The 68,310-nt window shown below is 46.9% G+C and overlaps 8 protein-coding genes and 1 non-coding gene across 19 annotated transcripts in view; 4 read left to right on the top strand and 5 right to left on the bottom strand.

Annotated features, from left to right (window-relative positions):
• LOC120640933 (putative pentatricopeptide repeat-containing protein At5g37570) overlaps window positions 1–6,039 on the bottom strand; it is a 12,418-nt gene extending 6,379 nt beyond the window's left edge. For all 7 annotated transcript variants that reach the window (XM_039916871.1, XM_039916876.1, XM_039916872.1 and 4 more), the window contains exon 1: window positions 3,833–6,039. In XM_039916871.1, the coding sequence (XP_039772805.1) occupies window positions 4,178–6,007 (1,830 nt within the window). In that variant the 5' untranslated portion in view covers window positions 6,008–6,039 and the 3' untranslated portion in view covers window positions 3,833–4,177. The remainder of the gene's footprint in view (window positions 1–3,832) is intronic.
• A 3,437-nt stretch (window positions 6,040–9,476) lies between these two features.
• LOC120640932 (photosystem I subunit O-like) lies at window positions 9,477–10,715 on the bottom strand. Its single transcript, XM_039916870.1, has 4 exons — window positions 10,496–10,715; window positions 10,285–10,369; window positions 9,980–10,159; window positions 9,477–9,832 (listed from the first exon to the last, which is right to left on the bottom strand). Exons 1-4 carry the CDS (start codon window positions 10,563–10,565, stop codon window positions 9,736–9,738), a joined length of 432 nt encoding a protein of 143 aa, XP_039772804.1. The 5' UTR covers window positions 10,566–10,715; the 3' UTR covers window positions 9,477–9,735.
• Window positions 10,716–22,486: 11,771 nt separating this feature from the next.
• LOC120640931 (probable F-box protein At2g36090) lies at window positions 22,487–23,837 on the top strand. Its single transcript, XM_039916869.1, has one exon. It carries the CDS (start codon window positions 22,577–22,579, stop codon window positions 23,504–23,506), a length of 930 nt encoding a protein of 309 aa, XP_039772803.1. The 5' UTR covers window positions 22,487–22,576; the 3' UTR covers window positions 23,507–23,837.
• Window positions 23,838–32,292: 8,455 nt separating this feature from the next.
• On the bottom strand, window positions 32,293–36,830 carry LOC120640930 (OVARIAN TUMOR DOMAIN-containing deubiquitinating enzyme 6-like). The gene is made up of 8 exons (XM_039916868.1): window positions 35,691–36,830; window positions 35,110–35,271; window positions 34,123–34,200; window positions 33,590–33,668; window positions 33,348–33,493; window positions 33,117–33,185; window positions 32,809–32,974; window positions 32,293–32,718 (listed from the first exon to the last, which is right to left on the bottom strand). Exons 1-8 carry the CDS (start codon window positions 36,372–36,374, stop codon window positions 32,468–32,470), a joined length of 1,635 nt encoding a protein of 544 aa, XP_039772802.1. The 5' UTR covers window positions 36,375–36,830; the 3' UTR covers window positions 32,293–32,467.
• A 1,301-nt stretch (window positions 36,831–38,131) lies between these two features.
• On the bottom strand, window positions 38,132–43,362 carry LOC120640929 (mitochondrial fission protein ELM1-like). Its single transcript, XM_039916866.1, has 10 exons — window positions 42,867–43,362; window positions 41,553–41,791; window positions 40,884–40,980; window positions 40,600–40,749; window positions 40,378–40,504; window positions 39,574–39,686; window positions 39,431–39,494; window positions 39,258–39,351; window positions 39,064–39,172; window positions 38,132–38,885 (listed from the first exon to the last, which is right to left on the bottom strand). The coding sequence occupies exons 1-10, from the start codon at window positions 43,056–43,058 to the stop codon at window positions 38,787–38,789; spliced, it is 1,284 nt and encodes a 427-aa protein (XP_039772800.1). The 5' UTR covers window positions 43,059–43,362; the 3' UTR covers window positions 38,132–38,786.
• A 2,237-nt stretch (window positions 43,363–45,599) lies between these two features.
• Window positions 45,600–47,015, bottom strand: LOC120640928 (predicted GPI-anchored protein 58). The gene has a single exon (XM_039916865.1). The coding sequence runs from the start codon at window positions 46,806–46,808 to the stop codon at window positions 46,038–46,040; it is 771 nt and encodes a 256-aa protein (XP_039772799.1). The 5' UTR covers window positions 46,809–47,015; the 3' UTR covers window positions 45,600–46,037.
• A 7,548-nt stretch (window positions 47,016–54,563) lies between these two features.
• TRNAL-UAG lies at window positions 54,564–54,643 on the top strand. Its single transcript has one exon. It is a non-coding gene; the product is annotated as a tRNA-Leu (tRNA).
• A 133-nt stretch (window positions 54,644–54,776) lies between these two features.
• On the top strand, window positions 54,777–58,887 carry LOC120640925 (putative hydrolase C777.06c). Of its 5 annotated transcripts, none has more exons than XM_039916863.1 (12): window positions 54,777–55,151; window positions 55,325–55,460; window positions 55,561–55,688; window positions 55,770–55,917; window positions 56,006–56,111; window positions 56,580–56,647; window positions 56,770–56,805; window positions 56,938–57,047; window positions 57,145–57,206; window positions 57,288–57,383; window positions 57,876–57,950; window positions 58,757–58,887. In XM_039916863.1, the coding sequence occupies exons 1-9, from the start codon at window positions 55,111–55,113 to the stop codon at window positions 57,200–57,202; spliced, it is 831 nt and encodes a 276-aa protein (XP_039772797.1). In that variant the 5' UTR covers window positions 54,777–55,110; the 3' UTR covers window positions 57,203–57,206; window positions 57,288–57,383; window positions 57,876–57,950; window positions 58,757–58,887. The 5 variants fall into 5 exon arrangements, with proteins under 5 accessions (XP_039772797.1, XP_039772796.1, XP_039772794.1 ...); XM_039916862.1 differs by lacking the exon at window positions 58,757–58,887 and adding an exon at window positions 58,430–58,711; XM_039916860.1 differs by lacking the exon at window positions 58,757–58,887 and adding an exon at window positions 58,430–58,711 and having other exon boundaries at window positions 57,288–57,787; window positions 57,876–58,352.
• A 46-nt stretch (window positions 58,888–58,933) lies between these two features.
• On the top strand, window positions 58,934–62,501 carry LOC120640927 (40S ribosomal protein S14-like). Its single transcript, XM_039916864.1, has 6 exons — window positions 58,934–59,076; window positions 59,175–59,297; window positions 59,423–59,468; window positions 61,712–61,797; window positions 61,870–61,999; window positions 62,223–62,501. Exons 1-6 carry the CDS (start codon window positions 59,074–59,076, stop codon window positions 62,288–62,290), a joined length of 456 nt encoding a protein of 151 aa, XP_039772798.1. The 5' UTR covers window positions 58,934–59,073; the 3' UTR covers window positions 62,291–62,501.
• The last annotated feature ends 5,809 nt before the right edge of the window (window positions 62,502–68,310 follow it).

Here is a 68,310-nt window from a genome sequence, read left to right as displayed (position 1 = left end):
AATGTAACACCCCTGTGTTAATCGTACTCGCTAACCACGTGTTTAATCGCTAATCATGGCCTAAGCGCGTCATTAGCGTTAACCGATTTCGCGCGTTAAACATTGTTTTAGCCGTGTTCGTCTACGTTTTTCTCCTTGATCCGAGCTCCAAATCAACTTCCGCCCAAAACAAAAGTTGTAGATCTTCTTTTCCTCTACAACTTTTATTTTGGTCAAATTCCAAGTTTCTATATGAAATTTGGAGTTTCAGCCGGTCAAATTCGAGTCAAAATCGTCAAACGAAGAAACAGTGGTTTTCCTGTGCTCGTCACGGTGTAGCTCGCCGGCCATACCGGCGACTGTGGCCGGCGGTGAGCTTCCACGCATCGGCAATCGCGCCCGACGCCGCTCTTCTCCTCGCGCTGGCCTGGAAGCTTCCCGTTCCAGTGCCGTTTCTCGTTTCTCTTCCCTGTCATCTCCATCCTCGAGCTCGCGCGGGGCTTGGCCGAGCAAGCTCGCCATCGACGACTGCGCCTGCCATTCCTCGCCATCCCACCTCATTTCCTCGCGCCCAGAGCCGCGCGACCTCACCTCGCACACACTCCGCCCCTCCCCGAGCCCGTTCGAGTTGTTTCCCGGCCGAATCGGGCGTTTCCGTCGCGACCACCATTGCTGTCCTCGTCGAGCTCCGTCCCTCTTCGTTGAGCTCCCACCTCCGGCACTTCCCCGCCCAAAACGAACCCTCGGTGAGCTCCACAGCAACCTCCTCTCGCTCCCCGACCTTTTCCCCGCCGGAATCCGCCACCACCGCCACCGCAGCGTCGCCGCGCCGCCACCGCACCGCGCACGCCGCGGAGCAGCTCTGCGCGCGCCCGCGCTGCACCACCGCGCGCCCCGCAGCCGCCAGCCCGCCGCGGACGCTACGCCGCCGCCTGGACGCCGCCTCCGCCGCCGGCCGGGCCGGAACGGCCGCGCGCCGCCGTTGCCCTGCCTCTGCGCCGCCGCGAGCCGCGCTGCGCGCGCGCCCTGCCGCGCCGCCGCGGTGTCTGGCCGCCTCGCCGGCCATGGCCTGGCGCGCGGGGAGCAGAGGAGGGGGGCGGGCCGGGCTCGCTGACGGGTGGGCCCCGGTTGTCAGCCCCCCCCCCTTTTATCTTTATGTTTTTCAATCTTTATTGCTTTATTTCGGCTGGAATTTCTAAATTGCATATAAATTCGTAGGAAAATCCTAAAAATGCAAAATAAATTTTGTTAGGTTTCTAAAATCATGATCTTCAGAGGAAAAATACTTAAGCATGCATTTTGTCACTTTTGCCCTGCTAAAAATTCGGGTTGTGTTTAAACGAGTTTATTTATTACCGATTGTTGTACGGCTCTAAAAATTATGAAAAATTCGTAGTGGCTTACTCCTTGCATGTGTAATCCACTATAAAAATTTCAGGTGCTGGTGTTGTGCACTTTTGTGTAGATCTAATTATGTTTCGTTTACCTTGCTAGGGTTGTTTTAATGCTTTGTTAGCAGCAAAAAAATGTTGGAAAATTTCTGTGGCATGCTTTATCGTTATCACGTTAAGCTGGTAAATTTTGTTGCTAGGTCATGTATGTAAGTTAGGGTTTTGCTTATAGTTTGCCCCTAGCTATACTCCTTTCTTTATTTAAATGTTGTTAGTTATTTGTTTCATGCACGTGTAACCTCAACAAAACAAACGTCTGTCTTAATTCATACTGCTCTAAGCAAGTTTAGTAGTTGTTTTGGAAGGAAACACTTCAGGCTAAATGATTTGAACTTTGGATTTCGCATCATAAGCACTCATGCTTTGCACTGTGTCCTAACGGTTGCATGGCATATTTTTATTCGTGTAGACGCCGCGAACGAAGTCGCCTACGAGTTGATCGCTGAGCCGGTCCAGGAGCCACGAGCAGAGGAGCAGCAGGAGGACGCCGTTGAGCACGCCCCAGAAGACCTCGTTAACCCCGCTGACCTGCAAGGCAAGCCCCGGAGCATAACCATAATTTAAATTATTCAATGTTTATGTAAGTATTTGTGCATTTATGTTCTAGGAGTTGAATGGAACCATAGTATGCATGTTTTCCCTAGGTACCGTGGGTCTCTACTAGTAGGCAGGCACCGTTAGAACTGCTTGCTAATTGGGAACCCGGTAGAAGCCGAGTGATTCCTGGCACTCGCGATAGATATGTCTTGTTCTTATGAAAAGTTAGCGGAAAATGAATCTTTGAGAAAAAGAAAGAATAAATGGAGACCGGGCGGAAATGAGTTGGATTGTTGGTATGGAATGGATGGAAAGTAAGCTCCGCCTGTGTCGATTGAGGACCGTACCGTTGTTGGCAGTGCTGACTGAGTTTGAACAGTACTAACCACATGCCGGAAGTAGGAGGTAGTCGAAACCGGTAAGCTAATTACCTGAATTGCAACGATACTTTGAATCGCGATCTGCTATTCTGGGAGTGGGATGATGGCGGGTGTTGGAGTGTATGTCGCCTCCGGGTTCTCTGGGGGTTCGCCGTGAGGGACCCTTCACCCGGGTTTTGGCAGGCGTGATTCAGACGTCGGGGTGATGATGGGAACAGTTGACGTGTGTGGCCCGACGGGGTTTTCACGTGTCGTGTGAGTTAGGTCCGCCTTGCAAGGTTAAATCGGATCGATTCGCCGTCTCTCTCGGTTAAGAGAACCTTGGTCACTTTGTCACATCGTAGTAAGAAAGTGAAATGAAAACGGAATGGAAAAGGTTGGTTTGTGGGTTACTGAAGAATAATCTGATCCACCATGTGTGCTCCAGATGTTTAGGCAAATTTAGTTAATACTCGCTGTATTAAATGGAGCTAAAATATTGAAAGTAAGGATTCACTTCTAGCAGCCTTTCAGCAAAAGAACTCCAGAGCCAAAAAGCTTTGCATGTATAGGTATTGGGCTAAGTATACCCAAAGTCGGGTAAGCCTTACTGAGTATTAGTATACTCAGGGTTGTTGTTGTAACCCTTCTAAGCAGGTTGCGTTCCCGCTGACTTCGAGGAGGTATGTGCGTCCTGGATTGGACAGCCGCTTCCTCCTGGGTGGACCGTCGTGTGGGCCCCGTCTTCCCCGTGAAGATTGGGCAGGTTGGCGTCACATCGGTGGGCAGGATGTGGAGCTCACCTTTTATCATCGTCGTGGTTATCGTATTGTATTTCGAACTCAGTTTTTAACCTTCCGTTGTGTTTTTGAACTCTGTCGTTTGTATTCGAACCTTTTATGTAAAACATGTGTTGTAAATTAATTTGAAGTCTTCTGTATGCTGGTATCATCTGTGCTCGTCTTCGTACGGGTCTACTAGTGCAATTGTGATCCTGGAGTACAGTAGTTTAATCGGGAATTACCCGACAGCCTGTCAGATTACACCGTTTTAAGTGCACAGTAACTTGATTAAGTATTAAGATGATGGTTAGCGCACTTAAGCCGGTTTAATTTGGGCGGAGCTGTTACACAGAACTACACATTGGATACCCACATGCATCCCTAGATAAAAGTGGTCCTAGGCCAGCAACCATTTCATTTTATCAATGGTAGCAGTTAGGAATAATAATGGGCCTAAAAATTTAGCCTAGAATTTTATGGATCAGGCTCATATTTTACATATTTTTTTAGTTAAGGATGATTAAGTGTTGAGTTGGATTGAAGGGGGCATTAGGGCCAGGATCCATTATCACCCCTAGTAGTAGTAGCAGTTTGTTTGCTGGAAATCTGAGTTCGCCGGTAATCACTAAAAAAACACTAGATGACTAGAATTAATTGGTAAAATTTGATGCGGTGATGCAATCAGGAAAAAAGAAGAAAAAACTAAGCAGGAGGGAACACTCACAGGAAATCATTTCATCAGCAATGGCAGCAGTGGATGGTCTCACCAGCAATCAAAGCATCCTCCCAGCTCTAAGAATGTTTAATTGGCAGGAAACTATGAGAACACTAAGCAAATTAAGTGTGGTTTCCTGCCTATTATTAACACAACAGCCTGTCGCTCAGCATTTTGTCTATATCAGTTTATGCTGAACTTCCGCCATCTGCATGACTTCAGTAATGATATCTTGTTTTCCATCCATTCATAGCAGTCATGAGGTCTCTTTTCTTCATTCGCAACCCCCTAAGGTTTCAATGGGGCCCAGCAACATAAGTCAAGATAAATACCATCGTTCTAGTCAAAACAGCTTCACTGCAAAACTAGGGTACGACCTGCAATTTTTGTTATCCTCTTTTCAGTCATCTCAGCCCTAAGTTCAGAAACATCTCCCCACCTGTCAATGTTAGCATACATATTTGATAGAGAGACATAATTTCCAGCATTATCCGGTTCAATTTCAAAAAGCTTCTTTGCTGCAATTTTTCCAAGCTCAATGTTACCATGAAGCTTGCATCCGCCCAGCAGTGCACCCCATGCTCCAGGATGAGGTTTCCCTGGCATCGACATTATAAGCTCGTATGCCTCATTTAGCATCCCACAGCATCCAAGAAGACTGACAAGGCAAGCATAATGCTCACCAGAAGGCGCAATCAAGTACACATTCTTCATCATATCAAAGAACTTCTTCCCTTCTTCTACTAGACCAGCATGACTGCAAGCTGTTAAAACAACTGTAAACACAGCATTATCGGGGGAAAAGCCCTCCAAAAGCATCCGAGAGAAAAGTTCAACAGCCTTATTAGCTGAACCATGGAGGCAATGACCTTGCATCAGTGAACAATATGAAAACACATCTCGAACTGGCATTGACTCAAACAAAACAGTAGCCCTCTCCAAGTTCCCACACTTTGCATTCATGTTCACAAGGCCAGCCAACACATGGACATTGTTCACATCTATCGAGTACTTTGCGATGTAATCTTCAATCCACCGTGCCAACCTGGCGTTACCTAATTGGGAGCATGCTGACATCAGACCAACAACAACAAGCTCGTCTGGACGTATGCCTTGCTCTTGGAACTCATCGAAAATCATCAATGCCTCTCCAGGGTAACCATTCTGCGCATAACCTGATATCATTGCTGACCATGAGAACACATCCCGGTCCTCTAACTTATCAAACAATGATCTAGCAGCTTCCAAGTTCCCTGACTTTGCATACCCACCAATCAACGATGTGCATGCCGTAGCAGTTCTGTCAGGCATTTCATCAAACAGCCTCCTTGCGCCCTCCAAGTCCCCACACTTTACATACCCATCAACCATCACATTCCAGTGCACCACGTTCCGCTGTGGCATTCTATCAAACAGCTCTCTGGCGGCGACAATGTCACCATTGTTGACATACGCCACAATAATGGCGGTCCAGGAAACATCGCTGGGGATGTCGATCTGATCAAATAGAGCCCGGGCCGTGCAGGCCGTTCCGCACCTCCCGTAGAACTGGATGAGCGCCGTGCGGACGAAGAGGTCGGCGTGGACGCCGAGGCGGATGGCGGCGGCGTGCAGGGCGCGTCCGGCTGGGATGCAGGATGCGCGGGCGCACGCGCGGAGGAGGCAAGGGAATGAGAAGGAGTCGGGGCGCACGCCTCGTCGGAGGAGGAGGTTGAACTCGGCGAGCGCGGCGTGGAGCGGGGCGTGGCGAGCGAGGGACGCAAGCACGGCATTGCGGAGGCGCAGCGGGGCGGCGTGGGATTCGAGAAGCGCGGTGATGAACGAGGCGGCGACGGAGGGGCACTCAAGGGCGTCGCAGGCAGCGGCGAAGCGGGCGAGGAGGGCGTGATGGTTGTGGAGGCCAAGGCGGATGATGCGGGCGTGGAGCTGAGCGACGCAGCGAGTCGTGCGGCAGCGGCCGAGGAGGGTGGCCACCGCGGGGGATGGCCTGCTGGCGGCGGCGGCGATGGAGGAGGGGGACGCGAGGTCATTGCAGGTAGTGGCGAAGCGGGCGAGGAGGGCTTGGTGGTTTTGGAGGCCGAGGAGGACGATGCGGGATCGGACCTGCGCGACGCAGCAGGCGGTGCGGCAGCGGCCGAGGAGGGTGGCGACCGTAGGGGATGGCCGGCCGGCGGCGGGTGTCATGCGGCTACGGCGGCGAGTTGGGAAGGTGACCAGGCGGGTCGTGGCATTTGCATTTGGCGTACCTTTCGGCCTTTTCAAGTGGGCGTGAGTTGGGAGTTGGGCTTGGGCCTGCTCGGTGCTTGGCAAATTTTTTTTATTTTTTGAATTTACCCGTGAATTTACATTTCCTCTTAAAAAGGCTCATATAATTTTAGAAGGACAATTTTACGCAAATTAGTTATTTTTAGATAAAAAATAGTCATCGTATTGACAATATCACTTCTTTTGTTGTGCATTGCTTTATCAATACAATTTCTTCAAGAATGACTTAAATTTGACTATATTTATATATATTTTTAAGAAAAAAGCCTAAATTACTCTCATGTACTATAGCCAAAGTCTGGATAACCTCCTAAAATATAATTTAATTCAATTTACCTCCTAAACTATGCAATTTAATACATTTTACACCATAATACAATTTGTATTTTTTGTTTCTTCATACACTAGTTGAATTTTAATTTCAAATTTTGCAGAATAGTAGTGGACATTACAATGCATATTAAAAAAATTGTTATAATTTTTTATTCATTAATTTTATATAATTTTGAACTCCAATTATTAATTTATTATTAAATATACTAACCTATCAAAATAATAATAATAAATTGTGATATATTTTCTAAGATGTGTTATGATATTTACTATCATCTTGTAAAATTTGAGCTTAAGACTCCACCAATGTATGGAGAAATGAAAAACACAAATTGTGTTAAGGGATCATTTGAACCAAAGTCTATAGTTGGGGGGACAAAATGAATCAAACAATAGTTTAGGGGGTTATCAAAACTTTGGATATAGTTCACGGGAGTAATTTAGACTTTTTCTTTATTTTAGTAAGACAATTGGTCAAATTTGGTGTCAGAAAAGTCAAACGACCTACAATTTGGAACGAATGGAGTAGGAGACTATGACCTTTGTCGCTAGTGAGTCCACTGCATTTATCAATTCAATGGAATAGCTATTCCGTCTTTTTTTTTAAAAATGCATGTAGGATTTATTTTTGCATGATTTCTCCTTTCTCATAGAATTTCATTGTTTACTAAGCTCATCCAGTGTTCCTCTCATGATCATTTTTAATATTAAATTGTGCTTTTATCATAGAGGTTGCAGTTGCTCGCAGCAACATTTGGATGGATTTTTATGTAGTACATGAAAGGAGAGGTTATGGTAACATACATAAGACTACTTAGATACTAGGTGAATTCCCCGCGCGTTGCTGCGGGATATTCTGTGTACTTTTTAATTATGTTATCGGATGCAATTGGGAAAGAGTTCAGATTTGATCTTTTTCTTACACGAAGATGAATTATTCTATAATTGTAATTTTATTTCATTTTGTAGATAAGTGAGCATGATACATATGCAATTATTTATGGAATGAATATTGAAATTATTGAGAAAATAACATAAAATTGGAGAAACTGAACTGCTTGGCATGGCCTTCCAGCCTCCGCGTTCTACCGGTGCCATGTCGTACAACGCCGACGGCGACATCAGCCGCTACCTGGATAGCCCCTGTCCGGGGCCTCACCCACTCGCCACCGTGCCTGAACCGGAGGCCACACACGTCGTTGGCCTACACCATGCATCGCACCTTCAAGGAGAGGCCGCGGGCCATCGGGTGTCGCCGTCGTTGTCAATGAACCCAGCGGCGGCAACCAACCTCGAGCACCAGCAATCGCTGGCCATGGACGCACAGCCACGACAGATGCTACCCCTGCGTAGGCATACTGTCTCCTTGATCCTCTGGCCGTGGTGCTAGCCATGGGGGTTGACTCTGAACTGCTGTTGCAGTCGTTGTTAGTTCGACGACTGTCCTCCATTCGTATGAAGCCCATCGTCCCTGCACGACCATTTCATGGACGAAGGAGAGGACACGATTATTGCTGCTCGCATGGAGTCATGACAGAGCTCCCGGTGTCCTGTCGAGGAGGAGGATCCAACCTATATAGCAGATGACCAACGGAGTGTTCAATGGAGGTGGGAATGTAAGTGGTTGATGGAATGCCATTAGTGCCATTGTGGTGTCTATTGATCTACTAAAAACGGTTCCATTATTGAGTAAATGAGACGGTGATATTCTAATAACTGAAGTGTTGGTGAAAAGCATAAATATAAGGCATATAGGTCCTAGCTAGTGGATGATGATGTATATAGCTTGTATGTTGAGAGAAATAAAATTAATGACTCTAAACGGGAATCCTAGCTAGTGGATGATGATGTGGATAGCTTGCATGTTGAAAGAAATAGAATTAATGACTCTAAGTGGGGATCATCTATATAAGAGTTATAGATGCGGGACTGGAATGGGAGTGTAAAACGTGACAATGAAGCAGTTCATCATATTTTATTCGTTTGCCGGTTTGCTAAGGCCCTGTTTTGTTCTTAAAATTTTTTCTACAGTACCTGTCACATCGAATGTTCGGACACATGCATGAAATATTAAATGCAGTTGAAAAAAATAACTAATTACACAGTTTAACTAATTAGCACGAAATGAATCTTTTAAGTCTAATTAGTTCATGATTGGACATTATTTGTCAAGTAACAACGAAATATGTTACAGTACCAAAACCAGCAACTTTTCACCAACTAAACAGGACCAAGTTCATTTGAAGGTTATTGGATGCTATTCTGTCGCTTATAGATTCACCTAATGTCAAGCATAGATAAAAAATTAGGAAGTGGGTGTATCTCAGCAAAGATATGCGTTGTACAAAAAAAAACCCTCCAACTATCGCAAAAGTCCGATTTTCAACCTTTAACTAGGACAACATAGTTCATTCAACTGTCAAAATCGGGCAAATATGGCCCCTGGGTGGTTTTTTATTTTGTGAGAATTAAAAATATTCAATTTTAAACTAAAAATTTTATAAAATAATTCATTTTAAGTCAAAAAAAATATGAAATGGGTATCAAAAGTTTTCTAAAAATGTAACCTATCTATTGTCACATGACTTGTGAGCTATTCAGATCTAAATTTTTATGTTCATAATATTTGGTTACTTATAGTTATGCCTAAAATTTTTAATAACTAAGATTCGAATGGAGCAATAATAGATAGGTTACATTTTTTTAAAAAAAATTGGTACTAGTTTTATATTTTTCTGATTTAAAGTGAATTAGTTTTGATTTTTTAGATCTAATTAGATTTATTTGAATTTTTTAGAAAATGCAAAACCACCTTCAAAACCACCCAAGGGCCAAATTTGTCCGGTTTTGACAGTTGGATGACCTATGTTGTCCGATTTCGTAGTTGAAAGTTGAAAATCAGACTTTTGCGATAGTTCAAGAGTAAAAATTGGACTTTTCCAAAAAAATATAATCATTTGGTAGGACTAAGACAAGTTTCGCAAAATCCACAAATTTAGTATACCCACTTGTTGCCATCATTCGCCGCAGCCTGTCTGGTTTGCACATCTTGTAATTCGAATTGTCTGAACATTTCTCTATCATTATTTCTGTCGCATAAATTAAATTCGTAAAGATTTTTCCCAGTTACGATATACTAGCAGCTAGATCCATCGAATTAAACACAAGCGTGGAGGGGGGGCGATTGATGTACATTGAGCTCATCATAAAAGCAGCACCACACATAAATTCAGCCAAATCGATCAGAGCCCTATGCAAAGCAAAGTTGGAATGCGGGCAGCAGATCGAGATCGAGCTCAGCCGCTTGCTTCTTCTCACTTCTCGAAGTAGTCCTCGGTCCTGCCCTTGAAGCCGATCTGGCCGAAGGTGAGCACGATGAACAGACCCAGGTGCCACGTCACCAGCCACAGCCTGCAGCGAGTTCGTGTTCGTCTCTGTCAGTTGCAGTTAGTTAATTTCGTCAACGCATGCTGCCGCTATACACGCGGGCAGTGGCCGACAAGCAAGCGGATCACCGTGCGAGCGAGCGAGTGGTGTGAGTCTCGATCGATCTCTCACCAGAACTGGGAGGTGACGGGCGGGGGCGTGGGGAAGTGGGCGAGCTCCTGGCCGATGCTGGAGAAGAAGAGCCCCGTGAGGCTGTTGCCGTTGATGACCGGGACGCTGGAGGGGCCGATCCACCCGATGAGCCCGAAGCCGATCACGCTCAGGTCCCTCCGCAGCCAGTCCCGGGGGAACCTGCAGACGACAACAAGCAGCACGGATTTTCAGCAACGATTTCATTTCACAGAGCCCGGCCACCGCTACTCTTAATTGGCCGACAAAGCGAAGCCCAATTAATAAGTAAGCCAGGAAGAACTCACGTCATGCAGGTGATCCTGCCGTTCCTCTCCAGGTTCCTCGTCATCAGCGGGTTCCTCGCCGACACCCGGCCGCCCCGCACGAAGCCTGCGACGCGACGATCGATCGAGCATTACACATTACTCTCTAATGGACGATAACCTCAACATTTTACGGTCCTTCAGCTGCAGCGCAAGCTAAGGAAATTAAACGGCCGGCAGTTAAGACTCATACTGGTGGAGAATGCCGGCCGGCTGGCGAGGGCGGCGCCGGCGAGGCCGGAGACGGCGGCGGCGGCGGCCATGTCGATCTCTCTCGAGTTCGCGTTGCGGGTGCGGCGTCGGGCGGCCGACGCGCTCTTATTTTGTGGCGGGCGGCCGCAGAGGCGGGCGGATCGCCGGAGCCGGTCGAGAGGCGGAGATGAGCCCGCGCGGATTGTTGTGGGGGCCCGGCTGACGTGGATCACTTGCAGTGGATGGAATAGATTCAAGGCTGGGCGGGGGACCTATCGGAGCGCTCCACTTGGATAATGTCCGGATAAGATATTATATTTTTTTGAGGGGGGATTAGATATTATGTTGTGTGCGTGGAGCCGATCGTGGGCCTCTTTTCACGGAGATGGTGGGCTTTGTAGGCCGGAATTAGTGACCAGACGGGGGCCTTTGCGATGCTTTTGGTTTGCAGCAAGTGACGGACCCGGACTGGGATGGGCTGGGCTCTCGGGCTGTAATATTCTGGCGCGTAAAAAAAAACGGAAATGCTAAAACACACACGTCCGGATAAGAAGAAAAATCGGACGCCACGACATATGTTTCAATAGTTGATATTTGATATTACAACTATTATTTTCTGCATGTTTCACGGTAAATATTGCATGAAACATGATGTTCATGTTGCGGCGGAAATTTTTGCATTCGAGAGTGAAACAACATATTTAGTTTTTTCCTACATATTTTCAATATTGTATCTATATATATTTTCGATGTAGCAGATGTCTTTGCTTGAAAATAGCACATTTGGTCCGACGGAGGCAACTGGCCAACCTTCAAGTGCGCTACGATTACTGTCCTTGCACGCTTACCGAATTCATGACGTGATTAACGTTGTTGCTCTCTGCGTCGCAACGAGAATATAAAAAAAGTGCAGCTGGGGTATAGCGGCCCCACCATTTTTCAAAAGAAAGTCTTGCGGCAACCGGCCGTGGAAACCCCCAAACTCTGACTTTGGCTAGTGAGAAAAATTTTATTGTGCGGCGCGCCGGGTTAAGCCTGGTTGGGCAGCGTCCTCAACGGGAGGATCTACCTCACCCTGCTAATGGTTTGGATTGAAATGAGTTTAATGGATTGAATTTTAATATGGATTGTGTTTGAGTGAGTTTAAATAAGTTATATTATCTAATGGGGTGGAGTGGAGTGGGTTCTATATAAATATGGATTGGAGTGGATTATGGTGGATTGAAATGGATTCTTTATGCAAAACAGTATGATTATATATAAATGTCAATTCCATAAGAGCCGGATCTTAAAAATAAAATCTCGCGTTCACATTATAAAATTTTATCGAAATTGACTGAAATTTATTGGAGATGACTTAGTATGACTAGGAGCTACTCTGTGCAAAGCAGCGTGGTCTGAATTACACGTGGGTCCCACGTCAAGAGCCGGACCCTAAAAATAAAATCTCGCGTTCACACTATAAAATTTTATCGAAATTGACTGAAATTTATTGGAGATGGCTCAGTATGACTAGCAGCGTTTCTGTGCAAAGCAACGTGACTAGAATTACACGTGGGTCCCACGTCAAGAGCCGGACCCTAGAAATAGAACCGCGCGTTCACACTATAAAATTTTATCAAAATTGACTGAAATTTGTTGGAGATGAATTAGTATGACTAGGAGTTATTCTGTGCAAAGTAGCGTGGCCTGAATTACACGTGGGTCCCACGTCAAGAGCCGGACCCTAAAAATAAAACCCCGTGTTCACACTATAAAATTTTATCGAAATTGACTGAAATTTATTGGAGATGGCTCGGTATGACTAGCAGCTACTCTGTACAAAACAGCGTGGCTAGAATTACACGTGGATCCCATGCCAAGAGCCGTACCCTAGAAATAAAACCTCGCGTTCACACTATAAAATTTTATCGAAATTGACTAAAATTTATTGGAGATAACTCGTTATAACTAACAGCTATTTTGTGCAAAACGCTGTGGCAAAATCTGCATTATAATTTATTTTTTCGGAAATGGGTTCTTATTGGGTTGTAACCATAGTTTGGCTAATAGTTTATTACATCATGAGCTGAAATGTTTGGATTGGATTGGTTTGTGGTGATAGTGATTTGGAGGGTTGTCAATAATATTAATTTTCATAATAAAAATATATTGATGTGGATATAGTTTGGTTTTCAATCCATTAGCAGGGTGAGACCTACCATCTGAGCTATGGCTCAGTCCGCGCGACACAACGAGAATGATCATCAGATCCTGTTCCTATGCGGTTGGTAAAAGGAGATTGAAAGGAAAAAAGATCCCGTCTGTATACCACTTGGCGGAAGAGTTCATCTGGAACTCGACGGCCTCTCGGCACCCACCCGGCCACCCGCACGCAAATTCCTCGTCGCACGGCACGGTAACTGATGGCAAACAGAACAATGCACAGCAAGTTCAGAACTTCAGATCGAGGATTCCGGATGCGTCCATGCCCGCGCACAGGCGCAGCGTCCTGTGCTGCTCGCGGCCGGCACAGAGCCCTAGCGAACCCTTGCCACTTGATGGGAGATCGAGAAACCCGCGAGCCAATCGCCAACCGGTCGCGCGTGCCGACCTGCGCGGCAGGCCAGACATGCATTCCAAGCTGTCCGCGCTTGGATTCTTCGCTCGGACATGTCCTTTCGATAGCTGGTGCGCACTCCCGCTCGCGTCCAAGTTCCAACGCGATTTTCCTCCCAAATTCCGTGGCGGGTCCCTTCCTTTTCGCCAAGGAAAGGATGGACGAACCAGTGCAGCTTGCCGGACATGGACGGGCACGGCCTGAGCTGAGAGCTTCTTCTGTGTCGCCGAACGCAGCATACAAAATTACAAACAAGAGCTGGGGGCGGCTAATAAAGGATTGTAGCGAAGAGTGCAGAAGAGAGGCACTACGTACACTTGCGCACTAGGGTCCAGCTGCTCTTTTCCTGCCGCAATGGCGACCTGCGAGAGTTCTTCCACACCGTAGAGTGCCGTGGGTCTCTTGGCCTAAGCCTGACGACGTCCCTGTCCTGCAGGTAGCTGCGCGAGTCGTGATTAAGCGGCGTTCCGCTGTCCGATTGCGGAGCTCCCATGATTCCTGACGACGGAGGAGAAACAAGGTGCAGAGATTTTCACCCGTGGATGTACGTCGAGACGTTTCTTCCATGACGGCCGGCACCACTTACGCGAGATTGCTCCCGGCTGAAAGCTACGAGCAAGCGCCAAGGCGCACCAACCAACCCTGATTCAGACAGGAAACAAAGGAGGAGCAAGCGCAGATTGCTCCCGCTAACCAGCTCGTCAACTCAGAATGCGGTGATCCACCGGTCCTTCCCTTCAGCTCACGGAGCCCTGCAGCTAGCAGTATCAAAATCACCAGCAGCTATGTACTGTATCTTGGCAAGCAATGTGCACTGCTGTCACAGATCTGTTCGTGCATGCACACAGGGCCACAGCAAGCCGTGTATGCACGGAACGGCGCCACGCGCGTCCGGGGAGTAGCATCCTGCAGTTGGTGTGGGACCATCTGTGCCCGTCGATACACTTGGTTGGCTTTCTAGAAGCATTCGGCTTCGCCCCCCCCCCCCCCCCCCCCCCCGGGCCTCTGATGCCAGGATTAGGGAACCCGTGATGGGCGGCAAGGGCACCGGACTCCATTAAGGCAGCAGTGCGCTACCCCTAGACAAAGACGTTCCCAGTGACCCAAGACTGTTTTACTGTTTCCTCTTTTTATGCCATCCTGAGGCCTCAACTAATCTGAATAATTATTTCCTCTTTTTATTATTGCCAGTGCCAGGCCCAGGCGTATTTTCAGGAAAAAAAATTATTGCCAGGCAAATCTGGAACCAATTGGTAAGAGGTTTGACCAATCTCCAGTTCCTGTTCCTCTGCCAGCCCTGGCAGAGACTGCTGCAGCCAGGATCCGCTGCACACACCACAGCTTGTTTCAGCCCTCACTCCGTTCGCTATGCTGTGCCCGGTGACTGGTGAGTGATTCGAAATGCTGAATCTACAGTCAACCGTGAGTTTCTAAACTCATGGTCGACTCCACCGACGCTGCTCCTTCTCCTCTTCCTTTTTTTCTTCTCTTCACTTCTCCTCCGCGCCGCCCGCCGCCTGGGCTCGGCCGTCCCCGCAGCATGCCGCCTGGGCCCGGCCGCCCCCGCCGCGGCCTCCCCAACCTCCGCGCGCCGCCCCTCCTGCCTCCCTCCGGCGGCACGGCGGCCGGCTCTGCAGCGGCGCCAGATCCGCGCCGGAGCGGTGCTCCCGGGTGGGGCCGCGGTGGCGGAGCGTGCGAGCGGCGCGCGGCGGGGAAAGCGGCGCCGGATCCGCGCCGGAGCGGTGCTCCCGGGCGGGGCCGCGGTGGCGGAGCGTGCGAGCGGCGCGCGGCGGGGGAAGCGGCGCCGGATCCGCGGCGGCGGCAGCTGTGGAGCGGCCGGCGACGCTAGATCTGTGACGGCGGTAGCGGGGGAGCGGCGTGCGGCGGCCGGCGACGGCGGATCCGCCGTCGCCTTCACTAGTTTTTCTTTTCTTTTCTTTTTATTTTTTCTGATACAAGTTTTTTACCTGAGTTTTTTTAATTTTTTAATTTTTTTATGTAAAATTTTTTCTGTTGAAATTTTTTTTACCAAAAACATTTTTGTCTTTTGATTTTGATGTAATTTTTTTTCTATAAGTATTTTTTGTTTCTCGGATGCAAATTTTTTTACTAATTTTTTTTGTTCTGAATGTAAATTTTTTTTTGTTTCTCTCCAAAATTTCTCTTACAAATTTTTTTCCAAAATCGGAAAATGACAAAAGAATTACTAAAAATAGAAAAAAGAAACGGTCGGGAGATCGACCGTTGGGAGCCGCTCCCTACGGTCAACCGTAAATTAGCGAGACTCGTGCTGATTTGTTGTGAGAGAAAAGTACTACTGGCTACTTGTGGCTGGTGGCTGGTGTTGATTTGGTGTAAAAGAAAAATACTATTGACTGGTTGCAGCGAACAGAGTGAGGGTTCAATAGAAACGATGATAATCACACAATACAGGAACTTGAAGGTGTTTGGTTCCAGACCTTGTCACGACAAAAACAACGGCAATGCAGTCGGTAATGCTAGTCCAGATTTCTCGAATGACACTGAGCCCCGCATCTGATCCGGCTCTGACGACACTGAACTGATAATGAATCCTCCATTCGGAGTCTAACAGCTACACTCTGTTTGTTTGGCTGGTTGTGGTTGGTGGCTGGTGCTGATTTGTTCTGAGAGAAAAATATTGCTGGCTGGCTGGTGACTAATGGTTGGTGTTGATTTGGTATGAGACAAAAATACTGCTGGTTGGTTGGCTGACAAGCTAACCGAACAGAGTGCTATGTGATGCATAACTCGTGGAAACCAACAGGATTCGGAGTCTGACAGCTACATTCTGTTCGGCTGGCTGTGGCTGGTGGCTGGTACTGATTTGTTCTGAGAGAAAAGTATTGTTGGTTAGCTGGTGACTAATGGCTGATGCTGATTTGATATGAGAGAAAAGCACCGCTGGTTGGTTGGCTGACAAGCCAGCCGAACAAAGTGGTATGTGATGCATAACTTGCGAAAACCAACAGGATTCGGAGTTGACAGCTACACTCTGTTTGGCTGACTGTGGCTGGTAGTTTGTGCTGATTTGTTCTGAAAGAAAAATACTACTGATTGGATAGTAACTAATAATTGATGTACTGCTGATTAGTTGGCTGACAAGCCAGCCGAACAAAATGGTATGTGATGCATAACTCGTCGAAACCAACAGGATTCGATCGGATATGGGGTGAAAATATATTGATGAGAGAGAAACGATGCTTTGACCACTAATTAGGGGTATTAAATAAAGTCTAATTACAAAATTACCTCCACAACTATGGTACTGTAGCAGTTCCTCTAACTAATGAAGCCTTTGACCGCACGATTAGAGGATGATTGAGCGCGGTCACTGTAGCATCACTGTAGCCAATCATAATGAAACTTGGCTCATTAGATTCGTCTCGAAAATTTACACACATTTCTAAAAAAATTTTACAAATAGACTTCATTTAATACTCCATGCGAAAATTCGTTGTTTTGTGAAATCTTGACAAGACCTGTAACCAAACACGGCCTGGATGCATAAACTCCGTTCGAGATTGGATCGTACCGTACGCGAACCGTACAGTACCCCGGGGGGTCCCGCCAGCACCCAAGCTACTCGTCACGTGGCCGGGGGAGAGCAGCATGCACGTCGACACGAAGCACCAGGGTTAATAATTTCGGCGAAATTTCGCCGAAATTTCGGAAAATTTTTCGTTTCCGCTAGTTACCGGGATCCGAAATTTCAGTATTTTTCGGTATATTTCGTTTTCAAATTCAAAATTTAACAAATTTCGACCGAAATTCAACGAAATTCGCCAAAATTTACCGAAATTTCGGAACGGAATTCCGTTTTCGCTAAACACCGGGATTTGACCGGAAAATGAAATGGTTAACCCTGCGAAGCACAAGCGTCGACCATGTCGATATTAATTCGCCCTTTCAAAGCGTGCAAGCTAGTTGAGCACTTTGGCCCGCGATAAGCACAGTAGATTGGCCGGAGACCTCCTCCTCCTCCTAAACGGCCGGTACAGCAACTTTATTTTTTTTTGAAAAAAGGGGGCGGGCATAGCACTTGCCTCCAGAGAACGCTGCAGGACGGTCGCCGGCCGGTCGCGAAAACGACGGCCTACTAGCGCAATTACGCCCCCCCGGTGACCGGCGATGGCTCACGGCACACCTGCAATTACGCGTGTCATAGCAGGGTTAAATAAACCCACCGGTCCGGTGAAATCGGCGTGGTCCGGTAGCGGTTTACCGGGCTGATTTGACCGGAAATCGGTGGAAACCGATCAAATTCAAAATCGCATATTCAACCGGTTCCGACAGGCTTACCGGCCGGTTTAACCGGTTTCCCGGCCTGTTTGACTGGTAACCCGCTAAATTCAAATTTTTTCTTTTTTGGTTTAAATTCAAATGCCCGTAAAGTATACTAAATTAATATTTGTATAACATATTTTAGCCTAAATGAGCCCTCCAACCATATTTTGTACTACTTTTACATTATATTTGTATACTTTTGTATGCATATTTTTTTTGTTTAATTTCACATCCCCGCAAACTATACTAAATGAACGAATTTTTGAGAAAATTTGACACCATTAGATTTGTCAGTACCCTGCAACTGGGGTACCCACTCCTACTGTGGCAAGACTCGCGTAGTTATCCATAACTACGCACTAAGGAGCTGAGCAGCCGGACCTCTGGGTCCGACTCCATCCCCCCGGACCAACGGTTCCGGACCCGCTTCCCGCTCGGGGACGGGTCCGGTGTCACCACGTGTCCCAGAGGTGGAAATGCTCAGCACCTGTGGCCGCGGACCCGGACCCCCGCAGGTGGGTCCGGGACCTCAATGTGCCATCTGGACTCCCGCAGATGGGTCCGGGACCTCCACGTGGCTATCCGGACCCCCGTGAGCTCTCGACTCAGCTAGCTGCTCGGGAGGGGTCCGGAGCCGTCACGTGTCACACAGACGCGGGCGCGGGCGCAAGCCTTCCGCTGGAAGCTCCCTCACCCACCGGCATTAAGTGCGAGTGGTTGAGGCGGGCTTTGCTGTCTCTGTGCACGGGGCAGCTTTTGTCAGTCTACACTGTGGATCGCCAGTTACCGAGGCGGCTCGTCAGTTACCAAGGCAAGCATTAAAGACTCAGCGCCGCGCGCATGGGCGACGAGTTATGATGACCAGCTACTGACTGGAGCAACAGTGCACGCTGCTATAATGGATTGAGTCAGTAGTTCGGCGCTTCATCTTGACCTCGACGCGCGGCTGCAGAGGCTAGACTCTACTCTGACAGGACAGCTCATGACCATCCCTGGTCAGAAGCTACGCACGGAAGCCGACGACAAGATCTCCGGATCTGAGGTATTTAAGGTCAAAGTGTAGTTTATAATACATCGCCGGGTCCACATGTCGGGGCCCCGCTCAGTATACGTGCTCCCCTTGGACATATAAAAGGGAGAGCATGCCCGCTAGGACTCAGCTAACGCCAGGGACACACTAGACTGAGCACTAGACACACAAGCTCTCTCAGACTCTCTCGAGTCGAAGGGAATACACGCAATACAACACACAGTGGACGTAGGGTATCACGTTCCGGCGGCCCGAACCACTCTAAAGCTATTGTGTTCATCGTGTTCTTCCAGCGAGATCGAACTAGTCCTAGCTAACCCCCGAGTACTCTCCCTCTGGGCTTAGACGGGTGCATTCCGCCACCCGACTGTGGTTTACCACACCACGACATTTGGCGCGCCAGGTAGGGGAGTTTAGTTGGTCTTAGTTCATCTCTTGCTCGTCTCCATGGTTCGGGTGGTTGAGCACTTCCACCACGACGACGACGTGGAGATGACGGAGGGTGTGGCGTCATCCGCGCCACACGCATCTCGCCTTCCTGCCCCAGAGGCAACTGTGCCCGTGGAGCAGCCACCGTCGGCAGCGGCGCGCGCTGCACGTCGGTAAGAGTCAGGGCGCCCGTCAAGGGCCCCCTCACAAGCTGCGAGCGGCGGAGCGACAAATCCCAGCTCGCAGCATACCTCACTCATTTGAGGAAGCCCGCTCCGACGGAAAACCGACTCCGGTCGCACCAAGCCCGCTCCGGCGGAAAACCTACTCCGGTCGCACTAAGCCGACTATGGTGGCTCTCTCCGGCGGAAAGCCGACTCCGGTCGCACCCCCGACTCTACATCTCTGTAAGTCCTACCCTTAGAGGCCCAGTAGGGAATAAAACATTTTCCTTTGTAACTAGATAGTACTTCCGTGGGGTCCAGTCCGGTGAGCCTCCCCCGTGGAGGGGTCCGGACCTCTGCGAACCAGGTTCAGGGAAGGATACTCACCCCTCGGGGAGGTCCGGAGCCGTGAAGCCGCTTAGCCTGGTTTCGTAGCCTAAGCCTGCATGCTCTACCTCCCTAGGACGAGTACCGTAGTACCAAAGACTGGGGGCCCGGAGGTCCGGACAGCTCCGGCCTCATAAACCCGTGTTCTGGCTTACATCGCACATCTCATGTACATCTAGTTATAAAAGGAAGAGTTTATTCTCAGTTCGCCTCTAAGGATGTTACATTCTAATTTCAATCTACGCATTCTGTTTGCGCTAACCCCCACGTGGCTTCATACTCTTGTGCGGTGATTGTGGTCCGAATTGGGTTGGCTAGTTAGTAACTTAGCTCGAGACCCCTCATGGAAGAGAAGGGTTCGGACCCCTGGGAACCTGCAGGTTCAGGGAAGCGCACTCATTCTCCGGGGAGGTCCGGGGCCGTATAGCCGCTTAGTCTGGTTCCGTACCCTAAGCCTGCACGCACCACCTCCTGTGAATGAGTGCCATAGTACCTAGGACTGGGAACCTGGAGGTCCGGACTTTCTCTTAACCTAAAGGACTACCCCTTGAGCTCCGTTTACTGAATCTAGCTGTCTATCTCAAAGGATTACAGCCAACAGAATTTAAGACCCGTGGGCACGCTACTAAGCATCTACCTTGAGTCATGTGTAGGTCCAAACGTGATGATGCAGCAGGTGACCCAAAGGATGGACGACGCAGGATAAGACCCTTGCGGCGCGCACCGCTGAGCGCCAGAAGTAGCCAAGTTGCTCATAGTAGTGGCCCCACCTGCGGGTTCGTTGCCTCTCCCGAGGCGGGCCCGGGGGCCTCTGTCGGTACCCTGCAACTGGGGTACCCACTCCTACTGTGCCAAAACTCGCGTAGTTATCCGTAACTACGCCCTAAGGAGCTGAGCAGCCGGACCCCTGGGGTCCGACTCCATCTCACCGGACCAACGGTTCCGGACCCGCTTCCCGCTCGGGGACGGGTCCGGTGTCACCACGTGTCCCAGAGGTGGAAATGCTCAGCACCTGTGGCCGCGGACCCGGACCCCCGCAGGTGGGTCCGGGAACTCCATGTGCCATCCGGACTCCCGCAGATGGGTCCGGGACCTCCACGTGCCTATCCGGACCCCGTGAGCTCTCGGCTCAGCTAGCTGCTCGGGAGGGGTCCGGAGCCGCCTCGTGTAACACAGACGCGGGCGCGGGCGCAAGCCTTCCGCTGGAAGCTCCCCCACCCACCGGCATTAAGTGCGAGTGGTTGAGGCGGGCTTTGGTGCCTCTGGGCACGGGGCAGCTTTTGTCAGTCTACACTGTGGATCGCCAGTTACCGAGGCGGCTCGTCAGTTACCAAGGCAAGCATTAAAGACTCAGTGCCGCGCGCATGGGCGACGAGTCATGATGACCAGCTATGACTGGAGCAACAGTGCACGCTGCTACAGTGGACTGAGTCAGTGGTTCGGCGCTTCATCATGATCTCGACGCGCGGCTTCAGAGGCTAGACTCTACTCTGACAGGACAGCTCAAGACCATCCCTGGTCAGAAGCTACGCACAGAAGCCGACGACAAGATCTCCAGATTTGAGGCATTGAAGGACAAAGTGTAGTTTATAATACATCGCCGGGTCCACATGTCGGGGCCCTGCTCAGTGTATGTGCTCCCCTTAGACATATAAAAGGGAGAGCACGCCCGCTAGGACTCAGCTAACGCCAGGGACACACTGGACTGAGCACTAGACACACAAGCTCTCTCAGACTCTCTCGAGTCGAAGGGAATACACGTAATACAACACATAGTGGACGAAGGGTATCACGCTCCGGCGGCCCGAACCACTCTAAAGCTATTGTGTTCATCGTGTTCTTCCAGCGAGATCGAACTAGTCCTAGCTAACCCCCGAGTACTCTCCCTCTGGGCTTAAGCGGGTGCATTCCGCCACCCGACTGTGGTTTACCACACCACGACAACATTCGTCGCACCTTGAAGTATTTTATAAATTTTTTGGGAATTTTTAATTTTTTTGAATTCAAATTTGAATTTTGAATTACCGGCCCAAATCGAAACCGGGCCGGACCGGTTTGACTGTAACCGATCAAACCGGACCGGTTCCCACCGGTTTGGTTAACCATGGTCATAGCTCCGCACGGTGAGAACGCGCGACACACGACCACGAGGCGGGCGCGCCCCCGCCCCACGCACGGCCAGCAGGTAGTACCCTCGCCGGGCGTGTGTGCGGGAGGAGGACGGCGAGCCCCGAGCGCCAGCGGGGGAACGCGCGGCCCCACCCCCAGTGCGGGGGCGCTGCACGTCAGAGCCCGTGAGCCGCGAGTGCGCCCCCCGCCGCACCCACACGTCCCGCGCAAGATTAATTATCCCGACCGGTCCGGTCAAACCGCCGCCCTTCGATAGCGGTTTAGCAGACCGGTTTGATCGGAAACCGGTGGAAACTGGTTGAATTTAAATCCAAATTCAAAATCGCATGTGTAAACGGTTGCGACCGGTATACCGACCGGTTTAACCAGTTTACCGGTATTTTAACCAAAAAATCCGACGGTGTAAAAGTGGTTCTCCGATTTGACCGGTTGCCATATGTGGTGGCCTTAATGGGCCGGCCTATTTTTTTCTTTTTCTTTTTTGATTTAATTTCAAATCCCCGCAAACTATATTAAATGAACGAATTTTTGAGAAAATTTGACACCATTATATTCGTCGCACCTTGAAGTATTTTTAGGAATTTTTTTGGATTTTTTTTCATTTTTTAAATTTAAATTTGAATTTTGAATTTGGATCGATTTGATATCGGTCTAAATCAAAAACCGGGCCGAACCGATTTGATCGGTAACCGGTCAAACCTGATCGGTTCCACCGGTTTGGTTAACCTGGTCCCACGTCGCCCCCACCCCGGCCGCGACCGGTTCCCGTCGACGCCACGGCAGGTCGGCAGGCACGCGACACGCCAGGGTAAAAATATCACGCTGCTGCACTGCACCGGCCGTCGCGCCGGGGCCCAGCAGCAGCAGTAGCAGTAAATGCAGCGACGCGATGGGCTGCCATTGACCGGGGTCTATATATAGCACGCGCGCGGCTAAAGCGCCGGTGTCATCTCGTCGTCAGAGACTGAGAGAGGCCAGCCAGAGTTTTACTTCACTTGTTGCTCCAAGCAGAAGAGGGTCGCAAGTGGGGGCGCAAGCATGGCGGCCGCCACGGTAGAGGACCTGCTGCACGCCGACGTGCTGGGCTGCGCGCTGCGGCGCCTGGACGGGCGGTCGCTGGCCGCCGCCAGCTGCGCCACGGCGGGGCTCCGCGCGCTCGCCGCGGACCCGGAGACGTGGCGCGCGCTCTGCCTCGCCGAGTGGCCGTCGCTCGCGCTGCCGGGCCCGGGCGCCCGCCTCCTCGCCGCCGCGATCCCGCCGCGCCGCCTCTTCGCCGACGCCTTCCCGTTCCCGTCCCCGGAAGCCGCGGCGCTCGCTGGCGAGCTCCACCTGCCCGTCCCCGCCGGGGAGCTGGTCTCCGCGGTGGACGTCTGCTGCGGGGGCGCGCCGCTGCTGTCCCGCGTGGTGGCGACGCCCGCGTCGTCGCCGTGGTTCCTCGGCTCCCCGTTCCGCGTCGAGGCCGTCGAGCGCAAGAGGCCGCCGGCGCCGGCGTCCGCGGCGCCCGCGCCCGCGGAGCTGGAGCTCAGCTGGGTGGTCGCGGACCCGGCGCGGGGCCGGGCGGTGAACGTCTCCAGCCGGCGTCCGGTGGCCGTGGACCGGCACTGGTACACGAGCGAGACGCTGGTGCGCTTCGCGGTCGTGCTGGGCGGGTGCAAGTTCGAGGCCACCGTGGCCTGCGCCGAGGGCTCCGGCCACGTCGCTGAGGTCGCCCTCGCCGTCGAGGACGCCGACGGCGCCGCCGTCAGCGGCGAGGGCACGCTGCGGCTCCTCGCCGCGGCGATGGAGGCGCCCAGGAGGGGAGGGGAGCGGGAGCCGGAGGAGGCCAAGAGGCGGTACCACGAGTTCGTGAGGCGCAAGAAGGGGAGGAAGGAGAGCAAGGCGCGGCGCGAGGCACTCGTGGACCTGTGCTGCTCCGCCGCCAGCGCCGCCGTCGTGCTCACCTTCCTCGCCGCGGTCGCGCTCCGGTGATCACTGATCGGCGCCTGCCTGCAGGCCGCCCGGACGGACAACTGCAGTCCTGTTCTTTTTTTTTTGCTTTTTTTTTGACGCTGACGAACTGGCGCAATAAAATGTAGTGCTACTCTGCTGATCAGCCGTCAGGTGCACTAAAGTTGTCATTAGCGTACAACATCGACCACTAATCTTTTCCGTAACGCTTTTTTTTTCCGTCCTGGTAGTAACAGTGAGGAACTGGACAACATCATGTCCTCTGCACTGATGTGCGTCGTTTTCCTTTAACAAACAATGTGACAACAAAACAGGAGAAAATATCTGCCGTTGAGTGCATTATTATCTTTCAGTATTTTCGAAGAATCAAGTACTGTTCCCAACATCCTTCCAAAATATAAAAAAAAACCGTTCCAACTTCGACTCGGGGATTAGGTCCGCCAGGATGAAAGAATTTCCAGGAATCAGATGGAAAAAATTTTGCGAATTTTTTTTTCATCTTTGACCACTAATTTAGAGTATTAAATAAAGTCTAATTACAAAACCACCTGCAGGACCTCTGGTAAATTCGCGAGACCAAACTAATGAGTCATTTGACCGCATGATTAGATCATGATTACTGTAGCATCACTGTAGCAAATTATAGATTAATTACCGTCATTAGATTCATCTCGAAAAATTACACCCATCCGTGAAAAGATTTCGCAAATAAACTTCGTTTAGTACTCGTCTTTTTTGAAAAAAATTTCATGCTCTCAACCAAACACGGCCAAGGTTTTTTTTTTGAGCACAACACAAGAGCTTTAATAATCAAGAGGGGTTACAATCATTCTGGATAGCTTCCTCTAACCTAGTCGGGAAGCTGTCCGACCAAAAGAACTCAGGATTTGACTCCGTGGGCAAGCTTGCACATACATGAGCCGCCACGTTGCCTTCCCTGTTTACATGCAAGAGTTTGAAACCGCTGAAATCCCTACCTAGCTCTCGGATCTCCTGCCAGAGTCCTGAAATGACGCTGCGACCGCCGTCTTCAGAACGTAGCAGATTTACCAACACCAAGTTATCTACCTCCAGGATAACATTTGCATGTCCTTGCTCTCCAGCTAGCTGCAAGCCATCTCGTGCTGCCAATGCTTCCCCAGTCAGAGCGTCAGGGATATGCGAGTATAAACGAGCTGCTGCTGAAAGAAGGCGACCATCCGAGTCTCTGATCACAACGCCCCCTGCCCCGGTCACGGAAGAAACATGGAAAGCCGAATCAGTGTTCACCTTGATCCAATTCTCCTGCGGTTTGGCCCAGCGGCCCGGCACCCTTGTCAGTTTAACTGCCGGGACTTCAAGGCACAGGAGGTCCTCCACCATGGAAGCCACATGTCTTACTGCCGCACCCGGACTCCAGCGTGTTCTCCCATGACGCCGCGCATTCCGTCCTGTCCAGAGAGACCAAACTCCACAAATAATGAGAGCAGCATCCTTTTGCACACATATATCAGATGCCAACAGGTCTCTAGTCCATGTCGCTGGATGAAGTGGAGGTAACTTACATCCAGTAATTTCCTTCACAGCTTTCCAGAATTGCACCGCATAAGAACATTGCAATGCAATATGGTACAGAGTCTCACCCGGTTCTCCACAGGTTTCGCAATGATCTTCGCTGGCAACATGTCTCCTTTTTAGTTCACCCTTGGTAGGAAGGTAGCCATGTACTGCCCTCCACCAAAACACCCTAACTTTTGGCGGGATTTTCAAACCCCACAGCTTCTTCCACCACCGCGCATCATCTGATGAGCCGGCGCTGCCGGTTGCATATGATTCTGTTGTTTCCTGTTCCTTTTTTAGTGCTCGGTAGCAAGAACGAACAGAATAAACACCCGTTCTTTCAAAAGCCCAAGCATCCACGTCCTCAAGCATCTTGGCCCCCGGCTTGATCTTTAGTATCTCCAGCGCATCTCTATAAATGAAGGAGGAGCGGACCAGCTGCTCATCCCACTCCCTAGTACCCGGTCTGAACAGGTCTTGCACACGTTCAACAGAGACCGACTCCAACCTAATTGTAGGTTTGAAAGAATCCAACCCCACAATCCAATTATCTGTCCAGATATTAACTGTGTCCCCCGGTCCAATCCGCTTGATCATGCCTAATTTCAGAGCTTCTCTCCCAAATAAAATCGCTTTCCATGTTTCCGAGCATTTCCTCTTTGGTTGCTGTCAAAAACTCACCATTCGGGTAGTACTTTCCTTTTATTACCCTTGCACAGAGCGAATCAGGACGAGTCATGAGTCTCCATCCTTGTTTACCGAGCATAGCCTTGTTGAAAAGAGTTAAATCCCGAAATCCCATTCCTCCATCAGCCTTTGGACATGATAACTTAGACCATTTCTGCCAATGAATCTTATGATTGTCTACTGAACTCCCCCACCAATAGTTTGAAATGTAAGTTCTCATCTTTTGACAAACATTGGCAGGCAACTTGAAGCAACTCATGGGGTAAGTAAGCACTGATTGGGCATTTGCTTTGATCAAAACCTCCCTGCCTGCACAGCTCAAGAAATTCTCCCCCCAGCCAGATACGAAACTTCTTATCCGATCCGAAACATAGTTAAAAGTACCATCAACAGCTCGACCGACAGCTGTTGGTAGCCCCAAATATTTCTCTCCCAGTGCTTCTGTGGCAATTTGTAAAGATTCACGGACTTCATTTTTCTGCGAAACATCACAATTATCACTGAAAAAGATAGCTGATTTATCCTTGTTTACTAGTTGCCCCGAGCCACGGTTATAGAGATCAAGGATCTCTGCAATTCTTTCAGCACCCCGTTTAGTTGCTTGAGTAAAAACCAAACAGTCATCAGCAAAAAGGAGATGTGAGATCCACGGCGAGTGTAGACTGACCCGGATTCCACGTGAGATGTACTGCGGTCCTCTCGCCTTTAGTAGAGAAGTCAGGCCCTCCGAACACAACAGAAACAGGTAGGGGGAGATAGGGTCTCCTTGGCGAATCCCCCTCGTTGGTCTGAATGTTGGAGACAGGACTCAATTTACCCTTACCGAGGACACAGAAGACACACACTTCATCACCAGGTTGCACCATCCATGTGGAAAGCCCAGCGCCACCATGATGGCGTGTAGATATCTCCACTCAACCCGGTCGTACGCTTTAGCCATGTCCAGTTTAACTGCACAGGCACCTGATTTACCTTTTTTGTTCCTCAGATAATGAATGCATTCGTAGGCAATTAGCACATTATCTGTAATGAGCCTACCCGGTACAAAGGCACTCTGTTCCTCTGAAATTATCTCATCAATCACGAGCCGAAGTCTGTTTGCCAAAGCCTTCGAGCAGATCTTATATAACACATTACACAGAGAAATCGGCCTGAACTGAGTAAGTGTTTGTGGATGTGCCACCTTTGGTATAAGAACCAGAACTGTTTTATTTATCTCCTCAGGCATCACACCACCATTAAGGAAGCCCAGGACTGCCTCAAAGACAGAATGCTTTAGCAGAGACCAATGCTTCTGGAAAAAACCAGCCGTGAAGCCGTCAGCCCCGGGAGACTTGCACGGTTTCATTTGGAACAAGGCCGTTTGTACCTCATCCTCTGAGAAAGGCCGCTCCAGTAAGTCGACCATTTGGTCCGTCACTTTCCTTGGCACATATTGGCATATAAGATCAGGCTGGAGTTGCTCCTAGGCTGTGAATAATGATTGGTAAAACTCAACAGCCCATCCTTCCATAGTCTCCTGCTCTGAAGTCGACGATCTGTCGGGCTTAGTCAGAGAACAAATACGGTTCGTGCGAGCCCTTGCATTCGCTCTCGCTTGGAAAAAAGCCCGTATTCCTGTCACCATCCCGAAGCCACTCCACTCGGGATCGTTGTTACTCCATAGCCTCTTCCCTCGCCAAAGTTTCTGACAGCTCCGTCATCAACCTCTTTTCTCGATCAGTCGGACCCCTGTAGAGGGTATGTCCTCGCTCTTCCTCTAACTCCTCCCTCAGATTCTTCAGTTTCAACCTCACCGACCCAAACACATCTCTATCCCAACTACGCAGGGATGATTGCAGCGCCGATAGAGATGCAGCCATTGTTGAAAGATTACATTCACCAATACCTGGATCCCACGCTTGGTTTACAAAGTCCACATAGGACTCATGTCTTTGCCACATGTGTTCATATCTGAAGGGGCGATTCCTACGTCTTCCTCCACGTCCAGCAAGTCCGTTAGATCTTACTTCGATGAGAAGGGCCGAATGATCTGAATGTGTGAGGGGAAGGTTAGAGAAGTACAGATGTACTGCGAAGCATTGATTCCGAACAGAGTAGCAACGGGGTAACATCATGTTCCCGAACAGATTCAGGAACAAGAAGCACATGCAACTACCATCTGCGACCCGTAACATCGTCTAGATGTCTCGTGTGGCCTAGCGTTACAGCAGCAGAGGCTCATGAGTCATGACAAGAAAACACAGCATCTGATCCGGACAAACATCTCACAAGTACTATATTTATTAAATGGACTTGATTTATATTCTCGCAAAACCTCGACACATCACACATTATTACACATCACCACTCTGTTTGCTTCATCTTCACTGCATCCAGCCAACAGTATTTCTCTCTCACACAAAGCCAGCACTAGCAAGAAGCAGTACTTTTATCTCACAAAAAATCAGCACCAGCCACCAGCACTAGCGAGCCGAACACAGTTTATATCTAGAGCTTCCGAATCTGAGGGGTGAACTAGTATAGCAGACTAGCAGAGAGGGCAGAGCAGAAGTATGGAGTCTACGCACCAGGCCATTTTTTTTCAGTCGTTGCCAATTGGCTTAGGAGGGCCTCTCGCTATTGGCCTGGCATCTGCATCCCGCCGGTCCGGTTTGGCCTTTGCAATGTCGACGTAGATCACACGGCCATTCAATACCTGACACAAGCTTGCATCTATTAGATTCTCTCCAAATGGCACAAGAAATATTCACAACTCCAAGTTACAAAGAAGGTAGACAAATCCATCAACATCTTGCCTTGCCGTTCATCTCTTCCCTCGCGTTATTGGCTTCTTCCTCGGAAGCAAACTTCACGAAGCCAAACCCCTTTGGTCTGTTGGTCACCTTATCCGTGACAATCGTAGCTGCACTCAAACACGAGGCACCAGCTTGTGTAACAGCTAACGATAACGGGCCGAATGATTATCAAACTAGCAGCAGAAGTGTGCTCTTGCAAGTGATGAGGATAAACCTTCTATTACTTGGCCGTAACGAGAGAACGCTTCTGCTAGGCTGTCTTCCGTTGAAAACTGTGATAAGCCTGAAAAAGGACAGGGGACTCAGACGAGGGTATAAACAGCAATAGACAAAATTCTCATAAAGAACACAGAACAACAATTTCCCACGAGTCCCAGAGATTCTCATGTGTGTATAGTGTGTGCTTTAACTCCCACTCAGAAATTCAGCTTAAATGAAGCTCAGCTGATCTCAATAGATCTCATCTTTTGAATAACATTCTGCAGCCATGTGTTGCATGCATGTACGACTAGCAACTGGCATCAATGTGGATATGCGCACAATTCAGAGTACATCAGCATATAGATTAACAAAAATACAACCCTTTCTGGAATATTTAGTATAGAGGTTGTGTTTTACTTTTTAATAGCCACAGCCATATATACCTAAGCTGTCAGTTGGAAAACACTACAATCTGGAGGTTGTGTTTTACTTATTAACAGCCACAGCCATATATATCTAAGCTGTCAGTTGGAATCCACTACGATCTGGTTGACCAGTAGTATATGGTAACTCTACTGCACCTACAGCTTAAGGGTTGAATATGTACTCTTAGAGTATTAAGGCATAACACACTGAAACATTTGCGAATACGCTAGCATTCCTAAGTTGTTTGTTGTTAACCAAGATCTTCTGATCATAGATGGAGCATCACATTAACTAATGGCCAAAAAACATTTATTTCCTTCAAAACAAATGCACGAGACACTAGTGGTGAAAAAACTAAGCGACAACTGATACCTACACAGAAGTCAGACGCACTAATCTCTTCCCTAGCAGCAAACACTCAATCAATGTGCTACCACGCATTTCAAGAACCAGACTGCATGATTTTGATTTTGTGCATTGCGTGTTACTGAAATGTATGACTCAATTTTCATAATTTGAATATGTACTCTTAGACACTAATGGTGAAAAAACTAAGCAACAACAGACATGTTTTTTTTTTTGAAAAACAACTGAATATGTCCTAATCCTGCAGTTTGAGATACAATCCTAATTCAGGGAATAGTTCCGCTCCACTTTTAAATATATGTCACATTTTGGACTAATTAGCTTGTCCTAACATTGCATATTTAGAAACAGAGGGAGTACCTGGTATTCCTATGTTGTTTGTTGATAAACAAGATCTGATCAAAGATGGTGGCACCATATATATTAACTAATGCCCAAAAACATTTATTTCGTTGAAATCAAGTGCCACTAATAAGGGTGGGGGGAAAAAGCAACAACTGACACCTCTTCAGAAGTCAGACGCTCTAATCTCTTGCCTAGCAGCACTGCAGAGGAACTCAATCAATGCGCCGACACTCATTTCAATATTCAAACTGCACGATACCGATTTTGTGTATTGTGTGGTAAGGAATTATACAACTAGATTTCATAATTTGACGACACTACTTCCATATTTATCACGATTTTGGTGTTGCAACTTGCAACTAGAATACTAGATTAGCTTTGGAGGTAGTATTCGGTTAAACTGTGCGTCACAGACAAACAGAGAAAGTACTAAAATTATTTTAGCTATGTGGCTGTATCAAAGCACGGCGTCAAGGCGCCGTGCCTGTACGGACATTCCGTCGAACACTAGGCACGCAGGCCCTGGCGACGAACGAGCCACACAGCAGACGTACGCTTCTCTCTCCAGCAGCGAGATGCGCGAGAGGGAACAGAGCGCTCGACTAAGGAAGCCGTAAGAGGGACGCGGTGGTGAGGAGGGGAGGAGACTGGAGACGGGCAATTAAGGTAAGCAATCAAGCAACCAACCTCCAATGAAGAGCTTGTAGGTGATTCCGCGCGAGTGCGCCAGGAGCACGGGCCGCGCGGCCACGGCGCTCCCCCTTGACGCCAGGCAGCGGGAGGCCCCGCGCAGCGCCGCCATGGCCATGGCAGCGCCTTTTCTTGGAGCAAAGGAGATATGGTGCGAGACCGCGAGCGAAACGGCGGAGCCGTTCCTGTTCTGACTTGGGGCCGCGCTCGCGGCGTCTGTGAGACGCGGGAGGCGAGGAGGGGCAGGAGACCAGCTCGTATGAGCACGTGGCGTGGCCGCGTGGTGTGCCCATGTGCTGCATTCATGTGGGCTCCGCCAATCCGGCCCCATCGAGCGGATGATGATGCGGACTCCCTTGGGCTAGATCTTGGATAAAATGCGCAGGGTAATTGCGATGGGCCTAGATGTGCATATCAGCATATGCGACGTTGGATTGGGTTTTGTAAGCGCACCATCGCACCCAATAATAGTGGGAGAATAATTTTTTTCCTTTCAACTATCGCAAAAGTCTGATTTTCATTCCTCAAAACTGAGTATCCAGCCTCCCCCAACTATTAAAGCTGTCTGTTTTATGTCCCTCAGCAGTTTTACAAGCAGTTTTTATATTTTTTTTCATAGATTTTTCTTCATTATCTCTTTTCAGTCAACTAAGATAGAAAACGTGAATAAAAAGTGGTAGAGGATAGTATAGAGAATCTAATTTTGCAAATTTTAAAAGTTCAACCTCAAACAAAATTTAAATTTAAATTTTTGAAGGAAGAAAGAATTCAAACTTCTGAATTTTTAAAGCATCAATATGAGCTTCACATTTGATGAAATTTGAACTGTGTGATACATATTAGAGGTCATCATTAGGAATTTTTTGTGAGTATAGGCTTTGTAGCAATATTTTAAGTTTCTTAGGAAGGGTCAAATTTTGAGCCAAATTTTGTCTTTTTTATTTATTTTCATAGAATTTAAAATCTACTCAATCATTTGCACTTTTGATTTGTACATATGCAAAATTGAGTATATTTAAATTATGTGAAAATAAATAAATAAAGTATAAAATTTGGCTCAAATTTAACCCTTCATAGTGAACTTCAAATTTTGCTATAGAACCTATAATCACAAAATCCCCTAGTGAATAGTGATGTACCTCTAATATGTGTCACATAGTTCAATTTTTGTCAAAGGTGGAGCTCATCTTGATACCTTAAAAATTCAATGAATTTTGAATTCTTTCTTTCTTTATTAAAATTTTAAGTTCCAAATTCTTTAGGTTCAAACTTTGCAAAATTGGATTCTTTGTGCTCTCCTCTACCACTATGCTATTTTTCATAATTTTTTAATCATCTTTGCTGCTTCAATTGAGTGAGAAAAAAAGACTTTTGCACAGGGAGAAAAAGAAAGTTTTTTTATGAATGAGAAAAAAACTTGCGATAGTTGAGAGAGAGAAAATAGACTTTTTTTTTCATAATAGCAGGTTACTGATACGGCGACACTGGCACCAAAATTGTCTTACAAAAATAAAAGTGGCACCAAAACTGTGGCCAAATTATGATCGAAACATCCCATTTTTTTAATAGACCGAGCTTAGGTCTGGTATATGTCACGCACTCATGCACTCAAAAGCATAAGACAATCGATGACCGAGTGTACCACCAGTCCAGCACAGCAGTCAAGTCGGCTTCCCAGTTCCCACAAGGATAACTGAGGACACAGGACACCTGGGTAACCCAGCAATTTTCCAAGCAACAAAGCATCAACAACCATTCACATCAAACACCAGAATACCTGATGTAAGTCGCAACTTGCGAGTTCCATTTATTTATCACCCATAAGGTAGCAGGTACACCGACATCTCAACTCACACGGCTGTCATTATCCGGTATGACTTATGCCCAACAATTCCGATCCATCACATTCACATCAAGGAAGGTGCGCACATCACTCAGCAGCCTTTCCTTTACGGCGGTTGCTACTGCCTGCGGAGGCTCCAGGGCCTCCGGTCTCCACCAGGTAGCAGATCATCGAGTCCACATCCTCGCCGAATATGCTGTAGGCCTCCATGACCTGGATGTAACTGAAGCCCATTGCCAGGAGCAGCTGCATGCTGCGAGTCAGCACGGTGTCTGGGAGCACAAAGCATTCATCACTCCCTCTATCTACTGCTGTAGCCGAACGAGACGACCCGCTAACTGCAGGGGAGGAAAGCATTGCCAGTCTCAATAAAAACTGATCAGCAGGACAATATTTAGTTCCTCAAATTCCAAGAAATGTGGGCTTACTTGCAGCAGAAGATGATGGTTCTGCCCCTGATGTTGATGATTCTCTGATGTTAAGCTTTTTCTCCTCAGCCAGATACTCTGCCCTTGAGGCCTCCATCACCATCCGTTCTATTTCCCTTTCTGTCAACTCCAAATCAGAGTAGAATCTCCCTTCGGCCAAAAGTGCCTGACATTGCCAAAACAAGAATTAAGCATATGCCATTAGGGATTTATATGCAATCTTATTCTAAGATAGCTTCAGATAGGCCTGTTTGATTTATGAGGAATTGGGATGGCAACAGCACATGAAAATAACTTGCACTGCTTACATTCTCAATCTGCTGATCTTGCTGAGCCCTTATAGCAGCCTTCACCTGGTCCCTGTCAACATTATTGGTCTACAAAAAAGGGAAGAAAATATTATTAAAATAGGCCACCAGCTAGACAAATTAAATCAATTTGAAAGATAACATAAACATTAGTCCAGAAAATGGCCAAAACTGTACAGATAACTGTATGTACTAAATGCAAGACAAAGGTTTAGAGAAACAAAAATGTACCCCTCTGAGGGAGCTAAATCCAAGGCCTGCCCCAACTGTCTGTCGACGGGGATCAACCACTGAATTATAATGATTACCATGATGGTAACTTAACCTAATCGGAGGAACGTCTGTGTTATAGCTTCCTTGGAAAATGTTAATGGGCTCTGCAGTAACAGCAAACCATGTTAAGTCAACACTAGCTATTATAAGAATAAAAATCAACATGGATAAAAAAACATCAAATGCTGAGCACAGTTTACCTGTACTGTAGGAATATATGTGAATGGGGCGATTGTACATCTCTGCAAATGCCTGGATCTCAACATTGTTGCCATATACCTTGAAGAATCAAACAACCAATCAGCATGGCACTTTGAAGTGAAAGAGGCAACAAGGCCAAATTTCTCCTTTTAGAATTTCCTATTCTGTTAGTTTGTGTTAGAAAGACAGATTGCTTAATATATCCAATACTGATATCAGCAGAAAGGTTTCAAATGTTGGGACAAAATTCATGTTTTCTGCGTGGAAGCACGTATAAATAGTTAACATAAATGGATACTCAAATTGGTGGAAATGCTTGGCAGGGGCACAAAAAAGCGCAAAAGAAAAAGAAAAGCACAACAATCAGTGGACCAAACAACTACAGGTTTTTACAACTCATAACATTAACTCGACAGATGCCCCTCATAATAACAATAGATTGCCTGCGCTGGATTCAATTATGGGAAAGGAAAATGGACTAATAAAAAGGTGGGAAACTAATAATTTGCAAAGCATATATTTAATAGCTTACCTTATCTCTCCTTTTCCTCTTACAGTATAATGTAAAACTTTCAGTAATGAACTGAGAGAAATGATCCCGTTCCCTTTCCTGGAAAAGAAATACAAAACGACAATGAGTGTTTCAACTGCATGGCTAACAGAGTAACGGATAACAGAAAAATCATGGTAACGCATGTTTCCCCTGTTCTACAACTAGAGTGTGGTTAGCACTTAGCAGTTACCCCCATCACTCAATTGCGTATTATGCACCCCCAAATACTTTTTAATCGAAAATACATTTCGTCCTCTATAAATCCTAGAAGACCCATATTTTACAACAATGACTGATGGTTTCATAGAAAGACAAGATTGCGTAATCGTTCCGCAAAACGCCAATTTATCAAAGAAGACAAGTGGGCAAATAACACAAGAATCTAAAGTCAGAAAAGATTCCCGTTGGATCATTTCCCGCTGGAAGGAAATTCCAGTCCATGGATAGGTCGTACCTTAACTAGGGACTCTGTAAGACAGAGCATCCGCATAGAATTTGATAGTGCTTTGCATTTTTTTTCACAAGATACAGTAATCAATGCTATTCCATAATATGCCAAAAAGCAATTGAATGTAGCCGAAACTTTTTGCTGGAAACAGCTATAACCATTCAGTAACGGCACTGCAGAAGACATTATTTGGTACCCGCTGGAAGCATGGAACAGGTGGCAACCATTTCCATAACCGTTTAATTGCAAATTGGGTTGTCTCAAATTGTTAGTGGACTTATTTAGCTCATACAAGTTGTGTCAAAAACTATGTTAAAACTAACCAATTTAAGGACTTGGTGTTCATAGATTAGTTCGATGTAGAAAGCGGGCTTGTCGAATATAGGCATATAGCAAGACAAGTCAGAACTTAATAACTGCGTTCATCAATTAAAATGATGATGCTCATTGCCAACACAACATTGCCCTTACAAAGACAAAACTAGACAAATTTCTATTCATAATCAGATGCAACCTACCATATAATCAACACACATCTGCCTAGCCATATCATAAGCTTCCGCATCTCCATAAACTTGATCAGCAACTGCTCTGAATAGACAGTTACCGTCTTCCGCCATCTTTCTGATTTCCAACCCTTTCACCCGCCTTAGGTCATGCTCAAACATGCGGTCCCTTTCCTGGGATGCAATAAATTAGATGAAAAGTAGCAAAAAATACAATCATATAAAAGTTATCTGCTCATGTACATGAAAAAACTTTTACTCTGTAATAAAAAAATCACAAGGTTTTTCTTGACCAAAAAGGTTACTGTCTTCTTATATTATCAGAAAAAATAACTCTACCATGAAGAATGCTTGTGTTATTGACACCATGTTGGAAAACACATGATATGCATATTCATCTAATAATCATACACTAATAGGAAACAGCGAAGGTACCAAAGAGCATATTGTTTAACTACAAGGCTACTTAACATCTCTAGGACTATCTTCACATTTCACAATTGATGATGACATAATACATAAGACTGCTATAAATCTTATAGGAGGAAGTAAGACCCGTATATAAAGCAAAACAAGACATCTGGAAACCATACCGAATCATCATAACTCGAGGCGTAACAGGGACCCTGTTCATCTGCACTGTTGTATCCTTCACCATCAACCAGTGACCTAGGCGAAGAAGGGCGAGAACCTGAAGTAGATGTCCGGGCTGCCACTGGTGGCCAAGCTACTGGCCTTCTTGAAGATCCAATCCGCACACTGTTTGAACTTCCAGACCCCATTCTCCGCAACCCATTATTCCTAGATGATGGTTTTGGAGGTGGAGCTGGCGGTGGCGGTGGGTGTGATGCTGCACCCGCCATCTGTGATGAACCAGTGCCTGATGGCACAGAATTCTCATGCTCGATCTCATCAGGAATCTGGAGCCCTATCAGTTCCTCCACCAAGAAAGTGGAGTTGATAACATTAGAGTCATCCTTAGGAGGTTTCTCCCTTGCAGCCCTCTCCTCCGCCGAGCTCGAGCTCTCCGAAACGGGGTCATCCAGCCTCAAAGGCTTATTGATGCTGCTGCTGCTGTTCTCGCTGCCCTCATTTAGATGCTCGGCTATATCATCTGAGGCCAAAAGCTCCGGCGGCTGCTGCGGCTGAGGCTGCTGCAGCAGCTCCTCCTCCCGGGCAGGAGCTGCCGGCTGCTGCTGCTGCGCTGGCTGCGAGCCCGCGCGGCCGGAGCTGGACGAGGAGCCGGCGGCCCCGCGCTGCACGAAGATCCTCGTCATCTCCCGCCGGGGTCGTCCTCAGCGTCGAGCATGGGGGTTTGAGCTGAAACCCCAATCTTCCTAGAAAATCAACTGCACCCGCACCTCGGCTTCCCAATCCCTTCGCGTCAGCTGAGGTCGATCGATCTCGCGCGCGTTGTCGAGGATGGAAATCCCATCCGACCAAATTAGGGTTCCTTACCAACAAAGGAAATTCCAAGACCGGGTCGATCTCCACTCCGCCGCCAATCCGATAGCAGCGGAGGAGGGGAGGAACGAGGGCGACCGCGGTGGCGATGGCTGCGAGGGGAGAGCTCCTCCGGGGAGGCAGCGTGCTTCGGTGGTGGGAGGAGGCTGGTGGCGGGTTCGGCGGCGCTGGCGAAGAAGAGGACGACGGATTGTTGTGTGTGTGTGTGAGAGAGTCATGGCTTCGAGGTCTTGGGTGTATAGCACGAGGGCCGGGCCGGGTGGGGCCGGGCCGCCGAGATGAGCTGGGCCTGGTTCCGGCCTTAACCCGGCCCTGATGGTTTTAGGACTGAAAATTTTCTACACTTCTTTATTTATCCTTGAAAAATATTTTTTAAAAAAACTTTATCCTTGAAAATTTATTTGCGGTGTTTCCAAAGCATCATGTTAAGATTAGCATTCAGATTATTTGGATTGTGTTTTTTTAGCAAAATCTGAAGTTTTGATTCTGCTAGAACTTGAGCAACACTAATCTTCCAAGATAGAAGAAATAATGGTGGATCTGTCACCAAGCTAAAAAATTATGATTAGACAAAAAAATCATAGGCTGGCTAATACGTGCTTTGTTCCTTCCAAGTTTTATGAGGCCCTGTTTAGTTCCAAAAAAATTTTCTACAGTACCCATCACATCAAATCTTCGGACATATGCATGGAGTAAATGACGAGACAAATCTTTTAAACATAATTAGTTCATAGTTGGACATTAATCGCCAAATAACAACGAAAATACTATAGTACCAAAACTCAAAACTTTTTGCGAACTAAACAAAGCCTGAGTACGACTGACTAAGGCCCTGTTTGTTTTCGCTTAGCTTATAATCTAAGCGTGGCCGAGAGAAGCGAAGATTTTCTCGCTTCTCGATTCTCGCTTCTCGTAGTTCAAATCTCTGAAGCGGATTACCAGAGAAGCGAAAATAATCAAGGCGTTTGGTGGGATTATCGCTTATTTCCACCGATAAGCTGATTATAATCGGAAACAAACAGGGCCTAAATCTTAGCATCAAAATCGAATTGGAAATCAAGTTCCACCGGTTTTGAACTTTAGACCTCAAAACACACATTGGATCTCGTGAGAGTGACCTATCCAGGCGCCAAAACTACCATAGAACCAAACGAGCCCTCTCATTCTCATCGCAGCGGCCGTACAAACTCAAATCCAACCAACCATTCCGGCGTGTAATTTGGCTCTTTGCGACCCAATATCCCGGGCATGTAGTTTGGCTCTTCGCGAAACTTCCTTGGGCAGAACGGTAAATGCCGCCACACGGTTTCCCAAGGAATCTGCAAGCTGGGCGCCCAGTTTCTGCAGTCTTGCGCTCTGCACAGCCACGGAGCAAGAAAGGAATGACCCGGCACAAAGTCATCCGATCCCAGACTTCACTAACACACACGGCCATTCTTGATTTTTTTAGATAATGCCATAATGGCGCCATTCTTCATTTGCTATAAAGCGTATACTCCTAAATAACATGAAAAGCGATACCATCTTACGAAGCAATTCTGAATTCGGATCAGCACACGGACAGGCAATATTACTGACAGACCAATCAGGATCCGGATGATTGGTTCGATTAAAAATGTCCAGCGGCCAGAGGCCATCCGACAGATGGTCAGCTACATTCATCAGCAACCAGGAAAAGGCCAGACAAGCAGGCGATTCCAAAGTATCAGCCTCACCAGGATAAAAGTATCAGCCCCATTCAGCAACAGCCAAGCTAGATCTATTACCCTTCGGCAAAGCAGAGCTTAGTTTATGCTGGCCGCCCCCAAACGTGGCCTCCATAATTTGTCAGGCCACGAAAGGATTTACACATTCGTCGCAGCACATCGGAGCAATGGAGCCTGAGGATAAACTCAGCACAGTCACAGCCCACGATGGCAGATGTCCCATGAGGCCATGGCCAGCACTTTAAGTGTCGGCGTCTTTGCAGCAGAACGATACAATGGTGAATGGATATGTCATGATTCCACACCTTTGGGATTGGATGTGTATGGTTGCTCAAACTTCATGGGGAACTGGGTGCGCTTCATGCAAATCGCGCAATAAGATTTTTACCTAGCAATCAAGGCATGACTAAAATACCAAACTTCTGTGCAACCAAGATACCAGCCACATCAGCGTGAAGTGAAATTCTTTAAAATATTTAAATTTGGGCACGATAAATTTCATTCCCTACTTTGGTACCGTTAACCCAACCTCCATCCACGTTGTGCAAACGCTTCACGAACCCTTGCAGCCACATCAGCAGCATCATTCAGGGGAGGATAGCTCCAGCTATCTGACATCTGCAGTGGAGGACAACAGGACATGGTGATGTTCAGAAATTCAATACCGATGAATTCTAAAACTGAGATGATGGTGAAGTCACTTTGGTGCAATTGTATGATAGAATTAAATATCTGGATGTACATCTCAATACTTAACAGAAATCAACTGACAAAGGGTAGCATTAAGAAAGCTTACATCTTCCAGTCCAGTGAAAGGCCGGACAGCCCTACGCTCACGAAGACGGTTGTGAAAATCTGAGAACTTCCACCTGCAGTGCTCAGCTCCAATGACATAGACAGGCTTCCTGTAAGAAGTTATTATACTCGAAGCTTAGTGATGCATCCCCATCAAAGTCTGGTGCAGAGTAAGCATATAGCATAACAACTCACCCAGTACTGCATGCCTCACTTAGCATGCTTATAGAGTCTGCTGTTATGATGAAAGCATCAGCCCATGCAAGATGGCCCAAGTGCGGATTAGGACCTGCACTGTCAAAACCAGATCAGCACACATATATTACCCAAGGATCAAGATATGTTACCAATCTCATTTGCGAACATACCTTCACCATCCCAAATATAAATCTTAGGATGTGTACTGAACTCTTTCAATATGAGATCAGACACCTGCAGAAAATAGTTACAGAAATCAAGTGTAAACACTTCGTTAAAAAAAATGAACAGCCAAATGTCGTAGTAACCCTACCTTTTGTGGTGTTCTCCTAGAAAATGAAATTCTGACACTTCCACAGGTCTTCAGAACATTGTGTAGCAAGATTACCAGCTGCTTGGCAAGGTCCACATCATATTTACAGTTTCCTAATCATTGAAAAGACTATGCATTAAAAATACCCAAAGATTTATATGAAGCTGAAAAGAATCAGCTGAACATGTAGAGCAAAATATAGAAAAACTACTGAAACAAATGAGGTACAAAAGCCTTTGTTTTATTGGTTTCCCCAGTTTTAAACTCCAAAACGTTCTGAATTTTCCTCAATAATTAAAGGAATAAAAAGAACATGTGGAAGGCAAGGTTTGCATGAAAGGGAATATGGAATCTGGATTATATAAACATATATACAATTAGTTGTGCGGAACAGAGATCCAGCATCTGTGCACTTGAGCAATTGCTTTGCATGGATCGAACGAATGCCATTGATGCACTAACATATCACCTGACATGGGGTAGTACCATAGTAGGTACCCTCCCACCATACAAGATACAACATTAGCACTCTGCACTCCCATTTCATATTATAAAAATGACTAAGATCTGAAGAAGTAACCTTTGCATTGAAATATATTATCTAAGTTAACACTATACATGAAGTATGGATTCAACAAGGGGTACAGTTTAATCATGTGTTCCTGCACAAAGGAGCTCTGTGTTCCTAATAATTTGCAGTGCCACAAATTGGTACTACAGATTGTTCGGTTCATCAATCAAATCAAACAAGAATATGGAATATAGTCAGAGCACAAGAAGGGCAAGATGGTGGGAGGTATTTACTTGTTGGTCCACCAATGTTTACTACTACCAATGGCTTTGGCAAAGGAGTGAGTACAGCATGCCAATCTGCAGCGGCAGAACGTAAAGCAGCAGAATCTGCTTGGTGTAGTGCACCAGCAGTGAGGACCTGGCTTTGCAAGTTTCACATGTTAAGAACAGAACAGCAGTTACACGATAAAAGCATACAGGGCACTTTACATAAGAAAGACAAGCACAGCATACCACGTTAGGACCAGGTGGTTCTTGTGGAATAATCCATCTCCGGAGAAGGCGTGGAACTTCCTGTTGTCCCTTCGCAGTTAAAGCATAGTAGTCATGACGAGGCGTCACGACTAAATCAAACCTATCAAGGTGAAACCTGGGATGTTGTATCTGGAATGGAATAAATACATATCATTTGCTACGATACAATCCGATAAAATGGGTTAAAGAAGTAGAAAAAATATCTCCAAAATCTCCAACTGAGTAACATGAATTAAACAGGCATACTGATCATTGTACTCTACCTGAATGACAAACACATTATCTGGAGCTAAACACCTTATGGAACTTGCATATGATATGGTATCCCGGCCACAAGCAACAACCAGTGCAGGACCTTCTCTGAAGATAAATCAAAATTTGATGAAGCAAGGGGCTGATGATGTTAGCCAACCTAATGAAAAAAATGTCTTAAACATGTATAGGCTAGTCATTATTTTGCATAGTAAAAGTCATATGCTTTAGAGTTGAGAAGTTGCCCTTTAAAACCCACGAAGAACTACTGCTATTTCCAATTTTATTCCTGGAAGCATCTTATCGCAATGCAACAGCAAGTTGACAACACACATCTGATATGTTATGATAGTTTTATCAACATGACGTGTGCTTGCAACCTCATTGGATAGTGTAAATTCAGATTGAGAACATAACATTTTACTTCTACCCGAGAAGTCAACAAAACATCAGCCACGATATACAGGAAGACCTATAAATTATATGATCTAATTCACAAGTGATTTTTTTATAAAAAAAGATCATCACTTCAAACTTTTGCATGTGTGAAGAAATGGAAGCATGAGGACACCAAATCATAAATTGAAATAGGAGACCCTCAAGGAAAAAAAATCAGAAATTAAGAGGAAATCATGCTTATTTGGATAGTGCTGAAACAGAAAAGAGGGTATGTGACCTACTTCTCAAAGGTATCACGGACCATGGTCACCATCTTTTGAGTGTCTGCTTCCAGTACAGAAGACAGTCCAAATGATTGAAAGTTACGGACGGGATGCTGCATGAACTTGTTGCCTTGAACCAATGTTGCAAATCTCGTATCAGAAAATACCCGCCTGAGAAATTGGTCCAGTGCTTTGTGGAAGGAGATTGGAAGAAAATGCAGCCACTTGTTGATTCCTCCTGTTGGCCTGATAGCACTCTGTGAAACCAGACAGATTCAGAAAAATAAGTGATTAGCAACCATCAGCTATTTCAGCTTAAATGAAAGAACAAATAAATGGATCTTTGGGAGAGGACCGCTGCATTGTTATCTGAATCTAGATGATAACTCCCATTTGAATCTTTTGCCATGGAAAAGTTAAAAAAAGGGGGGATGAGAAATAGGTAAGTTGAGATATCACTAAATTTCTCCCCTAAAAGAAAGCCAGCACAGACAAGCAACAGAAGTGCGTCTCCTTGTACAAGCTGTTGTGGCACTGGAAAGAAACAACAATCTAGTTGCAGCACTTCAGGCTACAGATATTTCCAGATACATCAAAATAATCAACCCAAAAATTCAGCCTGCATTGTGGCAGAGGAAGTGTCAAAAAAAAAAAACCCCCGATTGCAATAGACACAAGCATGTGGCAATGCATAGGCCAGTAATTAACTGGTTCCACATTCAGAAACATTCAGAATCAATTGATGATCCATTTTAGAGTCATCTTAAGACTGATGTTTACATCTGATCCATTCTCTCAATTGCAGCGATTCAGCTATATAATCCCCTCAGCAAGCACATAGCAAGACAAAACTCCCAATTTAATATTATGGTGATTAATAAATATAATTCGGTGCCAAATAAATGAATGGAATTGAGAACCATTTTCACCCACTCTCAACCCATACTTCAACTCTTGTGGTGCAGCTTATGTGGAAGAAAAAGTACAATTTTTCCTTAAAACATGGGCCATGGATACACGATACAGCCCACAGGTCCACAATGTGAGGCACCAATTTCTTTTAATAAATTATGTCATTTTCTCTCAAAAGAACAATGAAGGGGGGAAAATGCAGAATGCTCCCGTTTTCTAGCCACACCAAATCAGCCCAAAAATTGCATCCAAAATATAAGTGGCAGTACGAATCAGCCATTATATCATATGTCGATCGAAGTAGAACTAGAAGGATAATTGAACTGATGGCAACAGTCCAACGAGCAATAAAACTATGAACGCGATGAACCACTCTACCACCTCCGGCTGGCAGGGAATGATGGGAGGTCGGAGGCTTACGTAGAGCGTGAAGCGGTCGGCGAGGCCCAGCGCGCGGAGGAGGCCGAAGCACTGGCTTTCCGCGCCAGCGCAGCCGTTGCCGATAACGACGGCGCGGCGCACCACCGCCGTGCCGCCGCCCGCGGCGAAGATCTCCGGCGTGGCCCCGCCCGGCGGCTCTGGCTCCGGCTCCGACAGTCGTATCGGTCGCATCGGCCCGGCGCAGGGCTCAGAAATGGGAGGCCGGCGCAGGGTGCGCAGGGCCGGTCGGTTCGTCGGTGGCTGGGGACTGGGGAGGCACCATCGAGTGAATCAGGGAGGAGGAGGAGCATCCATGCGAGTCGTGGAGAGCAGGGCAGTCTTGCGAAGCAAGTTTGCTTTTGCAGTTTTTTTTAGGCCCCATTTTGCTTTGGTTGCATCTACTCTCTGCTGCCTGCCCGGCGGCCGGCGGGAGGGAGCCGCCTCCGGGGAGAGCGGAGGATACGGCGAGGCGCAGCTGCCGATGTGAATTTCCGGGGTGGGCTTTTGGGCTGTCCAGTGGTCTCGGAGTAAAGCCCAAAATCCAGATTGAGGATACGGAAAGCTAAAAAAGTCTAAAAAGCCAGCTCTCGTTTCGGAAGTGGCATGACCGCCTGAGGTCACTTCACTGGTATCACCATTGACCAAACTCAAAACTCTTGCCTCTTGGTAAATGAACTAGCCGTTTTCTCTGTATGCTATAGCGGTCTATTTTCTATTGCAGTCATAGTGGCAGCTTCGCGAAATCACTATATAGTGCCGTAAAAGCCTGTTATTTAAAACATTTGATTCACGAAGGGTCAGCTCCGCTAGCAATAAAAAGCGCATCACCTCATCTACGAGGATATCTGCAACAACAATTGGGAAAAATCTCCAGATATGGCCAGTCTCAGTACACAATTTTATGGTATAGTTATAAGATTGAGAACTAGATTGTAACAGGTGAGTTTCATGAGATGAAACATTGAAACTTCCTCCTCCTCTCTCCTCATCATGTCAGCAAAATTAAAAATATGGTATAGAATTTAATACTATAAAATTCTCCATGAAATCTGTATTGAAACTAGAATAGCATAAGACATCAATGTCGAGTTTGAGACTCGAACCTAGCTCGCTAGAAGCCACACCAGCTCCTCCCATCAGCGCGTCAATGTGTGTTTAAGGTATTGAACACATCAAAATTTGCATCCTTCTTACTTCGAAATGTTGAAAACTCTTCCCGCAAATAAAAAGGGGAAATCACGAAATATCTTTTTTATGAAGAGATAAAACTGAATAATTGTTACTGAAAAAGATTGATGCATTGCCCACTGATCATCTGATGCCGACTTGCATGTTGATGCAAGAGATAAAAGATGGCATCATGGGGCGCACGGCTAACCCAGTGCCCCAGCCTGCCCTACCAACAGGGAACAGATACACCTCTTGACTCTGACTGGACTTGCATATCCCTGGAAGCATCTCGGCAACAAACGGTCACAGCAGTTGCCGCGCTCCACTCCAGAACTCCAGATCGATATAAAAAAAAATAGTATGGTTCAATGTATTGATCCATGCCATGCCATGCTGAATATGGGTCCAGCAATTGACTAAAGCACTGTTCCCACAATCTGAAATTGACAAGGGGAAAGAGGGGCGCAAAGGAACAAAGCAAAACACAGCTAAAAGAGGCAACAAAAACCTAATTCCCCACAACAAAGGGGCACTCAAAGTGGAGCCAAGTGATTCCCAGTCCAAGCCAAACCAAATTGCCTCAGAAAACCATGTTTGATAAAGACATAAAGCGTCAGGGCTGGCTCCCATATCCTTTGTGGATCTGTTTTATGAACACCAACAGCACAAATAAGGATCGCTCAACAGAACCCAAAAGGCCAGACGATTCATGATAGACATCACGTGAAGTATCAGTGGTTCCATATAATTAATGGTCATCATGCCGTCATGTTTGCAAAATTCTTGTTTCAAACACCCAGAAGACCATAAAAGTTTTGATTTTCGAACAATGATGATGCATCTTAACTAGCGTCCAGTGGTGTAAAGTTCGGGGCACCAAAAAGTTCAGCTTTCGTAATACTGTATTATTGCAGAGGATCTACAGCAGCCACAGACCTAAAGGCACTGAAATAGTATATCACTAGAAGTCTAGAACAGACAAACGCTAAAGTGCAGGCAGAAAGTTATGGAGCACTGAAGAAAGATTGTGTTCTTCTAAGAGGGAGTACCAGACTACCAGTAGCACACTGCACACCTAGCATCTTTCAGCAGGGCAGAAGTATACGCTAAAAGAAACAGATAGCTGCTGCCTGCTGGTACTTGTTGCATTTGTTCAACAAGTTATTGCAATTAGAGTGCCAAAAAAAAACTAAACATGAAAAACAGTTCATGGTGAACACCAAACTAGTTATCTTCCAAAATTGTTGCAAACGGAAGCATCAAGAAGTAGAAACTAAGGCAACAAGATCAGATCCTACAGCTTTTTATGCCTAGAGAATTGAGAGCTCAAGTACCCAACAATCTATCATTCCCAGGAAATAAACCGTGAGCATGAATTGTTGAATTAGTGCATGTACATCTTCCAATTCAAGTGCCAATGAACAAACCCACATACATCTTACATATATTTGAAAGCATTAATTTGTGATATCATATTGTTGATCAATAATTCTGTAGCTCTCTGAAAAGAAGTAGATTCAATCAAGAATGCACATCAGGCAAAAGGCACAGAAAGAATGCATCTTTCATCAGCAATGCATCTTGGTATCATATTGTTGATCAAATTTTTCACTAAGAAGTAAGAACGAAAAAAACATAGGCCTCTGACAATCATCAATCATCACGATAGTTGATAGATACACCTAAACACTACCTTGACAAAGGAAAAAAAAATCTCTTTCCTCCTGAATTACAGAGAGAGCTCACGGAGACCCAGATACAGGACCAGTTCTTATTACTGCTGAAGCTTACAGTAATATGACATGCACAGACATCCAAGGACACCAAAATTGCAAGCAGTTGTATCAAAAGCTCAACATTTTTTACCTTACCTTCCCGCTTTATCTCTTGATCTACAGCAAGAACCCTCTACAATTATACACTAATGTAACGCATCTACGACTCTGAGGACACGGTGCTGAACAAAAGGCCAGAGGCCAGAGCCACATCAGCTTACCGGACTCAGTCGAGGAATCCGGTTTGCCTAAGCACGGCGTCGCGCACCCGCCGCAGGTCTCGGCCCTTGAGCGTGCGCCCGGCGCCCTCAAGCATGGAGAACGGCGCGCCCGGCCCGGCCCCACCAGCGGACGCGCGGGCGACCATCTCGTGCGGGGGCAGCATGGCGGAGTCGCCGCGCCGGAAGTCGTCGTCGTCGTCGTCGAATTCATCCCACCGGCCCATCTCCGGCTTCCGGGGCGGCCGGACGGGCACCCTCACCGGCGCCGACTGGTGGTACGGCGGGGCTGGCCCGGCGTTCTTCGGCCGCGCGGTCGCCGGGATAGTCCGCGCGGCGGAGGTCGGGGACTGGGAGGGCGACAGAGCGCCCACGCTCCCAGTCCCGGTCGCCGCCGCCGCCGAGGCCGAGACCGAGGCGGCGGCCGCCGCGATGGTCGCCTTGCGCCGGAGCAGCGTCCCCGCGCTGGCCGCGGCGGCGGCGGCCGTCCCTCCCCCTCCGGCGCCGCCGCGGACCAGTAGGCGCCTGTCCCCCTCGTGCATCGCCAGCGCGGCGAGGAGGCCGAGGTGCCCCGGCTGCGGCGCGCCCCGGCCGGGGCTCCCGGGCGCCGGCGCCGGCGCCGCGGCTTCCGGCGACGAGAAGAGGAAGTCGTCCTCGTGGAGCTCGTCCCCGGCGACGAACGAGGGCTCCGTCGGGGACGACGAGGGCGTCGACGGCGACGAGAACATTCCCATGAAGCGCTCGCCCGCCGGCGACCGGCGCGTCCGGTGCTCGTCCATCGCGCGCTCCGGGCTCCGGCGCCGGGCGGGGGATCCCGCAGCTCAGCTGGCGGCGCGCAGCGGCCGCGGGGGCATGCGGATGCGGGGTTGAATCGGCTGGCCTCGTCTCGTCTCGGCTCCCCCAGCGGCGGGCGACTTGGTAGGGGGAACGAAGGAGAGGGCGGCGAGGCGTCGTGGGTGTGGTTTTTATGGGCGCTGGCGCGGCGCGACCCACCGGGCTAGGGATGGCAACGGGTATATACCCGTCGGGTAGTGGCCACCCATACCCGTACCCGTTAGGATTAAATTACCCGTACCCGTTAGGATTAAATTTTATCCGTCGGGTTACCCGTACCCGCATACGGGTAAGAAAATGATTCCATTCCCATACCCGCGCGGGTAATTTTTACCCGTCGGGTAACCCACGCCCGAAATAATTCCCGAGTATTACATGTAAATATTAGATATTCTCATGAAAAATAAATCATTACAAGCTTCATTTCAACAAGTTAATGGCTCATATGGGTTAACATGAGTTAGAGAGGGTTCAACAATATATATACTAGAAGGGTTTAATTGGATTTGAGCTAAATTCATAGGTCATATGGGCTAAAATGAGTTAGATACTTAGGCTCATTTGTTTTTCCTGCGGGTATTTCTTACCCACGGGTAGGCGGGTATGGGTAGTATAAACCCGCACCCGTACCCGCCATACCCGATGGGTATAGGATTTTGTCCAATAATGTACCCACGGGTAGAAAAATCATTCCATACCCGCCTTCTTATCGGGTAAAATCCGTCGGGTACTCGGGTTTCGGGTACCCATTGCCATCCCTACACCGGGCACGCTCGGCGGCTCGGGCCTCGGTTCGATGGGTTCCTCGGCTCGGCGGGGCGGTGGCTGCTGCGGACGTCGGGGGAGATTGATCGGGAGCAGGCGGTTGGATCTGTCAGGGACTCGTAGAGTGTTTGCACATTGCTTGGGCTGTGTTTAGTTAAAAAAAAAACTCCCCCATCAATTCCAAACTTTCCATCACATGGAAACATTAAATATAGCAAATGACGCATACATGGAGTATTAAATGTAGGTAAATAAAAAAAACTAATTGCATAGTTTTGATGTACACGACGAGACGAATCTTTTGAGCTTAGTTTGGTCATGGTAGGACAACAATTACCACAAACAAACGAAAAGTGCTACAGTATGCTGCAGTGTCCGATGTGCTTTTTCGCACCTCCTTTTCCCTCCATCTAAACACAGCCTTGGTAGATTTTGGATCAGGATTCTGCTTCCGCGCAAGGCCAGATCCGAAATTCGGCAAGTTGGTGGGGGCCTGGGGGTGTGTGCGTAACAGGACGGGAACCTGAGCATGGAACCACAATGTTAGGTGGATTTTGGGGGTGTGATTCGCGACAGGTCGCATGGTTGGAATGTTTTGTTTGGGAAGTAAAGATCATGGATAGTTGAAAGATAACTAAAACTTATCTAGAACTACAAGTTTGCGGCGGTTTGGATGAATTTCTTTTATTTTTGATGGGGGTTTGGCTGAATTTTGGGGGAGTGGATTGCGTGTGGCTAGGAGGTTATATGTTTGCACCAGCAATTTTTTAAGGTTATCGAGCAAATGGTATTGGAAGCGCTGTAGGCACAAGAGAAATGATAGTTTTCTTTTCGCAGCTATGGCAGGTGTTTATTGTGTGTACAACAGAATGCGATAAAAATTAAGCTTTACAGACACAAAATGGTTTGTATACGACAACCACGATTTCAATTATTAGTGCAAACACATGTTAGATAAAAAGAGCCTTGGGTTATTTTGAAATGTCTATGGTATGTCACACTTCTGGCCACCGACAATAGCTGTTGATGTGAGCATGAAGACATTGGTATAAGAGGGAGATAACTTAGGAGAGAAGAATCTCTTCCATTTCTCAAGTTATTTTTTTGGTATAGCTCTTCACTTTAAATACTCGGCTTATAATAATACACTAGCCATTCGCGGTCCAATTGGCCTTGACACGCACATAACTCCAATCACGAAGAGACACGACACATAAAAACTTTCTACCTACATCGTCGACATCTATTTCATTTCACACCTTCACATGTTGTCTGGTGGTCATGACGTAAAAAAAAGGTTACCAGTTTAGAGGAATAAGTGGAGGAGTAGAAACTGTAGGATTCTATAAAAATTAGGCTTTACAAAGATGAATAAGGTTTATATATGATAACCACTACTTTAAATTTTTAGTGCAGAAAAATGTTAGAAAAAGAGTCTTGGATTAATTCGAAATGCTAGAGGCATGTCACACCTCTATCTACTAGTGATAGCCATTGATGCAAGTATGAATAGGTGACACACAAGGGAGACAACTTAGAAGAGAAGGATCACCTTTCTACTTTTCCTTTCGTCAATTACGTTTTAACACAATTCTCCACTCAATGAATGCTCGACTCATAACAGCACAAGAGCCAGATGCTGCCAGGTGGGTCTTGACACGCACACAACTCCAATCACAAAGATACACTACACATAATAAAACTTTCCGCCTAAGGTTTTTATACGATAACCACTAGTTTCAATTCTAGGTGCAAACAAATTTTAGAAAAAAGAGCATTGGATTATCTCAAAATGCTATTGGTGTGCCTCCTTCACATCTGCTTTAGCCTGTGTCATGCAGAACATGGTGCTAGTGGTCATTAAGTTGGAGAAGGTGATCAAAGAGGAATAGGTGGAGGAGCGGAAACCATAGAGTATTGCAAAAGATAGGCTTTACAAAAATGAATAATTCAAACAAAATAAGCCTTGGTTATTTTGAAGTGCTAGCGGCGTGTCACACATTTGGCCATCAGCGACAACTGTTGATATGAACACAAACACGTGATAGAATGAGGGAAATAACTTAGGGGAGAAGGATCCCCTTTCCCCCTTCTGTTTCTCAATTAACATAGCTATTCACTCAAAAAATGCTCAGCTTATAACAACACACCAGCAAATGCTGCCTAGTGGGTCTTGACACGCACACATGTTTGACCGTGAAGAGACGCGACACATAAAAACTTTTCGCCTACATTATCAACACATGTTTCATTTTTCGCCTTCGCAGGTGCTTCAACTTATGTCACACGCGAGACATGGCGCATGATAGTCATTGAGTAAGGAAAGATCATGGATTTAGAAAAGTAACTGGAGGAGTGGGAATGAGAGGGACATATATGAAAAAAGAGAGGTGAGGTATGACTTTATCAATATTGGGATCATTCGGCATATTACCTCAAGATAAAGGTAGTGTGTGCATCTGCATTGAAGGGACGACTCCGTCCGCATTTATGATAGTCCACATTTGTGATAGTCAGCATCTATACTATTATGCTTCTAGAGCTATAAAAATTGCATGTGGACCATTGACTAGCTCAATTTTTTGATAGCATGTAGTATAGAAGTATAGTGCTAGTTGGGAGCATACGAATAGCAAAAGAAATCCTACTCCTTTGATCCTACATTGTCGACACTTGTTTCATTTCACACCTTCACATGTTGTCTGGTGGTCATCAAGTAGAAAAAAAACGGTTATCAATTTAGAGGAATAAGTGGAGGAGTAGAATTGTAGAATGCTATAAAAATTAGGCTTTACAAAATGAATAAGGTTTGTGTATCATAACATCTACTTTCAATTCTTACTGCAAAAAAATCTTAGGAAAAAGAGTCTTGGATTAATTTGAAATGCTAGTGGCATGTCACGCCTCTATCTACTGATGATAGCAGTGGCGGAGCCAGAACCAACATAAAGGGGGGCCAATTTGCCAATGAAACCCATCCGTAATTAGGCCATCAAGAAATTAGTATCACAGTTCAACAGATACAAGTGTGTATTTGTCTATGAAGACCATCACACTACCAAATTAATATTATATTGTTTATATGCATGCCAAAATAGTTGGACGCATAGAATCAACCATACCAAAAGATGCATGTTTGGCTAATTGCTGTACGAAGAGCAGGCGAGCAGCAGAGAGGCCAGACTTGCTGAGGTACCGGAGAGACAGAGATAGGAGATTATGCGTTATGGGGCCATGTACTTCAGAAAAATTTGAGAGACAGGGGGGCATGGCCCACTATGGCCCCCATGTAGCTCCGCCAGTGGATGATAGCCATTGATGCAAGTATGAATACGTGATACACAAGGGAGACAACTTAGAAGAGAAGGATCCTCTTTCTCCTTTTCTGTTTCTCAATTACGTTTTAAAACAGCTCTTCACTCCATAAATTCTCGATTCAGAATAGCACATGAGCCAGACGCTACCAGGTGGGTCTTGATACGCACACAACTCCAATCACAAAGGCACACCACGTATAAAAGAAAAAACTTTCCACCTAAGGTTTATATATGATAACCATTACTTTCAATTCTAGGTGCAAACAAATGTTACAAACAAGAGCCTTGGATTATTTGAAAATGCTACTGGGCACCACACCTCTATCTACCGTTGATAGTTGTTGATGCTAGCACGAACACGTGATACAACAAGGGAGATAACTTAGGAGAGAAGGATCCCTTCCCCCTCTCCATCTCTCAACTAATTTTTGGCATAACTCTTCACTCAATAAATACTCACCTTATAACAACACATGAGCTAGACGCTCCTCGATGAATCTTGACACGCACACGACTCCAATTACGAAGAGACACGTGGTAGAATGAGGAAAATAATTTAGAAAAGAAGGATCCTTTTTCCCTTCTGTTTCTCAATTAACATAGCTATCCACTCAAAAAATACTCTGCTTATAACAACACATGAGCAGACGCTGCCTAGTGGGTCTTGACACACACACAAAACCCCGACCGTTAAGAGACGCGACACACAAAACTTTTCACCTACCTTGCCAACGCCTGCTTCATTTTACGTCTTCACATGTGCTTCAACCAATGTCACACGCGAGACATGGTGCGCCATAATCATCAATAAAAAAATGATCGTTTTTTGGTATTGGTACTGTAGCACTTTCATTGTTATTTGATAATTAATATCTAATTATAGACTAATTAGGCTTAAAAACTGTGTAATGAGTTATTTTTTTCAAGTGCATTTAATGCTCCATGCATACGTCCGAAGATTCGGTGGAACTAAACATGGCAGAGAAATAACCGGAGGAGTGGGAATGAGAGTGACATAAATGACAAAAAAAAAGAGAGGTAAGGTATGATTTTATCAACACTGAGATCATTCGGCATATTACTTCAAGACAAATGTAGTGTGTATGCGCGCATGCGTGGAGGGACAACTCTCATTCGCATTTGTCATAGTCAGCATCTATACTATTATGCTTTCAAAAAATAAAAATAAAAATTGCATATGCACCATTAGTTGGCTCGAAGTTTCCGTAGCAGTATAGCGACACTGTGCTAGCTGGTGTCACCCTCGCGGCCCGTGAGGCGCGGTCCCTCCCTTTCCACCCCGCCTGGGAGCGAGCGTGGTGGGGACGTGCCATTGTGCCAGCGAGCCAACTGAGAGCTCTAAGCTGACTGAACATGCGCACGAGTAGTGTAGGCCGCTCGCGACGAGGTGGTGCCTACTGGCGATTTGTCGCGGCGGCGTGGTGTGGTGAATAGCGTGATTTTTCTTTTCTTTTTTACGGCTGGATCCTCGTCGGTTTAATCCTCCGTCAGGCCTCCGGACTTGTTTAGGGTCCTGTCACGTTCAGTTAACCATCGCGCCCTCATTCGTTTCAAAAAAAAAAAAAAACCATCGCGCCCTCATCATGCGGTCCATCCGATCGGCCCTTGGTGTGCCAGCCTGAACAAACAGCAGCAGCCGGGTCGAGGCGTTTGGTTCCCCGTACTAGTTGTACCAGGCAATTTTGACTATTAATTACTAATATTAAATGAAAGTAATTTGCAAAACTAACTCCACAGTCTTGCGCTACTCTGTGAGACGAATCTAATGAGATATTTGACCGCACGATTAGGATATAGTTATTTTAGCATTACTGTAGCCAATTACAGATTAATTATCGTCATTAGATTCGTTGCGCAAAGTTGCACACATATATAAAAAGGTTTTGCAAATAGATTACGTTTAGCCCTCCATGGATGAAAGATTTAGTACTACTTGTACTACCTACTTAAACATGGCCAGATTTTGCCCGCTCGTGTCGGGTGCGGTGCAAGTCTGCGTCACGCCAGTCGCGGACGCAGGCAACAGGACAAGGCCTCGCATACCGACAAGGCCTTGCATACCTCAACTCAAGCATGATTCGCCTATCAGTATTACTGTAATACTCTGTCCGTTTCAAATTGTAAGTCGCTTAGTTTTTTGACATCAAGTTTGATCACGTTTCAAATTGTAGGTTGTTTGACATTTTCATATCAAATTTAACCACTTGTCTTGCTAAAAAATTTATGCAAAATATCACTTCTTCTGTTGTGGCATGCTTTATCAGTACAAGTTTTTCAAAAATGACTTAAATTTAATTATATTTGCATAAATTTTTTGAATAAGATGAGTGGTCAAATTTCAGGTTAAAAAAAAATCAAATTATCTATAATTTGGAACAGAGAGAGTATCTATGGCGTTCTTACTTTTTTTTCTTTTCCCTCAGGTGAAAACAAGTACTTGTACTACTTGCAAATCCTTTCTTTCCTTTTTCTAGTTGGCTGCAATTCCTTGGTTCCAAAGAATACCTGAGCTCGAACTATGGCTTGTGCATTTAGCCAGCGAAACAAAAAAGGAGAGTGCCCTGCTTAACCGGATAGTGTTAGCTATAGATGGCCAAATGGGTTGGCATGGCCTGACCCGACCTATCCTCCGACCTAGGCACGACCCGATGGAGGCTTAATCGTGTCGGGCCGACCCGACTAACCCACAAGCACGCCAACCCAGTGAGCCCATTGAGCCGGCCGCTCGCACGCGCGCGGCGCTCGCAGCTCGTTAGCGGCCCCCTCACGTGCGCGCCGCTACCCTACCGCGCGCTCGCTGGCCCCTGACGCCGCGGAAGGGAAGGGGCGGCGGGAGGGAGGGAGACAGAGATCGTGCTAGGTCTATAGTCGTGTCGTCTCCGGGTCAACACTATGGGTCGAGGTCTCGGCCCAGACACGACCCTATCTATCGGGTCGGGTCGGCACTGACCCTATTATTTGTGGGCTGGGCTCGATTAGAGTTGGATTTTTTCGTATCGTGCCTCGAGTAGCCCACTGAACCCAGCCCATTTGGCCATCTATAGTGTTAGCGGAGCATGCTTTGCGATTTGAAACCTCAAGTCTCGAATCCTCAATCATTGCCTGCAGGGAGTTCAGGCCAAACGACTCCACTACCATAGGCTAATTAGTCTAAGCGCGACCACAACCTCTGCTGCTAATTACTAGTACTAATCAATCAATTGATCTCCATCATTAGCCTGTCGCGGTCGTGTGGATGTCGTGCTCCGGGGGAGGCGCCGGACCCAGAGCCATCAGCGCGGGCCGCAGATGTGTGTCTCCCCTCTCGGCGCTCGCCTTGTCGCCCAGCACGACACCGCGCGCTCTCTATACGGCAGGTCGGAAATGGTGGTGTGCACTCTGCAGTGTGTGTGATTATCGCAATCCAGCCACCAATCAAAAAGTTTTTTTTTTGATGTGATTGGTTCATTATTGGAATTGCAAGGGCCAGTTCAATGATCGCATCGGATCATGTGCGTCGATTATGGGACATTGTAAGTTGGCAACTTGGATTATTTAGGATGGCAGCACTCTGATAACATTAAATCATTACAAAAAATGTTAATCAGCTTCAACAACGACAGTTTGGCCGAGTGGTCTAAGGCGCCAGATTTAGGCTCTGGTCCGAAAGGGCGTGGGTTCAAATCCCACAGCTGTCAAAATTCTGTTTTGTTTCCGTCATTTGTTCATCTTATTAATTTTTACTACTGCACGCCCAGATTTTAGTGATTGCATCATCAATCATGTGTATTAAAATCTCCAAGAAAAGAGAAGGCTGGTTAAAAGTCGTCAAGACTCGAGACTTGCTGAGGTCAATAACAAATGAGAGGAAAACAAAAGCTTTCCGGCCGCCTTGCCGGCGCCAGCAATAAAAAGAAACAACCCGAACAAGGAGGACCTGGGGAGAACGAGAGCAGAAATAATCAGGCCAAGATCCGCACCAACTAAAACATCTTTCCCTGCGGGACGCCGGGACGGGAGTTCAGGGATCGATGGAGGCCGATCCGGCGACACCGCGGCGTCTGTGTCGTCGTCGCTGATCTTCCTGGGCACGGGCTGCTCCGGCGCGCTGCCCGACACACGGTGCCTCATCAGGCCGGGCACGCCGCCATGCCACGTCTGCTCCATGGGCCTCTCCCTCCCGCCGGACCAGAACCCCAACTACAGGTGCGAGAGGCAACGAATCCTTGCTTCAATCGACATGGAATTACTCCATTTGGCAACTGAATTCATTTTTACAGAATATAAAGAGTCAGTCCAGTGTGAGTCCCTAGCAGATAATGCCTCGCACTTGCAGTTGCATTATTGCAAGTGCCTAGGTGACAACATGTCTGTTTCAGGCTGAACACTTCCCTCCTGATAGACTACTGCCATGATGATGGAACCCACAAGTACATCCTAATCGATGTAGGCAAGACCTTCAGAGAGCAAGTCCTCCGGTGGTTTGTCCATCACAAAGTTCCCTCCGCTGATTCGGTTAGATCTTTGCCTGTTCATTCTTTTTCTGAAAAAACTGATACCTACTCTCTCGGTTCTAGTCTTGGCAGCAGGACTAAGAGGGTTCTGTGCAGCGCAGATCATTCTCACTCATGAGCACGCGGATGCTGTCTTGGGCCTTGATGAAGTCTGGGTGGTGCAGCCAAGAAATGACAGAAATGAAATCCATCAAATTCCTATTTTTCTCACACAAGTCACAATGGACAGGTTCATATTCATCTTATGCTTTCCTCGGATTAGTCAACAACACAAAGTACCCTGTAATAATACCAGCCGCCGATTTTACAGTGTCGTGAGAAGATTCCCCTACTTGGTGGAGCAGAAGCCAGAGGATGGCGATGAAGATGCCCAAGCCGCGAAGATCGACTGGAAGATAATTGAGGAGGATGTGGACAAACCATTTGTAGCATCAGGGCTAGAGTTTGTGCCATTGGCGGTAACTTTCAGCCCTGTTAATCTTTGCTTTGCTCCTGCTACATGTTTGCCTCCTGGAGTGGTTACTTAGCTTGCTCTTATCTGTTCAGGTAATGCATGGAGAGGGGTATATTTGTTTAGGCTTTTTATTCGGGAGGAGAGCCAGAGTTGAATATTTATCTGATGTCTCAAGATTTCTACCTAAAACTGAGCATGGTAAAAAAACCTTCTTTGTCCATAATCTTTGTTCAGATAATTAGAATACTTGTTCTTATGGATCATAGATGGAAGTGTTTTTAATCAATATTGTCATTTTTCACTGCCATTTGGTAAAAGGGTCATTTTATAAGCACAAAGACGATACTAATCGGTTCAATTGCGTCCAAAATTCTCGACGTTATTTTATGAACGTGGTTGATAATGTAGTAGGTCGAAAATCATAATAATCTAAATACCAACTTCAGTGTTTGATCAAATCCAATGGCAACACTATTCAGTATATTTCTCAGAGATGAATTACCAGTCTTAGTACATATTAGTAATCAAATATTGTTAACTAAGGGTGCAACTCACAATTTCAAATGGTGGAAAATCTAGTTTTTTGTACTTGGTTTCTCTTGATTTCTGTATATTTTACTGCTCCATGTCACGGAGTGGAATACAATGCTGAATTTTTGCCTCTAGCTATTTCAAAGTCTGGTGCTGGACAACTTGACCTTCTTATACTGGAAGCAAACGCTTTGCATGGAGTGGTAAGCCTGTCCTACATTACCTGCCATCAGAGAACACAAATTTGCTGATTATTTGATAGAATTGAATTGCAAATGCTGTCAAATATGTTGAAAGTCTGACACGGACTTCATGTTCTGAACAGGGAGATGCTTTCAGCACCCATTTAACTCTGAGTGAGGTTATTTTTCAAGTACTTCTTAATATTTGCCTTGAAGTTTCTAAATCAGATTTTCTTAATAGACTGTCAAGTGTTTCTTGTGGGGGATAATAGTATGTTCCTCAGCATGAAACCAATGTTTCATTTTTGCAGTCGCTTGATGCTATCAAGAGGATTCGTCCTAAAAGAGCTCTGTTGATTGGAATGAGGCATTTTTTTGAGCATCAGAGAGAAAACCAGATGTTGGCAGAATGGTCTATCAGGTATGTCCGTGTGTAGCTTCTGAAACAGTTACATTCTTCCTTTTCTTTCTCTAAGCCTAAAGGCCTTGTCTCATGTGCAAGCTTTGTATGACTACAGTGAAGGAATACCGGTACAACTGGCTCATGACGGTCTGCGTGTCTTCATTGACTTGTAATAAGGTATCCAAAGTTGCTATAATAATAATCGAGGATGATTGAACTTTGTTGGTACTTTGAACAATTTCAATAATGTTATTGCAGATTGCAGCATCCATATTTCTGTTGCTGATTGAACGAAGATCCGCCAGATCAGTAGTTTAGCGATTGTTTTGAGATTTTTTATGTATCCAAGAGATTGTAAGTTCTGCTAGACAACCTATTTTGAAACAGTGTCAGTGTACATGCCACCTATTTATACAATGATTTACAACCAAAAGACCAAAAGGCTCACATAATTTGTGTGATTATTAGGTTATATGAATCGAATGTTGAAAGCACCTTGTTGCAGCATAGTTGTATAGATAGTTTGTATGTGAAGTGTTTCCTTTTTCCCAAATTTAGATTTAAAGTGGACTAATTGAATCGACAACTATGCAAATTATTTTGAAAGATATATATAAAATGGTCTTTTGTAAAGAAAACAATGCTGCAAAAAGGTTTAAAGTTTGCGCACAAGTTAGTTGTACTTGTTATTTCTCGCACCAGCGGTTTGAGAAAGTTCTACCTCAACTCTCAAGAACCCTTAAAATGCTACTGAAAAGGTATCCTGAAATAGTTTTCAACTTTTGTAGAAAAAGAAATATTTCTACACCCCTGATTTCAACTAATTCAGTCGCTAAATTTGTTTAGGCTTTTTATTTGGGAGGAGAGCCAGAGTTGCCTATTTATCTGATCTCTCGAGATTTCTTCCTAACACTGAGCATGGTATGATTTTTGTATCCTCCATCATTCTTTGCTCAAATAATTACAATGGCATGGTTTTTTTCTCTGTGTTTGGAAATGGCATGATAATTAATATAAGCTTGTGTTACAAGGGCTATTTCTCGAAGGAGGACTATAACAATCCTGTAAACTTATAGCTTCCAAAATTGTTGAGTTTATTCAACCATTCTTTCTGAAACTGTATATCAAATGTTATTTGCGGGGTATTGAAAATTATGCAAATCTATACTGGCTCCACTGGTCAGCTGATCAAGTTCAATTATAACACTTTTTACTATATTAATATTTCTCGTTACCAGAGTCTTAGCATCAAGTCAGTTGCCAAATGGCAAGATGGTGAAAATCATTAGTCCAGATGGCAACATTTCTAGCATTCTTTTGCAGGTGTATTCTCTTGATATCTACATGTTTTATTGCACCGTGTCAACATAATATGATTATGATGTAGTCTTTGCCTGCAGCTATTTCGAAGTCTAGTGCTGGACAACTTGATCTTCTTATACTTGAAGCAAACATTTAGCAGGAAGCAGTAAGCCTGTGCCACTGCCACATACCTGTCATCTGGAAAAAAAAGATGCACAGTTGGCTAGTTGCTGTGTCTCTCGTACAATTAAACTGCACGTGCTAAATCTTTCATTCTGATCCGAAAACCCCACATGTTGATAGTCTGATACAGACTTAATTGTACTGTGGTATCAGACTACTATATAATTGAACTCCATATGCTAAACCTATCTGAAAAACCCATATGTCGATAGTCTGATACGGAGTTTATGTCCTGTGAACAGGGAGGAGGTCCTCGCAAAAATTATTGTACTCTGCACGAGGGTTTTTTTCTTGGCAATTTAGCAGCCGGGAAGGAAAAAAAAACGCAGTGGACTGTTGAGTTAGAACTTCCAAGACACGACCCACCAAGCCCATTCTCTCTGCAAAAGGCCCTCAAGGCTGTCGGCCCACTTCACTCCGGGGGTTTTATCTCTACCCATTTCTCCATCCGCTCCTCGCCTCGTCCCCCTCTCCGAATTCCGAACCCTAGCCTTCCATCTCTCCTCCTCCTCCTCCCAGCCGCCGCCCCCGCCGCCGCAGCGAGCACGCGGACGCAGCCATGGTAACGCCACCCAGCCTCTCGTTCCTTGTTTTTTTTCGCCGTCGGTTCGTCCCCTGCGCTGATCCCGTCCCGTCCTTGTCTTGCTTGGGCGTGTGCAGTCCGGGAGGAGGAAGACGCGGGAGCCCAAGGAGGAGAACGTGACGCTCGGCCCCACCGTCCGCGAGGGCGAGTACGTCTTCGGCGTCGCGCACATCTTCGCCTCCTTCAACGACACCTTCATCGTGAGTGTCCCAAGAAGCTCGCATTCTTTTTCGTGATACCACTGGTTGGTGGTTCTTCTTCTTCTTGTAAGAATGGCGTGCGTCTCGGTACTGATGCTGTGTTTTTTCTGGCTTCGTTCTTGCAGCATATCACTGATCTGTCTGGGAGGGAGACGCTCGTCCGCATCACTGGTAATAAACCCCCCTCTGGAAATGCTGGGTCTTGGCAGAAAGTTGGTACCATTATTACTCAAATACACATGACCTTGTCTTGTTGGTTGTGTGCACCACTAGTGTAAAATCAACCACTCTAGTTGTATTATTTTGTGCTTTTATTGGTCTCCTTTGTTATGTACCGAAGAGTGCCATCCTTGTATTCGACCTTAGTGTTGTACTGTGCTGCTAGTACATGCTCTGTGGACATGGTTCATCCTCGTTTAGAATAGAGTTGCTGTTCTGAATTTGGAAGATTAGGGTATTCTTTCGTGCAATTTAGGTTTGTGTCCTGAAATGTTCTATTGAAATTGTAGCTTGTAACATAATTGGGTAGCTTAGTATATAATTAGCTACGGATGAAGCGGGTTGAAATTATTCGTACCTGGAAAGACATTAAACTGAGGTTAAGATTTTAAGTTGGTGAAGTGTGGACTTGGTGGTTTTGACCTTAAGCTGTCCAAAGAAGACCATTCTAGGCCCTGTTTATTAAGCATTGTCCTTTGTTAGTATGTGCCATGAAACTCTGATGTTTCTTTGTTACAAACTTCTGATACTTTGTTGCATTGAGGTACATGTTGAATAGCTGCAGGATACTGATGATCTTAAATTTGTGATACTGCATATTTCAAATGTGCTGTTTCATCACTGAGCTTTGAGTTGCTTTGTATGCATGGCCCTTAAGATTGCCTCCCTTTTGCTCTGTGGGAGCGTGTCGAGTCATAGCCATGCAATATTGACCATGTGGTTCCAGAGAGTTTTTCTCTGCAACTTTTTCTCTTCCTGTTTCAGTTCCAAGTGTCTTCATCCTGGCATAGAGTTTCCTGTAGTGTATGACCAGTATGTAGTCACTGTTTTTTTGCAGTGCTTCTGCTGAGCTCATCACTCCTGCAACTCTTTGTCAAGTCAAATGGAGATGTCTTTGTTATGGAAGTGAACATTTTCAAAGAGAATTTCATGATTTTTTCCCACTCCTATAGCTGTACCATAACTCTTAACTACATTAGGCAAGTAAAACTTTTCAACGAGACCACACTGCTGTTAAGCTTTATCATGTTTAGTCTTGTAGTAATTGAAATGTGGGACCAAAACATACAATCTTCAAGCCTCCCCCTTCTCTTCCTCCTTTCCTTTTGAACCAGAGCTGAAGGTGCATGCTATGACAGGCTGCCAGCTGCATCCTTCGACCAAGATCACCTATTGTCTTGTCAATCACAAATATTCACAATTCACTGGTTCTTACAATTGATGTTTGATTTTACTGTGCGGCAATTTGTTTTCAAGTTTTGCTATTAAGATGGTTTGCTTTCAGTTTGTGGGAACATGTCAAGCCGTGCTAAATTCACAGTGCACGAGAGTTTTTTCTCTGGAACGTTTCCTTTGCCTGCACATTTAGTTCCAGGTCTCTACATCTTCGCTGTGCATTTTCCTCTAGAAAGAGTTAGCATGCTGCCTTTTTTCTGTGTTGCTTCTCCTGAGTTCACCCTTGCAACCCTTTGACATGTTAGATAGTTGGCTTAATTGAAATGAAAATCGTAGGATCTCCTTTTTGTTCGAAAAGACTGTAGCGTTGTACTTTTGTCTGCCTTTTTATATGTATAATGGTATCCAGTACACAGTAGTGCTGAGGTATATGCTCCTACTGGAGCAAAGATTGATAATATTTCATATGTCTAAGCTTGTATGCTAGTGTGATTTTCTTGGGAATTTGTAGTGCACGTTTTTCTTGATGGTTGTTGATGAAGAGACTGTTCCTTGAGTAACTTAGCTGACCAGTGTATTTCACTAAATCGATAGAATGATTACAGCTGGTTGATTGGTTTATTGTACTTGGTCAACTACCTGATTAAGGTGCCCGCACTTTCTGTAAGTTGTGTATAGTTGTCCTGTTTCTTTCATTAATTCTCCAACCTGATTATTACCACATCTTTGCAACTTTGCTTTCTATAACTTAGTTTGATCCAGTGTAGAGATTATATATGCTATGTCGGTCACGTATTTTATGTTACAAGATGGGTTTCTGCAGTCGCCTTGCAATTCACATTAGCTTTTGTTTCAGTACAATTTAATCATACCCTGTTGAGCCTGTTGTAGGTCCTTCTGATCTTGTCTGCCTATATCTTTACATAATTCGCCTCTTGGGACTGCTACGACTCATAATATCAATCAGATTTATTTAATATTGTTAATGTATTCATGGTTTCATCATTTTGTTTTGGCAGGTGGCATGAAGGTCAAAGCTGACCGTGATGAGTCATCCCCTTACGCAGCCATGCTTGCAGCTCAGGATGTTGCCCAGAGATGCAAGGTGCTGAGCTACTAGTTGTAATATCTATTTGTCAGCTGTCGTTTGGTACTTACTCTGCATGAGCTCTTTTAGGAGCTTGGAATCACTGCTCTGCACATTAAGCTCCGTGCTACCGGTGGAAACAAGACAAAGTCTCCAGGCCCTGGTGCTCAGTCTGCGCTTAGGGCTCTTGCACGTTCTGGCATGAAGATTGGACGCATTGGTGAGCATGCTGTTATTTTCCTTTAGTAAGAAATTTGCGGCATTTTATCTGCATTTGGTGATAGCTGTTCTTGCCTTCCTGTGCATTTTTTTTGCACAATTGGATTAGCACATTCTTGTCAGCTGGTTTGCGTGCTGCAACACTTGCTCATAAACTCAAAACTTCCCATTTTTATTTCGACTTAATACTAACTGTTTGGCCACCCCCTGTGGTTGCTATACAGAGGATGTGACTCCAGTCCCAACTGACAGCACACGGAGGAAGGGTGGTAGGAGGGGAAGGAGGCTGTAATTTCGTGCAGAACCGGATCCAACTGGCCGTGCAAGCTGTTTTGTGCTTTTGTTCGTGGTGCTAGCATCGGATTTCATGGATTTATAAGTTTTGAGCTACCTTGTGTATCTTAACATTTTGAACCGAATTGCTGGCGTACTTTGGCTGCACATTCTCTATTGCAAGTTAGCTGTTTTGCCGGTACGGTATCCTATAAATGTTCATTAGTCCACCGTCGTTTGTTTGCACACCAGAATATCTTTCTCGACACCAGAGTACGGTCGATAGGCTGAGTATGCTTGAAAGCCCTGGCTGAGGTTCACGCCACTTCATGATAAGCACGTACGAGACAAGAAACAGTTCTCTTTTGATTTCACAAGAAACAGTTCTCGGTCTTAATGATAGCAGCAAACACTCTTTTCAACTCAATAAGCCGCAGCAATGGCAAAAGTACTTGAACTTGATCTTAGCGTGGGCTATCCAGTACTTTTCCTATCCTGACTAGATAATCTAAAGACTGAGCTTAAAACTATACAATTTTAAATTAAAAATATATAAGGACGAAGCTGGGTTGCGAAGAGGCCATGGGGCCAGATCCGTTACCACCCCTGATTTTTAGAGAAAAGGTTTCACCCTGCTTTTATTGAAAGCATACAATACAAGAGGTCTATATAGCGATCACTGGGATACCAGTTTGAACAAGCAAAGTTTACTCAGACTAACACAGAAGATAACCACGACCAAAAAAACTGGGAGAAGGTCCAAGAGCTTTAAAAGAAGTCCTCAGTCGGCCTAGTCTTCAACTCCTCCTGGAAACATTTCACCCATCCTTGGACTTGCTCTTGTAGTTGCTTCATCTTCAGTTGGTCCTCAGCCTTCAACAGCACACCCCACTTCTGCATAAAGGAGTTAATTTTGAATTGGAGATCAGAAGGGTATCGAACAAATTTGCCTTCAATAGCACGCTTGTTGCGTGAAGTCCACAAGGCCCCAAAGAACTATGGTCAGCAAGAACATTTTGAGCGTGTAATTAGTACAGCCGAAGGGGAATTAGCAGGAATTCGATTGAACAGCTGATTCCTGCCCACGATTGAACATCTGGGCTGTTGAGCCCGTGAGAAGCCCATTTCGCCCATTTGCTCTTTTCCTCGACTGGGTGGCCGAATTGAGAGGGTCCCCGTTTCTCCTTTGCGCGAACCTCTCCGCGCCGGACGACGCAGCAAACATGTTGCCTGCGGGCGAATGAAGATTTCTAGGAGGCGGTACCTCTGTAGGTGTTATCCTGTACCTCCATTTTTACCTCGAGATTTGGATGGTGTCAGAATGGAACAGGTTTATATCAAATCATATATTCTATACGTGTACATGTACAGCTAGTATACAGAATAAAAAGGGTAGACTCTCCCTCACCCCATTTCAAAATCATTTGAACCTTTTGCTTTCTCTCTCATCCCCTCCGTCTCAACCCACGGTAGGTGCTCCCGAGGCCTGTGAGCGGCACCATCGGCGGCGCAGCCAGATCCGGCGATGGCGTGTCCCGATCCGGCGTTGGCGGGCCCAGATCCGGCGGTGTTGCGTGTGGCGGCAGGCGATACCGCGGTCGGCGGTGCTACGCGCCACGGCGGGGCGCAACCGCCGCCCGCGAGGAAGCGCGCGGCCGGAGGGCGCTACCGCGGACCGCGGTGAAGCCACAAGCAGATCTAGCGTCGCCGCGAGCACGACAGCCGGTGATGGACAAGGTACCTCTGTGGCAAGCGCGGCGTTGATGGCCGCGAGAGAGCAGACCCTGTACCAAGGGGTGTCGACGGCCGCGAGAGTGCAGCTCGCACCGAGGAGCTCCACTGGCCGAGACCCTCGCCTGTAGCGGCCGAGACCCTCGATCTGGTACAGTCAAATGATGAGCTTACTTGGGCGGCGGCGGATCTGGGTGTCCCCCTCGGCCGGCGGTGCTGCACGCGGCGGCGAGGCGGGACCAACTATCCCGTTCCTTCCCCTCCCACACGTGGTACAACTTCGTCGGCGGCGACTCCATCCTCTCCACCTCCCGCACCAGCGAGGACCAGATCCAGGGCCGACGAGACCGGATCCGGCGGCGGGGGCCGAGATCCGGTGGGTGCCGTGGCCATATTTTCTCTGCTGCTGCTGCTAGCTTTCACTCTGGGGCCGCGGCGGCCGCGGGCCCCGCCTGGTGGTACACGGCGGCGTCGGAGCCGGAGGCCTACAGCGACGCGTGGTTCCGGTACTCGCCGCCCCCGCGCAGGCCGCCGGCGGAGCAGAAGCTACCGACGCGCTACAACAACTACATCCACAGCGCCGGGAACGGCAAGGGCGTGGGCGTGCCGGCGGCGAAGGCTCGAGCGCGGGCGTCCCACACCGTGTCGGCGCCGGCCAAGGGCGCCGACACGGCGTGGGCTATCCAGTACTTTTCCTATCCTTCCTATCCTGACTAGATAATCTAAAGACTGAGCTTAAAACTATACAATTTTAAATTAAAAATATATAAGGACGAAGCTGGGTTGCGAAGAGACCATGGGGCCAGATCCGTTACCACCCCTGATTTTTAGAGAAAAGGTTTCACCCTGCTTTTATTGAAAGCATACAAGAGGTCTATATAGCGATCACTGGGATACCAGTTTGAACAAGCAAAGTTTACTCAGACTAACACAGAAGATAACCACGACCAAAAAAATTGGGAGAAGGTCCAAGAGCTTTAAAAGAAGTCCTCCTCAGTCGGCCTAGTCTTCAACTCCTGGAAACATTTCACCCATCCTTGGACTTGCTCTTGTAGTTGCTTCATCTTCAGTTGGTCCTCAGCCTTCAACAGCACACCCCACTTCTGCATAAAGGAGTTAATTTTGAACAGGAGATCAGAAGGGTATCGAACAAATTTGCCTTCAATAGCGCGCTTGTTGCGTGAAGTCCACAAGGCCCCAAAGAACTATGGTCAGCAAGAACATTTTGAGTGTGTAATTAGTACAGCCGAAGGGGAATTAGCAGGAATTCGATTGAACAGCTGATTCCTGCCCACGATTGAACATCTGGGCTGTTGAGCCCGTGAGAAGCCCATTTCGCCCATTTGCTCTTTTCCTCGACTGGGTGGCCCAATTGAGAGGGTCCCCGTTTCTCTTTTGCACTTTGATATTCTTTGACCTTCTTTCAGAAATTCTTGGCAATTTCGTTTCTTTGTCATCCATAAAAATTATTGTGCTTAGGCTCGGGTACTTGGTGGTACTAGATAAATTGAATAATGTGCTGCATATACATCATGGTACATAAAAAGCCTATATACATGCCTTGGAGGATCAGCTTAACGGATAGTAAATTTATTGATAGTTTTTATATATATCATTGCAAATGAGTTTTTGTACACATGATATACCAGCTAGCACATGAAGTGAGAAAAAAAAATAAATATATATGACATTACTACTATATTTGGACATAATCTTTCAAAAAAATTACTAAACATTTTCTTCCAGTGTTACTTGTAGTTAAAATTCAAAATATTTATTGACAAGGTACCAGTACCGGTACATGCTTATTCCACTACCAACAAAATATTATTATTGGCCGGAGCTGCAGAACATGATTGAGCAGCTAATAAAATTAGTCTTTTTTAGATGTGTGAAGAAATGATAAAAAAAAAGAGTGGTGGAGAGATAACGGTAAGAAAATGAGCACGGAGGACGGAGCTGCAACCGTAAAAAGTAAAACAGTGCACAGAGGAGCATGTTTTCTCTAGGCTTCCGTGCACTTTATGTCTATTCAGCTGTACCTCTCGCAGTGTAGAATGGAAATCCGAGGAATAAAAAAATTAAAATACAAGAGAATACATCCAAATAAGACAAGAAAGCACAGATCTCGGTACTGCACAAGCGGACAGGATAAAGGCACTCGCCGTTGCCGGTGCAAAATGGTGTTTTCGCTTGGCTAGGGCATCGTTTGTGCGCTGCCTCGGTGCCTGCTCCAGTGCTTGCTCCTCGACACGTTGCGACCACCCTCCCCTCTAGCCGTGCATGTGCATCCTCGGGAAGGTGCTTGTCCCGGTCGCATCCATTCCATCCCGCGCCGCGGAACGGTCAGGTCGACAGGATCGGGGACTATCAGCGTCGCCACCGAACGAGCGCGACCACACGCGGGCTCTGCCGACGCCCCGCCGTTTGCCCCTCCCGATAAGGAAAAAGCGCCGCGCGAGCTCGGGACAGAATCTCCCCCCACCCGCCTTCCTCCAATCCTCCTCATCCATCATCCCTGGTGGCCTCGCATGGTTGCAGTGCAGCGTCACACACAGCTCACCGCCGCCGCAAACTCCACCAGGCCGGACCGAATCGCCCGCCTCGCCTCGTCCCATCTCTCGTCGTTTCCTCGGAAACCAAGCCAAATCATCGCCTCCACTTCGCGCCACCAGCGGCCAGATTCTGGGCGGCGTGCGTGCGTGCAAGTGCACGAGCAGCTAGTACTTGCACCAGTTCTGGCGGTGGCACACCACCTACTCTTCTCGATCGGGCACCATGGGAGCTGGTGGCCGGCCACACGTCCGGCCAGAATCTCCGATCCCCTCCCGCGCACTGCGCTTTTTCACCATCTCCGGCCGCCGACGCCGACGCCCAGGTCGGTGGCTGCCGCGTCGGCCGTGACTCCTTCGCTGCTGCCGCCGTGGTCCTCCACCCGCTTGGATACGGCCGGGGCGCGCCGCCTCGGCCTGCGCCGCCCCACTGCGCCGGGCCGGGCCCTCCTTGGCAACTCCTCTTCGATTCCTCGGGGCGCCTCTGCCGTCGCCGCGTACGGTTGGCCGGGCTGCGATCCGGTTGGCGTGGCGTACACTTGCCTGCGGGGGTGCGGCGAGCCGATCGAGGCCGGCCGTGCGTGAGCGTGACCCTGACCACAGCGCATTCTGCGCCTCCTGCTCCACTAGGTAGGAGGAGCCGGCCAGGCCATGGGCGACGCGATCTCGTAGCTACAGTGGGACGCGTGCCGAATTTCCGGTGGGAAGCTAGGCTGGCGCGTCGATCGGTCTTGTCGGAGATGATAGTTGTGACTCGTGCCGATCTGCCTGTGCGCCCGGTCGCACTGATCTGTTGGGCGCGGGCACATGACATCGAGGTGATCTCATCGGTCGTCAATACTTTCTCAAGTTCCTTCCTTTCGGTAGGTGCGGCTGCATGCCTCGTTGGCAATCTAGTTGACCTTGGCTACAGTATCACGATCAGCTTGTTAGGCTTTTTTTTTGGCAGGGCTCCACGGACGGCTCCGGTCGGAGCTGTAACACCCAGGTATTAATCCTCGGTAATTAAGTCAATTAAGGTCATTAGTTTTAAACTCACACGGTAAAGTACAAACCAAAAACATTTCCTGTCAGCCTGGCCCGGACCGGTCTGACCGGTAAGGACGACCGGTCTGACCGGTCTAACCTGAGCCAATCGTTTTTAGGCCCACGTCATTTAAACCTCACTCTCTCTCCCTCCCTCCCAACCACTCTCTTCCCTCACCAGAGCCGGCTCAAGCCCGAGCTCTCTCTCCCTCTCCTCTCAAATTCTTCCCCAAACCCTAGGACCCAAATCCATTCGTCCTCCATTGATCCAAGGCCCAAGGGAGTTTCATTTGGGTGGAGAATCATCCTTCCCGCGTGCTCCATCCCGGGGTGCCTTGGTTTCAAGCTCTTGAGGCAAGGACCCAAGGTAATAGCTTGTGGTTTGAATTGATCTCTTGCTCTAGGGGGATTTAGGTAGTTTCCTTGGTCATGAACCTTGGCTTGCACCTTAGGCTAGAGCATAGATGGAGTTTGTGCGGTGGAATCAAGTTCTTGTGGGGAAAAAGGACTCATTCAAGGTAATTTAGGGGTTTGGATCGATCTCTGGTTCTAGAAGGTTTTTGGGTGGTTTTCTTTGGCCAAAGGCATCCACGTGAACCCCTGAACTAGATCCTAGGAGGTGTTTGCGGTTGTCGGACGATTTTTGCCACGCCCAGGATTCTAGGTTCTAGGTCTGGGTAGGACCGGTCTGACCGGTCGGAGGGACCGGTCTGACCGGTAGCTTGCTGCG

The sequence above is a fragment of the Panicum virgatum genome, chromosome 7K (assembly GCF_016808335.1).
Source record: "Panicum virgatum strain AP13 chromosome 7K, P.virgatum_v5, whole genome shotgun sequence".
Lineage (NCBI taxonomy): Eukaryota > Viridiplantae > Streptophyta > Magnoliopsida > Poales > Poaceae > Panicum > Panicum virgatum.
This window is presented reverse-complemented; position numbering and strand designations above follow the sequence as displayed.

Excerpts from the sequence above, each read along its gene's own strand:
- LOC120640932 (XM_039916870.1), bottom strand. The coding sequence starts at position 10,565 with ATGGCCGCCGCCGCCGCCGTCTCCGGCCTCGCCGGCGCCGCCCTCGCC. Across the intron at positions 10,370-10,495 it reads CCGGCCGGCATTCTCCACCA|GCTTCGTGCGGGGCGGCCGG; the intron begins GTATGAGTCTTA and ends GTCGCGTCGCAG. Across the intron at positions 10,160-10,284 it reads GGCAGGATCACCTGCATGAC|GTTCCCCCGGGACTGGCTGC; the intron begins GTGAGTTCTTCC and ends TGTCGTCTGCAG.
- LOC120640931 (XM_039916869.1), top strand. The coding sequence starts at position 22,577 with ATGGCGGCCGCCACGGTAGAGGACCTGCTGCACGCCGACGTGCTGGGC.
- LOC120640930 (XM_039916868.1), bottom strand. The coding sequence starts at position 36,374 with ATGACGAGGATCTTCGTGCAGCGCGGGGCCGCCGGCTCCTCGTCCAGC. Across the intron at positions 33,669-34,122 it reads AGAGGAAAAGGAGAGATAAG|GTATATGGCAACAATGTTGA; the intron begins GTAAGCTATTAA and ends TGATTCTTCAAG. Across the intron at positions 32,975-33,116 it reads AAGATCAGCAGATTGAGAAT|GCACTTTTGGCCGAAGGGAG; the intron begins GTAAGCAGTGCA and ends TGGCAATGTCAG.
- LOC120640929 (XM_039916866.1), bottom strand. The coding sequence starts at position 43,058 with ATGCGACCGATACGACTGTCGGAGCCGGAGCCAGAGCCGCCGGGCGGG. Across the intron at positions 39,495-39,573 it reads CTAGGAGAACACCACAAAAG|GTGTCTGATCTCATATTGAA; the intron begins GTAGGGTTACTA and ends TATTTTCTGCAG. Across the intron at positions 39,173-39,257 it reads AGTGAGGCATGCAGTACTGG|GAAGCCTGTCTATGTCATTG; the intron begins GTGAGTTGTTAT and ends AACTTCTTACAG.
- LOC120640928 (XM_039916865.1), bottom strand. The coding sequence starts at position 46,808 with ATGGACGAGCACCGGACGCGCCGGTCGCCGGCGGGCGAGCGCTTCATG.
- LOC120640925 (XM_039916863.1), top strand. The coding sequence starts at position 55,111 with ATGGGCCTCTCCCTCCCGCCGGACCAGAACCCCAACTACAG. Across the intron at positions 55,918-56,005 it reads TAGAGTTTGTGCCATTGGCG|GTAATGCATGGAGAGGGGTA; the intron begins GTAACTTTCAGC and ends TTATCTGTTCAG. Across the intron at positions 56,648-56,769 it reads CAAACGCTTTGCATGGAGTG|GGAGATGCTTTCAGCACCCA; the intron begins GTAAGCCTGTCC and ends TGTTCTGAACAG.
- LOC120640927 (XM_039916864.1), top strand. Across the intron at positions 61,798-61,869 it reads ATGTTGCCCAGAGATGCAAG|GAGCTTGGAATCACTGCTCT; the intron begins GTGCTGAGCTAC and ends GAGCTCTTTTAG. Across the intron at positions 62,000-62,222 it reads CATGAAGATTGGACGCATTG|AGGATGTGACTCCAGTCCCA; the intron begins GTGAGCATGCTG and ends GTTGCTATACAG.